The sequence below is a fragment of the Heterodontus francisci genome, chromosome 1, assembly GCF_036365525.1.
Source record: "Heterodontus francisci isolate sHetFra1 chromosome 1, sHetFra1.hap1, whole genome shotgun sequence".
In the NCBI taxonomy this organism is placed as follows: Eukaryota; Metazoa; Chordata; class Chondrichthyes; order Heterodontiformes; family Heterodontidae; genus Heterodontus; species Heterodontus francisci.
Window position 1 is genome coordinate 212,441,724 of NC_090371.1, and position 72,089 is coordinate 212,513,812.

Below are 72,089 nucleotides of genomic sequence, written 5' to 3' on the forward strand. Positions count from 1 at the left end.
TGGTGCAGGAGAGTGAAGTCCAAGAGGAACAAGAAACTGATGATGAAACACTGTCACTCAATCTCACTATCACAGCCGTCCTCGCAGCTCAGGTACTGACACTATGTGTACTTTAGAGGATAACACAGAGGTGGGATCTGCATGTGGTGAGTCACCAGGAGCCGTTATTTGGACTGCAGCTAGGGTGGTGGAAAGGGTCAGGCAGGTGCCAGCTCCCTGGAAGACGAGGTTGCACACAAGTTCTGGTGCTGAGGACTCAGTTGGAGCACAGAAAAAGGCTGATGGTTGTGTGCAATGAAATGCTTGATGCATTGGCAGACTGGCAGACATTCTGCTGCCAGTGTAAAGGAGCATGGAGGAGTCTGACATAAACTTGGCACAGGGCTTTGCACAGAGCTTGGAGCCCATCTTTTCCAGCCTGGAAGTGGTGGCCAACTGCATGAGAACACTTGTGGACCCAAACATGATGCAGTGTGTGATGGCCAATGTCTCAGCTTCCATTGCAGCACAAGCAAAAACCTACCCAACATCTGAGTGCTGCTGTGGAAGCTCAGAATGAGGTCATGCAAGCCCAGCTTGCTGCCCTGCAGGTTCAGACTGACATCGTGGCTGCAAATATCAGTTCTCAAAGGGAATTTCAGCAGTCCAGCAATTTGTGCTTCAGATTACTAGCATTGCTGAGGCTCCATCCTGGGGGACTGGTCTGTGGAGCATGAACCAGCTGCCCTCTCTCAGGATGACAACACTCGTCCTCCATGACTGTCATTCTGTCAGTGTCCCTCCTGTTGCCTATCAGCCAGCCAGCCCAGACAGCTGCTGCCCATGCTGAGGTGGTCATACAGTCAGAAGCTGGGCCTTTTAGGTCCAGCGCACATTTTTAAATTCATTCATGAGATGTGAGCATCGCTGGCAAGGCCAGCATTTGATGCCCATCCCTCAAATCCTTGAGAGCATCCTGCAAGGCTATCTGCCATCTCCCCCAGTGCAAATCAGCAGCCTTCCATCAGGCATGTTGCAACTACTATGTAGGAGCATTAGGACAGGCAAAGGCACCCACAAGACAGGCACTAAAGGAATGCACAAGGTGATTAGTTGACTTTTGTATGGAATATTGGATAGTTTGATTGATAAAGTTGGTTTGAAGTGGTTATTTTGTGCTGGCTTTTATTTCTGCATTGTGACCAAGAGGACGCTGTGATGGTCAGTAACAGGGGGAAAGTGAGGTGTGGGACTGTTGTGTCATGGGAAACTGGGTTTGTGTCCACTGGTACTGCAATCGCATGAGGTGATCATGGACAGACCAGCTGCAAAGGGGATGTGTTGATTCCCTCCTCCTTCCTCCTCCTACTTCTCTTTCTCCTCAGCTGCTCCCCATATACCTGGTGGTAAGGGCTGTGCCCTCACGAGGGTAAGGTTGTGCAGCATGCAGCCGACCACAACAAAACATGGTACACACTCCAAAAAGAGTGGTGCAGGCAGTGGATGCTTTGCTTAAGCACCCGAGTGATCGACTCACTCATGTTTCATGTGACAGCGTGGCTCTCATTATACACATGCTGTCTGTTTGTGCTAAGTTTGCGCAGTCATGAGCCAGGTGGTCAGTGGATAGCCTTACCATGCAGTAGCTACCCTCTGCTCTGAAGTGATGGCTCAAATATTGATGGTACAGCACACTGGCACAGAATAAGGGCAGTATGACTGTTGCCGGGATACCGGGCCTTCACCTGCATAATGTGCCTACCATGGTTGCACAGCGAGTGCACATTCAGGAAGTGGAACCCTTTGTGGTTGCGGTACATCTCTGAATTTAGATATGACACACGCAAAGGCACGTGCATACAGTCGATGGCATGCTGCACCATGCGGAAACCCTCTTATCCAGGCAAAATGAGAAGCACGCTCTGCCTGCTTCTCTCTGGTCAGAGAGAACACAATGTATTTCCCTCTCCTGCCATAAAGAGCTTTAGTCAGCTCCCTTATACAACAGTGGTTATCAAACAGTGAGATGTTAAAGATGTCACCTGCTCCAGATTGGAAAGATCCAAATGTAAAGAAGCCCACAGCAACAGTCACCTTCACAGCCATTGGCAGTGCTATCCTCACCCTGCTCTGAGGTTGCAGGTCTGTTTGCAAGAGGTGGCAGATTTCAGTGAGCACCTCCTTCCTCAAACAGAGAAGTTGTACACTGTTCCTGGCTTAGCTTGAGGTAAGAGAAATGCTACCTAAAGATCCTGGGTGGGTATGACCTCCTGCTGAGAGCTCTTCCCCGCCCTCCTCCTCCTCCTCTCTCTGAAAACGAGTGGTCTGACCAGAAGCCTTGAAGTCAGAACCACATGCAACACCACTTCCTGTAGACTTCACCAACTTTAAATACCAATAGAAAACTCACAGTACTTCTACAAACTCTGATCGAGCCAGTAGAAATCAATCAGCAACTAACATGAAAGTAGTTGATGCTCCCTTTGAAGAACGCTGGTGAGGAGTCCTTCCTGCTGCGGAACACATGTGCAGTGGTGCGTGTTTAAGAGAGGCGTTAGCTGGAGCAGCAAGGTTGAAATGCCAGTGCTGGCATCAAATGTGGGTTCCACGCTGACTGACATAATGATCTGCCTACTCTGCAAACATCCAGTGCATGCTCCTAATGTCAGTGCTAACACCCTTCCCAAAACGGTGCCCGGTGTGGGTTGCACCGGAAGTGTGCGCAGCTACTGCTGACGCTATTTTGGTACCAAAACGGCACCTGTAGAGCTGAAACCAGCCGTTGATTCATAATGTTGGGGAAGAGTAACCTTGGTTAAGTTACAATGTTGGGGCAGGGTAGACAGAGCTTTACTCTGTATTTAACCCATGTTAGGAGTTCTTAACAATGACACTGGTATCCGAAACAGGGAAGTGATGACATTCCGCATTTGTATAAGCATAAAAATTCATCAACTTTTTTTTTAAGTAAGCATTTGGAGAGATAACATGCCAACATTTCTTTTATGAACATATGAGAAGGGCTAGAAAAGAACAGGTAAAATCAGTACTTTGTAGGCAACAGTGCAACCAAATCCACCAATTCACAACCCCTTAAACTCCTGAGAGAGGCCAAAAAAGAGAAAACATAATTTGGCCAACTCTGTGAAATCCTCTCTCACAGCATGAGGTAAACAAGCAACTTGCATAGAAACATCGAAAATAGGAGCAGGAGTAGGCCATTCGGCCGTTCGAGCCTGCTCTGCCATTCATTATGATCATGGCTGATCATCCAACTCAGTAACCTGTTCCTGCTTTCTTCCCATATCCTTTGATCCCTTTCACCCAAGAGCTATATCTAACTCCTTCTTGAAAACATATAATGTTTTGGCCTCAACTGCTTTCTGTGGTAGTGAATTCCACAGGTTCACCACTATCTGGGTGAAGAAATTTCTCCTCATCTCAGTCCTGATAGGTTTACCCCGTATCCTTAGACTATGACCCCTGGTTCTGGACTCCACCACCATCGGGAACATCCTTCCTGCATCTATCCTGACATGCCCTGTTAGAATTTTACAGGTTTTCCATGGCATTGCAATAGCCCAGAACTCCTCATTCTCAATCTTAACTAGCAACTTACCTTCTATAATTGGAAATGTACTCTCTCAGCAACTTGTGAAGTTCCCTTTTAAAGGATTGTAGCAACTCCTTGCTCACTATTTTGTTTCATTCGTTTCTTCCAGGGGATGGTACTGCTCAATGTAAAGAAATACCTCCAGGAATCTAACCTAACTCTTTGCCCACAGATTTTATATGCAGTATCTGTGATCCTACCATCTGGATCTATCTCAAATAACTGATCTAATCAAACTGACTGCAGTCCTTTCATCGTTTTTGTATCCTCAGTCATATCCCCACAGTCCAGCGTTTCTCCAAAACTGCCCTAATTTTCAGAGGCTATCCTCATAACTAAGAACTCTAAAGCTTGGGGAAGGTAGGGGAGCTGTATGAGTACGAGATGTGGATAGGAAACCTCACCCTTTTTGTGGCACATATTGTAAAAATACGTAGTAATTAATCAACAAATTCTGGTAAGAACAAAGAACAAAGAAAATTACAGCACAGGAACAGGCCCTTCAGCCCTCCAAGCCTGCGCCTCTATCTAAACCTGTCGCCTATTTTCTAAGGGTCTGTATCTCTTTACTTCCTGCCCATTCATGTATCTGTCTAGATACATCTTAAAAGACGCTATCGTGCCCGCGTCTACCACCTCAGCTGGCAACGCGTTCCAGGCATCCACCACCCTCTGCGTAAAGAACTTTCCACGCATATCCCCCCTAAACCTTTCCCCTTTCACTTTGAACTCGTGACCCCTAGTAATTGAATCCCCCACTCTGGGAAAAAGCTTCTTGCTATCCACCCTGTCTCTACCTCTCATGATTTTGTACACCTCAATCTGGTCCCCCCTCAACCTCCGTCTTTCTAATGAAAATAATCCTAATCTGCTCAACCTCTCTTCATAGCTAGCGCCCTCCATACCAGGCAGCATCCTGGTGAACCTCCTCTGCACCCTCTCCAAAGCATCTACATCCTTTTGGTAATGTGGCGACCAGAACTGCACGCAGTATTCCAAATGTGGCCGAACCAAAGTCTTATACAACTGTAACATGACCTGCCAACTCTTGTACTCAATACCCCGTCCGATGAAGGAAAGCATGCCATATGCCTTCTTGACCACTCTATTGACCTGCGTTGCCACCTTCAGGGAACAATGGACCTGAACACCGAAAATCTCTCTGTACAGCAATTTTCCCCAGGACTTTTCCATTTATTGTATAGTTCACTCTTGAATTGGATCTTCCAAAATGCATCACCTCGCATTTGCCCGGATATGGAGTTGAATAGAGTTCATTAATTAACGCTTCAAATCATTGTCTGATTTAACCTAGAACATAGTTTAAACATGTGAGGTCTGATTTTAACTCACTCTGCTTAGTTTAAACAGGTTGCTAGCAGCCTGAAAATTGTGTTGGGCCACTGACCTCGCTCTTCGTATTAGCAGTCTGGTGACTGCCATCTTGGATATGGTCCAGAGGTGGGTAGCTGGAAAGCCTGCCTGTTTCGGGAGGGAGGCCACTTGTAATATGTGAATCGGGTCCTAGGATGTACGTAAGTGGCGAGTGCAATTTTAAGGTGCAAATGTGGAGGGGAGAGGTGTGCATTGTGCATATTCCGTCCATTTGTACCAGGTGTTGAGTGGTCTGATCAATGGTCCTTAAGAGGCTGCTCAGAAAATGACACAAGAAATGCTTAATTTTTCTTTTGGTGATGCCAGGAGGAGCAGGACCCATGAAAACACTGTTCACTGCTGGCCCATTCAAGGCCCCCCCGTTCCTTCAGATTGCCGCCGCTTCCCCTGGCTCTGTCTGTATTGGAGCTGATTGATTTCGTGCCATCCCACGACCGGCAAGCAGCCACAGGATATCCACTTCATGTGCTTCTAGCATGCAGGTAGCAGATAAATGAGGCCCAGACCTCAAAAATATTTGAATCTCACAACAGCAACCATGGGTAGGCAGTGGACCCATCTCGCGTTAAAATAACATCCGTGCTGTGTAAATAATTTAAAAGTATATAAAGATTTTATGATATCAGACATGCTGACTTGGAATCAGTGGTAGAAGGCTAACATAATGATTTTGGGTGACTGCACCCAGTTCCTAGTGAGTATGAGTACAAAATTGTCTAAAGAGAGGCAGTTGAGAAGCTGGTATGCAAAATAGAAATGCTAAATTTGTGTGCTGGGGGGATTTTAGGGGTGGCTAAGGTTCAATATTTATAAGAAGGAGAGAGGCAGTTTTTCTCTACATGTGGCTAATTCTGTACTTGAACTGGGAGCACTTCATGCTGGCACTTATTGCCAGAAGTGGAAAAATGTTCCATTCCCGACATAGACGTCCTTGCTCTGACCAGCATAAAATATGCATAAAAACATTCAATGAGCCATAATTGTTTCCTACATATAAAATTAAGTACTTATAACTGAGTGGAATAAAACATTTCTTTCAGGGATTGTAATTATGTATGAAGCCTGCTGGTTAAGTGTGCTAAAACATAATGGGTTAGGAATCGGCTTGCCCTGATTTTCTGGCACAGCAATCAGGATTCATGACCTGCCTACGCTGGTTGCGTTGGAGGTGGGCAGCATGTAAATTTGGCGCTGCCACCTCATTACCACGATTGTCGTGTAGGGCTGTGCATCTGCCATGCTAATTAGATTAGATTAGATTAGATTAGAGATACAGCACTGAAACAGGCCCTTCGGCCCACCGAGTCTGTGCCGAACATCAACCACCCATTTATACTAATCCTACACTAATCCCATATTCCTACCAAACATCCCCACCTGTCCCTATATTTCCCTACCACCTACCTATACTAGTGACAATTTATAATGACCAATTTACCTATCAACCTGCAAGTCTTTTGGCTTGTGGGAGGAAACCGGAGCACCCGGAGAAAACCCACGCAGACACAGGGAGAACTTGCAAACTCCACACAGGCAGTACCCGGAATCGAACCCGGGACCCTGGAGCTGTGAGGCTGCGGTGCTAACCACTGCGCCACTGTGCCGCCCTTGAATCCCCCACTCTGGGAAAAAGCTTCTTGCTATCCACCCTGTCTATACCTCTCATGATTTTGTACACCTCAATCAGGTCCCCCTCAACCTCCGTCTTTCTAATGAAAATAATCCTAATCTACTCAACCTCTCTTCATAGCTCGCGCCCTCCATACCAGGCAACATCCTGGTGAACCTCCTCTGCACCCTCTCCAAAGCATCTACATCCTTTTGGTAATGTGGCGACCAGAACTGCACGCAGTATTCCAAATGTGGCCGAACCAAAGTCTTATACAACTGTAAACATTAGAGTTGCAATGGTTTAAGGGAATGGTGAATCAAATAGGGAAATTTCTGCTGAATTTAGCCATGATCAATGAATCATTACGACAGTTGTTAATAAAAATGACAATGTCTGGTGTTGGAAAGATGCCCAAAGGTCCTTTGAGAAAATCAAGAACATGCTGGTATAATCAGAAGTGTTAGCACATTATGACCCAAAGCTATCAACCATCATAACAATGGATGCATCATCAATAGGATTGGGAGCAGTCCTATTTCAAATGCAGACAGATGGAAGATGCAGACCTGTATATTTTTCATCTTGATCGTTAACAGAAACGGAGCAGAGATACACAGTCATAGAAAAGGAAGCTTTGGCAGCAACTTGGGCAAGTGAGAAATTTTCAGATTATATTCTAGGTCTTCAATTCAAAATTAAAACAGATCATAAACCATTTGTTACTCTACCAAACACAAAGGAGTTCGCGAAATTATCAAGAGTACAGAGGTTTAGATTAAGATTGATGAAATTTGACTCAAAAACCGAATACGTTCCAGGGAAACAGTGCTGTGCAGGGGGCCAGGTAGTGTTCTGCAAACAGCAATGTGGTGTGGCAAACCTTCTGTTCTTAAAGGCATTCTGTCCTTCTTAAAGGGAAACTGCATTGCTACAACTTAAAACTTGGAAAATGAAACACCAGGCCAGAGAGAAGGTTCCTGGGTGACGTATGCAGCACTGGAGGCATTACGATGGAGGTGAACAAGAAGAGAGATGCCATATTTTGGTGGGAAGGGGCAGGAGGCCCTCAAGGGCCACCGTTAGAAGGGAATGGGAGGAGGTGGTCAAGGAGGTCAATTCCTAGAGCTTAGCCCTGAGTTAGCAGTGTCACAAGAAGTCGAATGACCTCATGCAGGTGATCAAGGTCAATGAATGCATTGTCACATGACATCTCCTACCCATCACATCACCAACCTCTCACGCTGCTCAATGCAACACACCTCTATCATTCACCCAGCAGCACTCCCTGGCACTCAGGACTCATGCCTAACATTCAGATATTCTACTCACCCTTGCACGCCTACCTTTGCTGCCATCTTCACACTCACCTCTTGCTGGCTCCATGTAACACCAGCTACTCAAGTGTGGCAGGCGTGTCATCCAAACACAGTGCTACACAATCACTGATATTCTGCCCTCTCTCTTACAGAGCAAGGTGGCACACAATGGAAGGGAGCAAAGCAGAACTGGCCGGGAACAAGGATGTCTGAGCCCTGTGGAGGAGATGGCTCTCAGAATCATGGTGCCGGCTGTGACAGAGCCCTTGTCATTTGGCATCGCTGAAAACATTGAGGGTGATGACATATTTCTGCCTAATGCCTCTCCTCAACTCCCAGCACACCCTCGGCCTGCTATCTGGCATGGTGAGCAATCTGCTGATGGTGTGACCATGGACCTGCTGCTTCCCACCCCACCCCCTTCCCTCACCACAACCTCATCCTGATTTCAGACACCCAAGAACTACCTCCTGACCAGCTACAGCAGCCCAGGAGGAAGACAGCAACACCACAGCCCTGATGAGGAGGCCCTCTTACTTGGTCTGAGACTTGCGGCCACCAGCTCAGATACTGGCATTATACATACCTTGGATGCCAGTGTAGAGTTGGAATCTGCATGTGGTGAGTAACTGGGCGTGAATGGGCTGCAGCCAGGCCACAGTTTAAAGAATGATTTGTTTGCCTGCACCCTAGTGGGTAAGGTCGCAGATGAGTTCTGCTGCAGAGGACTCAGATGGGGGCCTTGATGGGGTGGCATACAGGACAGCACTGATGAGCATGCACAACGAAATGCTGGGTGCATTGGCTGGCCTGCTAGCCAGGCTGCTGTCACTGTCGAGGAGCATGGAGGACTCCGACTCCAACTCGGCAAAGGGTTTCATGCAGAGCTTCCCCTCTCCGCAGCCTCTGCTCCATCTGTCTGTTGCCCTGCAGATCCAGAGGCACTGCCACTTCTGCCCCCATACTTGTTAAAGCCTTTTTGAGGACAGGTCACCCACTCCTCTGCTGTCCCTGTGAGAATGCCGCAGCACTTCCTGACAAGTCCAAGACCTCACCACAACACCTCCAAAAGCTCCAGAGTACTTCCAGAAGCCCACCAGAAAATGCCAGGGACCCAATTGCAACAGATCTCTGCTGTTTCTAGACTTTTCTGGCCAGCTTTATAAATGGTAGGACCTCTATCCACTTATTAGAAGGCAAACAACAGCAAAGCAGGAAAGCTGTAGACAGAGTTTGGCGGCGACTTCCTACACTCGGAGTTGCCGCTTCCCCTAGCTCAGTCGGGGACCAGTGATGGACTGCAAGCAGAGAACCCAAATGAGATGAGGCATACTGGGCTCTAAGTTGGTGTATGTAGATTCTATGGGGGGCAGTGGTGGTCCAGGCGAGAGGAGCAACCTCAATATCTGAAGAGGAGGAGGTAGAATTTTTTAAAAATCAGACCAGCTACCTTGCACAGGGGACTGAGGAGTGATGGCAGAGTTATGATATGAGAAGGCCTCTGGTTACCCACCTCCCACCCAATGACAGGCAGGTGTTGATTTTGGGTGGATGGCCTAAACAGGCTCTGGAGATGCACCCACAGTGATAAAAGCACCTGCTGGATTCATGCAAATTAGCTTCCCTCCTGCTGAACCTGCAATGTCAAGTATTGGGATAAGCACTTAAAGTGTCATAACCTACAAAACTACGGACCAAGAGCTGGAAAGTCAGATTCGGCTGGATTACTCTTTTATGGCTGGCACAGACATGATATGTCGAATGGCCTTCTTCTGTGCTGCAAATTTCCATGATCCTATGATAGGGTCAGTGTTTGGGACACTGGAGGTTGAGGGAAATTATGGCAGAAGTGTTGGGATCTTCACAGCCAACTTTTCATAACTGTGGTGGAAAAATGCAGACAAACTTACTAAGAATTAACAAAACTGTCTGTAAGTTCAGAAAGATTACCCAAAGAAATTGGAAAGGGAGGATTAGAGTTACTTCGGCAAAATTTTCTTAATCTGTTCAGATGCACAAATAGGACTGTCTTTGCAGGCTGATTGTTTCAGGCTGCTCCTATCACACTGAACTAATTTCTTCTCAACTTGACGATTTTCTTTACCCTACCTTCACTCGCATCACTTATCCACTCTCTACCCACCGAGATACAAGACTGCTCTTATCCAATATGCCAGTTTAACGGTTTGACATTCTCTCGTCCCAATTGTCTTCTTTTCACTATGAACATATAGACTTTCTACACTCCTACTCTTCACAAGCGTTGCCAACGCTCCTCTTCATTCTCAAACAGTGGCCTAATGAATTTCCATCCACTTCTTGGATCAAATTTTTCTCATCCTGAACAGTTTTTTTTCTTTTAACTCTGCTTACTTTCTCTAGATGTCATGTGTCAGCCTTGACTCAATGATAGCACTCTGGTCTCTGAGTGAGAGACCATGCATTCATACATTCTGGTAATAGTACTGAAGACCTGTGCTCCAGAACTTGCCGCGCCCCTAGCCAAGCTGTTCCAGTACAGCTACAACACTGGCATCTACCCAGCAATGTGGAAAATTGCCCAGGTATGTCCTGAGCACAAAAAGCAGGACAAATCCAACCCAACTAATTACCACCCTATCAGTCTATTCCCGATGGTCAGCAAAGTGATGGAAGGGGTTGTCGACATTGCTATCAAGCAGCACTTTCTCAGCAATAACCTGCTCAGTGATGTTCAGTTTGGGTTCTGTCAGGATCACTCAGCTCCTGATCTCATTACAGCCTTGGTCCAAACAGGGACAAAAGAGCTGAACTCCAGAGGTGAGGTGAAAGTGACTGCCCTTGACATCAAGGCAGCATTTGACCGAGTATGGCATCAAGGTGCCCTAGCAAAACTGGAGTCAATGGGAATCAGGGTGAAAACTCTCCATTGGTTAGAGTCATATCTAGCACAAAGGAAAATGGTTGTAGTTGTTGGAGATCAATCATTTCAGTTCCAGGACATCACTGCAGGAGTTCCTCAAGGTAGTATCCAAGGCCCAACCATCTTCAACTGCTTCATCAATGATTTTTTGATTTAGATTTAGATATACAGCACTGAAACCTTCCCTCCAACATAAGGTCAGAAGTGGGGATGTTCATTGATGATTACACAATGTTCAGTATCATCCATGACTCCTCAGATACTGAAGCAGCCCAGGTCCAGATGCAGCAAGATCTGGATAACATCCTGGCTTGGGCTGATAAGTCGCAAGTAACATTCACGTCACACAAGTGCCATGCAATGACCATCTCCTGCAAGAGAGGATCTAACAATCTCCCCTTGATGTTCAATGACGTTACCATTGCTGAATCCCCCACTATCAACATCCTGGGGGTTACCATTGACCAGAAACTGAACTGGAGTAGCCATATAAATACCGTGGCTACAAGAGCAGGTCAGAGACTGGGAATTCTGCGGCAAGTAACTCACCTTCTGTCTCCCCAATGCCTGTCCACCATCTACAAAGCACAAGTCAGGAGTGTGATGGAATACTCTCCACTTGCCTGGATGGGTGCAGCTCCAACAACACTTGAGAAGCTCGACACCATCCAGGACAAAGCAGCCTGCTTGATTGACATCCCATCCACAAACATTCACTCCCTTCACCACCAAACACAGTGGCAGCAGTGTATACCAGCTACAAGATGCACTGCAACAATGCACCAATGCTCCTTAGGCAGCACCTTCCAAACCCATGACCTCTGCCATCTAGAAGGACAAGGGCAGCAAATGCATGGGAATAGCACCACCTGCAAGTTCCCTCCAAGCCACACACCATCTTGACTTGAAACTATATCGCCGTTCCTTTACTGTAGCTGGGCCACAATCATGGAACTCCCTTCCTAACAGCACTGTGGGTGTACCTACCCCACATAGACTGCAGCGGTTCAAGAAGGCAACTCACCACCACCTTCTCAAGGGAAATTAGGAATGGGCAATAAATGCTGGCCTAGCCAGTGACGCCCACATCCCGTGAATGAATAAATAAAGCTCACACGCAGAGAGAATGTCTACCAGACAGGATGGCAAACACGACAAAAGTTATGCCAACCCACAGCAAAGCCCAAGCAGGTACATCAGGTCAGCAGAGTGACAGATTGCCAGAAGGACATGGATGAAGAATTCACTCATATGGACAGTGAGAAAGCATTTCACATAGTTGACTTGGATCAACATGTTAATGCTAATTACACAATCTGAGGCATTCGCCATGTTGGGAATATATGTTCACAGAAGAGGGGCAAACATAACCTCTGAGTGAGAATCAACGCCACAGCAAGTGAAAATATTCTGCCCCTCCATATCCTGGAGGACATGTACTTAAAGAATTGGGACTCTATGCTGCGAACCACCATGGCTAAGCTGACTGCCTACAATGGTTCTCCAATCAAATGCATTGGAACGATAACCTTGCAGTGCATCTATGGGAGCTCCAAATGGTTGCAACAAATGTTCTATATTGTAAACGCAACTGGACCACCATCACAGGACATCCAATATGATGAGGTTTACGAATTGTCACAATACATGAACAGTACAATACAGTAATGCACTGAAGATGGCAGAAATTATCCAGGTCGAGTGTATCAGGTCGGTCCATGTAAAGGACAACACAAAGGCTGCGAGTTTTGACATGAAAAGGCGATATGACTGGGAGTCTCTCCTTGGGCTGAAGTCTGTTGCAGCAAGTATTCAGAGGCCAGAGGGATCAGATTGCTGGTGATTGGTGATGTTGCCAGTCATCATTTTTCTAAATTTTCCACAGTGAAGGATATAATTCATTCCAAACAAGGGAAGATGAAAGGATCACATGACAAGCAAGCAGGACCAGCATTAGCTCGATTCCGAGTAGGACAGAAGGTCAGAGTTCTCAATCATGCATCGGGAACTTGGTATCCAGCAGAGGTTGTGAGGATATGCGACCAGCCCAGCTCATATGAGGTCCTGTCACCCAATGGTGCGATTCTCAGTCGGAACCGAAGTTAACTCGGAGAGGATACGACAACACTATGTGTGACAGCCCTGTGGCATCACGGACGTGTTTAAAGGTGGAATTTTATGGGCCCTGCAAGAGTGGATTTTGTGGCGTGTGGGGTGATTTCCGATGGTGGGATTTTTCACTGAAATTAGTCGCGTGTTTGTGGCGGTCCGGGCTTCACCTCGCACGGTGGCGGATTGCAGCTTTGCATTCATTACCATACCATGAATGCTCATTATCCTACACTTTGTTCCAATTAAGTCAATGGCGAGTGGTATTCCCGTGCCACCCGGTTCATGTTCGTTTGAACGTGGTGTGCAGCAGTCGGATTTGTGCAGTTGATTCTGAGGTCAGCATTTTTCTTTTTGGAACTCATCAGCAAAACAAACGCCAACATTGGAATGGATGTTTGACTCCAGGCTTAGCACCATCAAGGGTGCTTCTTCTCAGGGCACGCCAGAGAAGGTATGGGGGGGTGCGGTCTACATGGACGAGCAGGGAAGGGAGGAGGGGAGGACAAAGGGTGGGGTGATTGGGTGCATGGAAGAGCAGGGGAGGAAGGAGGGGAGCATCCAGGGTGGGTAGTGGTTGTTATTGCTGTTGAAGCTGGCTGTGGGTGGGCTGCGGTAGTGGTGGGTTGATTTGAGTTTTACAGTTAACAGATGGTCATGAGGGGCCTAAAGGAAGGGATGAGTGCTGTCAATGTCGAGGACCTGTGGGGCAAATTCAGGGTACTGGCTGGCAAAGGGAACATTCACAGTCAATGGGGGCAAATGAATTCTGTAGCAGGGAGGAAGGTCAAGACGTAGCATTGGATATTCTACGACATCATAGGGAGGGGAACAGGACTCGGCAATAATATTCAGGTGGATTGTAGGAGGATCATGAGTCAGAGGGGGCATTTTGATGGTAAGTGTAATAGGAACAAGGGGGAAAGGATAGCATGAGTAAATTGATTGTGACATTGTCCGAGGTAACGGAGGAGGTTCAATGGTAACAGAGGGAAGGGTTAAGGTTGCATTGGGTGGGTCAAGGATGATGGGTGCAGGCTGGAAGGTGGCAGGAGGAGGTTGGTAGGTGGGGAGATTTGCTTTAAACTGTATCCGCATCATTTTCTCGAACAATAATGAAAACCACGAGAGCACTGAAGGATTGAAAGGTGCGTGGAAGGAGACAAATGATGGTAGGTAGGTACTCAACCCGACTGCAATTTTAAGGCACTGAAAAGAGAACTGCTCATTGCCTTCATGGTTCAGCCAATTGGCAGCAGAAGGCTGAATTTGAACATTCTGCTCATTTCATTATTTGCAAAGCTGCAGTGACATACATGGCTGTCATACACCCAATTTGTATAATACCAAGGGAAGAAGAGCAGAGGGAGTGACTAAGGAGGGCTCTTTTCCCTCAACGCATGATGCCTGAACGTCAGCAACAGGCAGAACAAGAAGGTGAGGTTGCTTAGAATGATAACATCCAGGAACGGCATTATTGAAGATGGGCACTGTCACGTCATTGCATCCTCAGGACAAGGACAAATTACCTTCAAATGTCAGAGAGGCAATGCCAGAGATACCTAAGGATGTCACGTGAAATGGTCACGGAAATTTGTAGATCCTGCAGCATGACCTGCAACCACTTGGGTTTGCTGGGAATCCCTTGCTTCTTGCCCTCAAGGTGACTGCTGCACTCAATTTTTTTGCTAGCAACACCTTCCAGGGATCAACGGGTGACATATGTGGCATATCACGTTCTGCTACCCATAGGTGCATCAAAGAAGTGACCAATGCCTGATTTTGTCATGTCAATGATTTCATCTACCTACTGTAGACGAGGACATCCAGGTGCATGGTCTGCAGTTTTCGGCACCATCACTAAGTTCCTTAGAATGCAAGGGGTGATCAACTGCATTCATGTGGCCATTAGAGCTCCTTGGGACCAGCCTATTGCATTTGTAAGTTGCAAAGGCTTCCACTCTTTGAACAAACAGCTGGTTTGCGACCACAGGAGAAGAATAATGCAGCTTTGCGCATGTTTCCCAGGGAGCTGTCACGACCCATACATTTTGAGGAAATCATAGCTGACAGGAGTTTTTGATGAACCAGCTGAATTTGGCAGCTGGATCCTGGGTGACACCAGTGCGGCATCCCCAAAGTGCAGCTGAAGAGAGACGCAATGTTGCTCACTCATCCAGCACAGCCATCATCGAACACATCATTGACATGCTGAAAATGCGCTTCCACTGCTTTGACTGGTCTGGAGGGGCTCTTCAGTACATCCCAGAGATGGTCTCATGAATAATCAGTCTGCTATGCATTACACAATCTGGCAATTAGAGGCGGCAACATTCTGAGGCGGAGGAACAGTAGGAACATCAGTCCTCCTCAGATGAGGATGACAATGAAGAGGGTGAAGAGGAGGACAACAAAGCAAATGATGCTGTTATAGATATAAGGGCCATGGAGAGGCATGCAAGGAGCATCAGGGAAAACCTAATATTTGCATGTTTCAGCCAATAACAAGCCACTTCAAAAAAGAACTTAGGGGGAGAAAACAAACATTCTCCAAATATGTTCACATACAACTGAGGTCTTATTCATTGCTGTAATCAAAAAGAAGGGCTCTTCTGACAACAGTACACGAACCTGCAGTGGAGATGTGCCCAATGGCCTGTACAAAATCAACTTCATTAAAAGCGACCTGTGTCTCCATTGAAAATATTTTCCTGCATCAAGGCATTAACCTGCACACACAGGAAGCTACAACATTGCAGCACTTTGATGTGACTGTCAGATCTCATTTTCGTTGGGCTACAATGGAATGGAGAACATAACAATGCAAGGAAAGTAAGGATGTGGCTGCAGAACCACGAATGAAAGGCATGTTGGTAGTTTTACAATTGAAAAATATGCAATGAGAATCAGCCATCATTGAGGACTGAAGGCTAACATCAAAATGAAAAAAGGACACTGGACACTTTCTGAAAGACTTTGCAAGCATCAGTGCATTCCTGCCATATGCCTCCAATCAACATTTTCCTTTTCAAATGAAACCAAGCAAATGACTTACGAGAGTGCATCAAATATTAAACTAAATAAAGATGTATTGAAAAATGAGCAAAGTATACACAATATTTACAGCACCTGTGCCACCTTCATGCTGAAAACTGTTTCTTCTTACATTTCCTACCGCTACGTCTAGGTGCTACCCCAACATTAGCAGCTGAGGTGGTGGCAGTCTGCTCAGTGTGCTGCCCTGTTGCTGTGAATGATCGTGGTGGGAGTCCTCTGGAGGAACGGAGCCTTGATGGCTGTCTGCAGCAATTGTGTATCCCCTGTGTGCTCGCCTGCTGGAGGTAAGGGGGTCAATGTCGGGGAGGTAGCATAAGACGCCGCTTACCCTGGGGGTGTCCTGAGAGGAGGGCCCTGGGGCAGCTGGCACACGCTCCTCCTCCATCTGGGTGCACAATGGCACCTACCTGTCCCCTTGAGGAGAAGGAGCACCTGGAGGGAGGTCCAGGTTCCTCGGCCGCCTCTCACTTTGACTCTGCTGTATGGAGCCCGTGGCAACAGTGATAGCGTGCAGGTCAGATCACGTATGGCTCGAGTGCTTAACCTCCCTGGCTCCGTGACTGTAAAACAGAGGGTAGACAAAGCATGCAGTGAAATGCATGAGCCGCCTTGGTGCCATACACTAAATCACTAAATGATTGTGCGCCAAGATGATGAATGGCATTGTTTATGTGCTTGGATATGTCGTGCGAAAGCCACCCCGGAATAAGTGATGTCGATGCATGTATGTAATGGTTGTGATGCATCTTTTGACATGTCATTAAATCTGCACTGTCATGGAGCTCGCCAAACTCTCGACTGAGGAAGCCATATGCTCAAATGCCTGGGACATGGCAAACGTCATGGTAAGAAGGACTCTTCCATGGCACGCGCAAAGCCATTCATGACCTCAGGCATTTCTGACATATTTTCCATTTAGCTTTGCTGCACATCCAGCAAACTCGTAGCAACAAACAGAGGATCATCATAAGTGTAGGGCTGAGCAGGGGCCTGGACCCAGCAGTCCTCCGATTGTCACAGGGCCCAGCTGGCACATGCTCCCTCAGCTGCTGGGACGTGTCTATGTCGTGGCCACAAGCTTGTCATCCTGATTTTAATCTTAAACCCCCCGTGGACCGTGTGGACGTATCTGCACTGGTGGAAGAAGAGGCAGGTGACGGTTCACCCTCTGGGGCATTGGCTTCATCATCCTTCCCAGAGGTGGAGTCTTGGGTCTCGCAACTTGACGCCGCTATAAATAGTGTTCTGCAACTTGAGTGCTAGCACCTGCAGTGGAGACACAAGCAGAGGAACTTTAAGCATCAGCTGAACATGAGTTCACACACTTTCCTTTGATATGCACATAAGGCTGCAAGAGTGGAGATGACACTTCATCCTTATGCCTTGAGGATTCTGCCTCAACATCTGCGATCACCCTGCCTCTCTCCTGTCTCACAATTTCTGATGGCTCCTCCTCAGCTGGTGTCAGCACTCGGATGTCAGTGACACCTCCTCTCTTTGTAGCACACTCACACTGGTTGTGGGTGCCTTTATCCTGAAGGAGACAGTGCAGATTTAATGATATGTCAAAAGATGAATCACAACCATTGCATACATGCATCGACATCACTTATTCCGGGGTTGCTTTCGCACGACACAGCCAAGCACATAAACAATGCCAATCATCATCTTGGCGCACAATCATTTAGTGTATGGCACTGCATGCTTTGTCTACCCTTTGTCTTACAGTCACAGAGCCAGGGAGGAAAACAATGGAACAGCTTTGCCAAGACCACTTACCCTCGTTGATCTGAACAAGTCATTGATCCATTTGCGACACTGAACCCAGGTTCTGTGTGTCAACCCACAGTTCGAGATTTCCTCTGCTACCTCCATCCAGGCCGCCTTGGTCAGGTGGAAGGGTCTTCTGATTCCATCTGCAGGGAAGAGGACCTCCCGCCTTTCCTTGATGGCCTGGAGGAGAACCTGCAGGGAGGCGATGCTGAGCTGTGGGGCAGGACATTGTCTGCTCACTGACACCTGCTTTGCTTTTGCTGCAGAGGGAAAAAATAATGGGTAGTTGGTGCTGGGTTTCACAAATTAAGTGAGGAAAAAGTATTTACAAATAAATTAAAGATTTTATTTTGGTAACTCTGAAGAGACTTACACGGCACGAAGGCTGCATCTCCTTGAGTTGGAAATGCAGAACGTTTTATAATCCATGACGATCATGGTGCTTGACAAAGTGACAGCGAGTTCTGCCAATGAAAGGCAATCTCCTCGCATGATCTCACTTGTCTCCTGTGCCTGTTGCTGCACCATTCATTTAAATATAGAATTGCCTGGGTCTCGGGAGAAATGGAAGCAGAAGTTATACCAACTTCCGGTACTGCCATCGGGAACGCCGCAGGACTCATAAAATCCCAGCTAAAGTCTGAAGATGAATGTACAGAGGCTATGAGCACAGAGGACGAGCATGCTAAACAGAGTTCTGAGTTACCCGAATCTCAAAGGAGTCGCAAAGACGAACGCAGCTCTAAGAAGAGGTTTACGATAACAAGATCGGGACGAATAAGCAAACCTCCTTTACATTTTAGAGAGTGTTAAACTTTCTTGTTTGTAAATTACATTTTCTTTTATTCCTGTATAGTTAGTCTGAACTGCAACATCATTGTATATTGTATATTTGTTTTTATCTTTGGATAAAAGGGGGATGTTTGGGGATCACTTTAAGAGACTGTAAGTGCAGAGTCACAGGAGGAAGTGATGTTGCATCACACATGACAAGAGAGTTGTGGGTGTAGCTTGACAGAGTAAAATGTGCGTAGGTGTGTTCCTGTAGTAGTTGTATGTTTTTTGTTGCAGTAGTAGTTGTATGTATATATGTTCCAGTTTTAAGTTACAATAAAAACCCACATATTCTTCAGATATCACTTGTATTCTTGTGAATCTTACAATAGTTCATGTATCAAAACAGCGAGTAATATTACACATGCTTCTTTCCAACCAGCATCCTGTTATGGACTTCATCCCATTCTCTTGCTTGCTCCAACTCCACAGCTTCTGCTCTGATGATGCTGTGTTCTGCACCAGGCCTTCTGTAATGTCCCTCAGCTGAAGATTCCTCTATGTAGTTGTCAACATGAATCTATCCCTTTTCTTGTGCAGCAGTCAATGCATGTGCCTGATGAGGCCAACAGAACCATCTTAAGGAATAGTATGGCATCATAAAATAGGAATTGTGGAATTAAATGTTTTATTTGAACAGTAGTTTATAAGTTTCCTAACAATTCATCTCTTTGTATATATCATGACACTTTACTGAAGCAAAGATCTTTCAATTTAAGACTAACATTTACAACTAATGAGGATCATAAAAAAAAACATAGGAGGATTAGTGTAAATCTATTATGTGGTCCTACACATTAATACTCAGTAATATTCATTAGATTATGTAATTCCACTTAATGAGATGCACAGTGTGGACCATACTACTCTCCTGAGGCAGGAGTCTGATCTGTACAATGTTCCTGTGATCTAATCTATGTTTATTGATTTTACAAGTGCAAAGTTTAAGGATTTATAAAAATCCCCCATGTTTAGATGTACTGTGTAATGCCTCTGAATCTCTCAAAGCCTGTAATTTGATCAGTCTGAATTTTTGAAAAATGTCTTTTGTATCAGGACATTTATGCCATGCAGAAATAAATACAATTTGCAGTACAGCAGAAGCTAAAATAAAATTTAACCTCAATAAAAATAGACTATTAACTCAAGGGACTCTCCATCAGAACATTTCAAACATTTGGACGGCACAGTGGCACAGTGGTTAGCGGTGCAGTGGTTCGCACCGCAGCCTCACAGCTCCAGCGACCCGGGTTCAATTCTGGGTACTGCCTGTGTGGAGTTTGCAAGTTCTCCCTGTGTCTGCGTGGGTTTCCTCCGGGTGTTCCGGTTTCCTCCTACAGCCAAAAGACTTGCAGGTTCATAGGTAAATTGGCCCCTAGTATAGGTAGGTGGTAGGGGAATATAGGGACAGGGGACAGGTGAGGATGTGGTAGGAATATGGGATTAGTGCAGGATTAGTATAAATGGGTGGTTAATGGTCGGCACAGACTCAGTGGGCCGAAGGGCCTGTTTCAGTGCTGTATCTCTAAATCAAATCAAAACCAGCAGACAGTCATTGTTTGATAGCTTGGCAAGATCAGCAAAGCTGATTTATAGCATAAAATGTAAAGCCATATTTATATCAATAGAAGTATATCAATGGTCAAAAAACTGAAAAAGAGCAACTCAAATCTACTCACTTATTCTGAACAAATGAGAAAAACATTTTCATTTTAATAAACTTTAATTTTCACTTTACATGCAAATAATCTAACCAATCTGCTGATTGACTGCAAAGGAGGAACTGAAGGATGTGTTGATAGAGTGAGATGTAGTAAAGTGTGAGGACCCTCATGCAGAGCATAAACATTAACAAAGATCTGTTGGGTTGAATGGCCTGTTTCTGTGTTGTAAATTCAATTTAATTCAATGTAAAATTGGTCTTCTGGTCTTATTAGAGCAGTACTGGAAAAGAGCAGTAATCATTCATGAACTTAGAAGAAGCTCACTGGGCATAGGGAGCAGTAAGAGTCTGGAGGAGGGCAGCAATTTGAAGAAGCACTCCTATATTGCTGCGGCCAGTAGCAAATCAATTTCACAAAGGGGCTTGAAACAGATGTGAGATCCATGATTTTCATTTGTAATGAGCCCAACGCCAGTTTCATGCCCTGGATACCTATAAGCAACCTGGCCCAATATGGTGAGGGGTGCACTTCTGCTGTGGGATGAGTGTGCACACCCTGCCTGACATATTGGATCGGGCTGATCATTAGGCGTCTATATTATGCCTGTGAACAAGTGCAACACAAACAAATTTATAGGCCAATGTCTCATGTTTCACTTGGTCACTCTGCAGCCCTCTGGCCCGAGCACTGACTTGAGGCTTTAGGAGAACCAGATTAAGAATTCTTAGTGGCCATCAGGGCCCCTCCACAAGCCCTGCACCACCTCTTCCTGTCTCACAACCCATTAAAACATAAATATGTAGTAAAATGCTTGAAAAAATAGGCCAGTACTGCATTAGTAATAAAGCAAATCATTTCACAATATACTATGCTTAAATGAAGTGCATTGGCAGGGGCCACATCTTTGGTTGGCGACCCCGGGCACAGACCCCATAGGTCTGTGCATTAATCCGTCTTTGGTCTTCAATCATATGCTACATTTTCTTTACACCAGGAGTCACTAGCGGTGTGGGGCTTGCTAGCCCAGGAGTGGTGAGTGGAAGGGAAGTCCGAAGACCTGGTCGTGTTTCTAGAGGGAAGAAGAAATCCTTTAAACAGTGCTATTTTTTTCTCCATTTGGAGGCAGATTTCTCACACGTATCTCTGTTTAAATTTTCAAACCTCATTCCCAGGTTTTCTTTTTTCAATTTGTTCTTCAAAAATGGTGCCACAGACATGACAGCCATTATTACTCATTGCTAGTTGCTTTAGGGCATTACGAGTCAACATGTAGTGTGGGGCTGGAATAAGGGTGACAATGTACCTTCGTTGAAAGACATTAGTGAACCAGTTGGGTTTTTACAACAAATCGGCAGCTTTCATTTTCATCTTTACTGGTTCTGTCCTCAATATTCAATTCAATTTCACAACATATCATAATGGGATTAGGATTCCTGGTCCATAAACTAACTTGCCTTGCCCATCTCTCCCGTTTCCTTCCATGTTGCCCTCGCCTTAAATCATTCTTTGTTTTTATTAAAATTTCCTCTAATGCTTCTTTCTATATCTTGACAGATGATCTGATGCATCATCCAGCAACATTCCACTGATAATCCCTCAATCCGTGTTTTTCTTTTTCTCCCACTTTCTCTGATGCTATTAATGTGCCTGTCTGCCTCTTATTTTTCACTTCTGAAGATGGGTTCAAGCTAGAAACATCAACTGTCCCTTCTCTTCACTGATGCTGATTGGTCTGCTGTAGTCTTCCAGCTCTTTCCATGTCTGTCTAAAGCTATGATACTTAAAACTTTTGAGGCTGTTAACATCTCCAAAGGAAGTTTACGAAAAGCTTCAGTCCCTGAAACAGTTGACAAGACTCAGTTACCATGCTGCTGTAGAGATTGTTGTGGCAAAAACACAGTAGGAGCTTCCAATGGATTTTTAAAAAAATCTTACATTTTTGTAATTTATTATTGTTTCATCGGGCCAGTGTATGAGGTTGTACCTTGTCTGTATTGTCAATTCTCATCATTTTTGTACATTTACATGTTTGTATGTGCTTTCATTTTATTACCATAATAAACCCGAAACACCGTATGAACTTCTTAATGTAACATTAATTTTGAGCAATGATTAGTGCAGCACACCCCACATGACACAGATGATAATTTTAAGAGATTAATACATTGCCACTTAAAGTAGTTTTTTTCAGACTGTGCTGCAGCAGTTCCTGCAGTGCAAGTTCCTCAGCTCAGTGCCACTAATGGAAACTAATGGCTCAGGAACAACATTGGTGCAGTCGAGTCCTTGTCTCCACAAACATACATAGTATTTTCCACTGCTTTGCTTTAAAAATGTCTCAGGGCACTTATGGGTCACTGGAGTACAGGGAGAGCGGTTAATCGAAACAGCACTCTGGCTGCTCCCAGCAAAGCCTTTAGTGTTTAGGGTGGAACAGTTTCCAGAAAACAAAACAGGAAGTCAGAGATTAAAGAGGTGCACAGTTGTGAGGCAACTTCTTGGAAACAATGCGATGCATCATGAAACTTTTTTTTTCTCATGTGCCTTACGGTGATCCTCAGGCCTATGTTATAAAGGGAAATATGGTGTCACACCATGTCATCATACCAGTTATCTGTTTATCATTAGATGTTTGCATCGGAAAAAACTGCAGTTACACTCTCCACATTACAATATTGTACCCAGCTGAAAAAAAACATGGGAAAAGGGATTTCAGTAATACGTCAGTGATTTAGGCTGCCACAGAAAAGCTGAAATCTATTGATTCTATTTTTGGGTAAGCATTCAAAAGCTATATTAGCACATTTACCATCTGTTTTCCTAACATTATTTAATTATTTACTTGTAGATGCTACGCTAGTTATACCCCTTTCTCCATTTCACCATGGCCTCTGCATGCAAATCTCCTTCAAGCATTATCAATAAACAGAAGGCAAGGGTTAATGCTGTTTTGTCAGATCTCTGCTGATTGATTATCTTTTGAACTGTGGTCTCATCTGTGCTGTTGTGCAAGGGGCTTTTTTTGTTCACTCATGGGATGTGAGCGTTGCTGGCAATGCCAGCATTTGTTGCCCATCTTAACTACCCTTGAGAAGGTGCTGGTAGCAGCCTCCTTGAACTACTGCAATCGTTGTGGTGTAGGTATACCCACAGTATTGTTAGGAAGGGAGTACCTGACTCAGTGACATTTCAACAGGTGCAGCATTAACTGCTGTCTAGAAGAAAACTGAAGGCCTGCCTTTCTATAGAGTTACCTCCTCCACATATTATCCCAATTTCCAGAAATTATCCTCATATACTTCTGAAACCATCACCCTGCTTCTCACCTATGGACCTGACTTTCGGTTGAAGGAAGTTAAAGTTTTGCAGTTTGTGGTTCTTTTGCACTGTTTTCTCATTTCATTGCCTGAAGACAGTTTCTGTAAGTGGACCACATCTGTTATCCAGTGCAGAGCTAACTTTATGGGAAGAATTTTTGTTCCTGGGTTGGGACGTCGATGTTGCGTCTGATTCCCAACAGTATTTTTTGTGAGCTGGCCAATTAGTGGCCAGGGAGCACACTTGCCATCTAATTAAGGACGACGGGTGAGCTCCCAAAGCTGGAGGACCAATAAGAGGCCCTCCAGCCCTGAGAGATTGGCAGCCCCATCATCTGGGTGGAAGCTGCCAATGTAGATAGGAGAGAGAGGGCGTCCCAAGATTGAGGTGCCCTCCAAAAACTTTTGGAGAAGGTGTGAATAAAACTGACCACAGATGCCAGGCCACTACTATGAAGTGACCCCCTGTGGCGTCAGCTCTGAACATCTCATATCACGGCCACAGTGGTGGGAGCAAGGGGTGGGGGGGGGGGGGGGGAGCAGAATTGGTCAGAAATGTTATATAGAGTGCTGGACCACCTGTCTGGCACTGGGAGACCACCTCCATCCCTGGGCTTTGGCTCCCTTGGGGGGCCTGCTGGCCAACTGGATTATTCCAGTCAGCCTCAGAACATTGCCCTTAATTGGCCTTTTAATTGACTTTATAGGCTACCTGCCGCTTGTGCCTGTAGGGGCAAATTGACCTGGAAGTTGGATCAAGCTGGCAAACTGGCACGCAGCCTCCGATGCCAATTTTTGGGCATTCCTGCCTCCAGTCCAGCCTCCAATGGGTATCGAAAATTTTGCTCTATGTGCCTGGTTTCCAGTAGCGTCTGTCTCTCCTGCCATCAATAGTTAAATGTTGGGGTCCAATGACGTCAGTCATGGTGGTGACATCGAATGCTGGATCCATCAGTGAAACCTGGCAGCAGGAGAAATTATGACCAGAAGAGGTCCACATAAGCTTCAGCATTTTGAAGGTTTCCTTGTGGTTCAGGAAAGGCAGGCATGTTCCTCCCTGCTTTCCTCTCCTTCCCCCAACAATTGCTTCAAGATCTGTAAAACCTATTTACCTTATTGCCAGGGTTGGCGGCTGCTGTCTTCTGCTGCCTGATTTCTCAATCCTGCCTGCAGGCCTCCTTGTCTTTCATGCTGAGTTAAAATCTCCTGTGTGGATCTGGGGGATTATCAGCCCTCGCAGCCCACTTACAACTTAATTTAAAATAGGGCCTTGTGTATTTTCACTCTCTGGTCCAGACACAAGGTTAACAATGTGACCACTCCATAATACTGCTCCCTTGACGACATCGCAGAAAAGGTCTTCTTAAGGAGGCAATGGTTCAATAAAGAGTCACGGACGAAACTGTGCTCCCCATTGCAAACTGAGCTCCAAACATCCTCTCAAACACAAAAATGGTAAAGAACTTTTAGCTTTTAACTTAAGAATCCTGGACTTTACACCACAAAGTGTCTCTTACTGTGTACATGTATATTTACAACAGGTGTTTCATTTCACTCCTATATCTAGCTCTGTTCTGCTATTAAACCTGTCCTAGTACTACATCAAGGTGATATCTGAGAGCAAGGGATGCCTTTGTGCCTATCTGAACTGTTTCAAAACTGGTGTATGGGCAGTCGGGTCCTGTATTCTGCCAACAACTAAGCCAGATGGTCTTGGGTTCGAAACCTGCTCTCGGCACATGTGCACGTAATCCAAGCTGACACCTCAGGGCAGTACTGAAAGAGTTCTGCATTGTCAGAGGTGCCATCTTTCAGATGAAATGTTCAGACGAGGTTCTGTTTGTCCCTTCAGGTGGACGGAAAAGATCCCACGACACAACTCAAAGAGGAACAGGGGAGTTCACTTGGTGTCCTGCCCAATATTTGTCCCTCAACCAACATCACTAAAAAAGATTACCTGGTCATTTATCTCTGCCATTTGTGGGACCTTGCTATGCACAATTTGGCTGCCACATTTCCTATCATTACAGCAGTGACTACACTTCTAAAGTACTTAATTGACTGTGTGTTGTTTTTGGATGCCTGAAGTTGTGAAAGTTGCCATATAAATGCATGCAATTGACAAATGAACTTCAATGTATTCAAGTGCAAGGTAATGCATTCTGACAGAAAGCACAAGGAGGCCAGACACTCCTTGGAAAATAAGTGTGAGATCCTACTTTCATTTCTAACTCCTCTGGCACTTTGAAATAATGAATGAAGGAATGCCCAACACATGAAGACAATGTAGGATTGGGAGGAGCAGGTTATTTACCTTGTCCACACTGAGGGCATTAAGTGTCTTCCTGGACTGCAAAGATGTCCTGGGTTTCAAGGAAGTGACACCCAGTGCCAAAGCCAGCACCCGTCACAAAGTGCGTACTGCATTTTTGATGGCTCTTTGGCCAGTGGCCCAAGCAATCTCTCACAACTGCTGTGTATCCCTGTTATAAAGACAGGCTGGTCCTGCCCACTGAAGTTTGCTGCTCTTCACTTCAATATGGCTTCCATCCTTCTCACTTGCTTCCTCCATTGCTGCTGTCATTCTTTTAAGCAATAGAAACTTAGAAGCTGTTATATTCTGTTGCTGCACATGGTTTCAGCTCCCAACCTCTCATTTTCCTACCCTTCCTCAAGCGTCCACCTTGTGTTGCTGGAATGTTTGGTCTATTTGACAGTGCTGACATACTGCTTGGTCAGGATTATTGATTAAAATATTAAAAGCCATTTACTGACTAATGATACACACTTTGCCACTGCAATCTCCTATATTAATAATTTGCTTTAATCAGTTTTCCATTTCCATTTGCAAAAGGAAGAACTGAAGCCACCATTATTATTCCACACTAACAAACATTTTTATTCCCAGCCTCTGACCTGCTCTTGTAGCCACAATATTTATATGGCTGGTCCAGTTCAGTTTCTGGTCAATGGTAACCCCCAGGAGGTTGATAGTTGGGGATTCAGTGATGGTAATACCATTGAACGGCAAGGGGAGATGGTTGGATTCTCTCTCATTGGAGATGGTCCTTGCCTGACACTTGTGTGGTGTGAATATAACTTGCCACTTATCAGCCCAAGCCTGAATGTTGTCCAGGTCTTACTGCATATGGACACGGACTGCTTCAGCATCTGAGGAGTTGCGGAAAGTACTGAACATAGTGCAATCATCAGCGAACATCTCAGGTTTAAAATCACATAAACTCTTCAGGACATGAGAAGCTCAGTGACGAGGAACTTGGGTTTTCTGCTTTGATATGCAACTAACGCCAAATCCCGGGGTCATTAGAATATTTAGGGCAGATGCTCATGCCTGTAATGATGCAACCGATACCCTGACACTGCTGAGGAGGCGGAACCCAGACCTGCAACCTGCCACTTTGAGAGGGTATCTGAGGCCCGAATCAGGCCAAACAACAACAACTTGTATTTATGTAGCACCTTTAACATAGTAAAATGTCCCAAGGTGCTTCACAGGAGTGATATTAAATAACATTTTACATCAAGCCACATAAGCAGATATTAAAGTAAATGACCAAAAGCTTGCTGTAAGACATAATTTTTAAGAAACATCTTAAATGAGGAGAGAGCAGAGAGGTTTATGAAGGGAATTCCAGAGCTTAGGACCAAGGTGGGCTGAGACACGGCTGTCAATGGTAGAGAGATTTAAATTGGTAATATGCAAGGGGCCAGAATTAGATGAGCATAGATATCTTGGAGGGTTGCAGGGCCGTAGGAGGTTACAGAGATAAGGAGGGGGCGAGGCCATGGAGAGATTTGAAAACAAGGATGAGAATTTTAAAATTGAGGCATTGCTGGAGCAGGAGCCCAAATAGCTCAGTGAGCACAGGGATGTTAGGTGAACAGGACTTGGTGTCAGTTTGGATATGGGCTACAGAGCTTTGGTTCCTGTTTCAGGAGGGTGCAAGATGGAAGACCAATCAAGACAGCATTGAAAGAGGGTTTCAACAGCAGATGAGCTGAGACAGAGGCAGAGACAGAAGTTAGTGGTGATGGAGCGGATATGGAGTTGGAAGCTCATCTCTGGGCTAATAGGGTGACAAGGTTGTGAAAGGTCTGATTCAGCCTCATGCACTGACCAAGGTGAGGGATGGAGTTGGTGGCTAGGGAACAAAGATAATGGCTTCAATCTTCCCAATATTTAGTTGGAAGTAATTCTTGCTCATCCGAAACTGGATATCGAACAAGAAGTGTGATAAATCAGAGGCAGTGCAGGCTCGAGAGAGGTGTTGGTGAAGTAGAGCTCAGAGTCATCGGTGAACATGTAGAATGTGACATGGTTTTGGATGATGTTGCCAAGGGGCAGCATGTAGATGAGAAATAGGATAGATCCTTGGGGAACTCCAGATGTAACAGTGCAACAGTTGGAAGAGAAGCCATTGGAAGAGATTTTCTGGCTGCAAATGGTTAGAGAGGATTAGAACCAGGCAAGGTCAGTGCCGCACAGCTGGGCAACAGAGGAGAGGTGTAGGAGGAGGAGGATGTGGTCAAACATCTCAAAGGCTGAAGACATGTCAAGAAGAATGAGAAGGGGTAGTTATCATGCCCATAGTTACAAAGGATGTCATTTGTGACTTTGATCAGGCCCGTGATATAGTTAATGCTTCCTACTTCTCAGGTACTGTACCCCTCCCCTTCCAATCTGCAATTATCACCCACCTCCTCAAAATAACCGTCTTTGATCCTGTTCTTGCAAACTACTGTCCCACCTCTAACTTCCCTTTCCTCTTCAAAGGCCTTGAACATGTTGTCACCTCCAAAATCCATGTCCATCCTTCCCCCAACTCCAAGGTTGAATCCCTCCAATTAGATACCTGCGAGAATTTCACCACAAACTTTTAAAATTTCCCTCAGAAGAACAACTTGTTAGGGTTAACAATCCATCTAGGTTCACTTCACTTTGTTGTTTTACCATCTTGCGGCTCTCAGTAAGTCCACAATGGAACGTAGACCTGCTCTCATCAGAGGTAGGTTCAGCTGGGCCTATTAAGGGCAAGGTGAGCAGGTTGCCAGGGTAACACGGGAATGGCCTCAGACATGCCCGAAAGGTCCTGGATAACATTATGGGGGTGTGTCAAAGAAGTCCCATGCTCCCTTGAGCACAATTTTTCATCTTGTAATCACTGGGGCAGGAATCCAAGATATCCTGGTTCTGCTCCAAAGTGTACCCCTCTGGCAGAATTGTGTCCCAGTTCAATCGCTGGGAGAGTGGGATTTTTTTGGCTCCTATTTGTGGGAAAATTCATGTGCAATTCTATGCAAAATTCTCTGCAAATGCATAGAAGAATTTCTGTAACAAAAGAAATAAGGGGGAGAAAAGCACAAACAAAAAGAAAAGGGAAACTTTGACAAGAATTGCTGAGAAAAGGAAAAGTAATTTTTTTATTTTTTAATCATCCAAATGCAAGGCTATTGGAAATAACTGCTGCATTGAGGAGCACAAATAATCGTGGTATTTTTAAACACATTCTGAGACCTTTGAAATTACTTTTACTGTTATACTTTAATGTTACTTTGATGTTTTAATCCACAATGAGTTTGTAACATATATAGAAATGAGCAGCAAAAGCATTTGCATCTATAAAGTGCACTTAATGTATTAGATATCCAAAGGAGGAGAAAACATTTAAATAGATAAAGAACAGATGCTGACCCATGGAGAGATGACTGAAAGCTTGGTCAAAAAGATAATTATTCAGAAGGATTTTAGAAGTGGAAAGAAAAATGAAGGGCCAGAGCAATTTAACAAGGGGCTTCAAGATAGTACGGGAGCGGCAACTGATAGCTCTGCACCAATGGTAGGATGAGGAGAAGGTGGGATTCGTAGAGGGCCACAGTCAGAGAAACAAAGCGTGTGGGAGGAGATATGAGACTGGAGGAGGACGCAGAGAAAGGGTGGGGGGAAGCTGTGTAAGGATTTGAAGATGAGAGTGAGGATTTTAAATTCAATAATATTTTGATATCCTGATTTTATTTAAACTGTCAAATTATGCAGTATACCGCCCTTGACGGTCATGTGTTACCATCTTGCATTTAATAAAGATGCATTCAATTTGGCCATTTCAGTGCGGGATCTACCAGTGAAGCATGGCAATTAAACAGGAAGTTTAAGCACGTATTATTTGAGTTTCAATCCCCTAATATTATATGCAAGTCAATATCTGTTCTCCCAAATACGGTACATGTGCGTCTTCATTGTTATTAAATATACTCAGAAAAACAGATGCCAATAGCCCATTCAGTGAAAGCAATGTAATTATTAGGATATTTAGTTCATATTTTTCTTCTTTCTGTCCTCTTAGCCTGTTTCCTTATGTCCTGATTGTCTAACTTCATCTTTTGTGCTGGGTAAAAGGCAAAGGGAAGAGTTGATGGACTGTTCAGTGTCATCTAAAAGGTATACATCCATCTACTTAAAATCAATGTGGAGGAGACACTGATGTTCATAGCTCTCCCTTGATAACCTGTCTGGACATAGCCAAGTAATGGGCATCTGCACTAAATTCCTTCACTCTGGTAAACTCAATAGTGAATGAGGAGTAACTCACTAAGGCAAGTTTAAGGAGGAAAGAAAAAGTAAATCTTGGCTGAGAAAACAGTCTGCATTGGTTCAGAAGGAGAGGACTCCATATGAACAGGAAGTTCTTTGTTTAGACTAGAATAATAAAACACACTATTGAAAAATGATTGAAGAAATGAAGTAAATATGAAATGCTGAAAATTACAGACAACAACAAGGATAAATTCATCACTGTCAAAACTACAAGCGTGCTTGCACTTAGTAGTAGTTTGTTTCAGGTTTTATACCATTAGGAAATAGGCTGTTGGGTGTGAATGAAAGATAGCAACTTCAAATAATTTTGAGCAGACAAGGCTGAGTAAAAATTTCAGTAACAACTACTTCATTTGCTTCACCAAAGCAAGGAACCAAACACCAACATTGCAGATGTGCTGGGATACATTCACTATTCAAGGATACTGTTCTACAGCAACACTAACAAAAATAAATTCTATTTGAGAATGTGGAACACAGTTTCACATTCCAAACAATATTTACTTAAATGATTTTCTAATATAGCTTAGCAGTAGTGGACCATAGTAATGTTTGTATAGTAGGAAGGAGATGATATCACATGGTTTAAGATGTTTAAAGGAACCATTTCCTCTCTAATTGCAGAGCCAGAAGAAAAGGAAGAACCAAATAGCATCAAGGCTTCACCTTTGGCCTTCCAGGTGTCAGTAAAATTTTGCACTCTTTAGCTACATTTGAGATGGCAGTATGGGAAATAAGGTTACAAGGTAGTGCCCCTTGTGTTTTAACCAATACTAACCCAGGGGGAATGGTAGCACAGTGGTAATGTTACTAAATGAGTGATCCAGTAGGCTTGGACTGTGTCCAGTCATATTAATTTAAATCCACCACGGTAGTTGGGGGAATTAAAATTTAATAAAACTGAAAGAAAAAGCTAGTCTCAGTGGTGGTGACCATTAAACTACTGTATTACTGTAAAAACACATCTGGTTCACTCATCCTTTAGGGAAGGAAAACTGCTGTCTTTATCTGGTCTGGCCTACATGTGACTCTAGCCTCTTAGATGCCCGCTGAAAAGTTGGACCAACTCAGTTGTACCAAACCGTAACAGAAAAATCAAATAGAATAAAACTGGAAAGACTGCCTGACATCAACTGAGGCATTGGATACGACAAAGGCACACCCATCCCAATTGACCTTGCAAAGTTCTTTTCATGAATATCTGAAGACTTGTGCCAATATTGGGAGAACTGTCCAACAGACTAGTTAAGTAACAGCCTGACATAGTCATACTGACAGAATCATACTTTACAGCCAGACTCCTCCATTTCCATCCCTCGGTATGTCCTGTCCCACCAGCAGACCAGATCCACCAGAGGTGGCGGCACAGTGGTATACAGTTGGAAGGGAATGGCCCTGAGAGTCCTAATCATTGTCTCTGGACCCATAAAGTCTCATGGCATCAGGTAAAACTTGGACAAGCAAACCTCCTGCTGATTACCACTGCCCTCCCTCAATTGATGAATCAGTACTCTTCCATGCTGAACACCACTTGGAAGAGGTACTGAGGGTGACAAGGGGACAGAATGTACTCTAATATGAGGGAAAAACTTGCTTGACCTCATCCTCACTAATCTACCTGTCACAGATACATCTGTCCAGGACAGTATGGTAGGAGTGACCACCGCACAGTTCTTGTGGAGATGAAGACCCATCTTCGCACTGAGGACACCCTCCTTCGTGTTGTGTGACACTACCACCAGGCTAAATAGGATAGATTCAGATCATGTCTAGCAGCTCAATACTGGGCATTTAGGAGATGCTGTAGGCCATCAGCACCAGCAGAATTGTGCTGTTCCACAATCTGTAACCTCATGGCTGCCAAATTCCTCAGTCTACCATTACCATCAAACCATGGGACCATCACTAATTCAATGAAGTGTGTAGGAGAACGTGCCAGAGTAGCACCAGACATACCTAAAATTGAGGTGCTGATGAAAGAAAAAAAACTGATGAAGCTACAACCTAAGACTACAAACAGAAGCAGCATGCGACAAACAGAGCTAAGTGTTCCCACAACCAGCAGATCTGATCAAAGGTCTGCAGTCCTGCCACATCCAATCATGAATGGTGGTGCACTATTAAACAACTAATGGGAGAAGGAGGCTCCGAGAACATGATGGCAGAGCCCAGCATGTCAGTGCAAAAGACAAGGCTGAAGCATTTGTAACCACCTTCAGCCAGAAGTGCTGAGTGGATGATCCAACTTAGCCTCCTCTTGATAGCAAGAAATGGCTGAGTGGAATAATATCCCAGCTGTAGTACTGAAGACATGTACTCCAGAACTAGCTGTGCCCTAACCAAACTGTTCCAGTACAGCTACAACACTGACATGCACCAGACAATGTGGAAAATTGTCCAGGTATGCCCTGACCACCAAAAGCTGAACAAATCCAATCTGACCAATTACTGCCCCATCAGTCTACCCTCAATAATCAGCAAAGTTTTGGAAGGTGTCGTCGACAATGCTATCTTGAGCAGTATTTACTCAGCAATAACCTGCTGCCTGATGCTCAGTTTGGGTTCTGCCAGGACCACTTGGCTCCAGACCTCATTAGAGCCTTGGTCAATACATGGACAAGTGAGCTGAATTCCAGTACTGAGGTGAGAGTGACTGCCTTTGACATCAAGGTGGCATTTGACCAAGTATGGCACCTAGCAAAATTGAAGTCGATGGGAATCGGGGAAAACTCTTCACTGGTTGGAATGATATCTAGCACAAAGGATGATGGTTGTGTTTTTTAGAGGCCAATCATCCCAGCCCCAGGATAATGCTGCAGGTTAGTGTCCTAGGCCCAACCATCTAAAGCTGCTTCATCAATGCCCTTCCCTCCATCATAAGGTCAGAAGTGGGGAGGTTTGCTGATGATTGCACAATGTTTTGATGCAGTCTGTGCCTGCACGCAGCAAGATCTGGATGACATTCAGGCCTGGGCTGATAAGTGGCAAGTAACATTCATGCCACACAGTGCCAGGCAACAACCATCTCCAAAAAGAAACAGTTTAACCATTTCCCCTTGACATTCAATGGCATTACCATTGCTGAATCCCCCACTACCAACATCCTGGTGGTTTACCATTGACCAGAAATTTAACTGAACAGCCACATAAATATAGTGCTTACAAGAGCAGGTCAGAGGTTGGGAGTTCTAGGGTGAGTAATTTACCTCCTAACTCCCCAAAGCCTGTCCACCATCTACAAGGCACAAGTCAGGAGTGTAATGGGATAATATCCACTTGCCTGGATGAGTGCAGCTCCAGCAACCCTCAAGAAACTCGACAACATCCAGCACCTGATGGTTTCCACACCATGGTACTAAAAGAAAGAGATGAGGAAATTGCAGATGCATTAATTATAATTTACTGGAACTTTCTAGATTCAGGAATTGTGCATTAGGATTGGAAAATTGTAAATGCATTTCACTATTTAAGAAGGGAAGGAGGTAACTAGAGACTGGTCAATTTAACATCAATTGTGATGAAGTAACTGGAATCTATCATCAAACATAGATTCTGACTAATCTAGATGGTTTGAGGCGGTCACTAACATGGCAGATAGGGGCATATCTGTGAATGTCTGTAGACAGACTTCCAGAAGGCATTTGATAAGTGGCATTTCCCAGGCATCTCAAATTTTCATAATGTATGTTAATGACTTGCATGAAGGAACAGAGCGCTCTATATCCAAGGAAGCAGAGTATGCTATGTGGATAGGAGCAGGCAGTTACAAGTTTAGGACTTAGGGATATAGATGGGCTAAGTGAGAGGGAAAATCTATTGCAGAAGGATTTTAATGTGGAAAAGTATGAGGACACATCTACTTTGGATCCAAGAAAGACAAATTTAAATATTTTCTTAATGATGATAGAGTAGGAGCTGTGGAGTAGCAAAAGGATTTCGGTATTCATGCACACTAATCACCAATCACAAATACAAAAAAAATTGAAAAAGCAAACGGAATATTGAGCTTTATCTGAAGAGGGTTGTAGTTCAAAAGTAAGGAAGTGGCTTTGGTGTACAGAGCCTATGTGAAGTAATGTGTTCATGTTTGGGCACCACACCTCAGGAAAGATATATAGACCTAAGAATGGATGCAGCACAGATCTGTCAAAATGATACCAAGCTTTAATGGCATAAACTTGGCAATTTTCCTCTGAGTTTAGAAGGTTCAGAGGTGTCTTATAATGATAACGAAATTTGATGAGGTAGATACAGAGAAATTATTTCTTCTGCTGGGGAATCCAGATCAAAAGGGTATAATCTTGATATTAGAGTGAGGCCATTTAAGAATGAAATCACGAAGCACCTTTTCACACAAAGGGTAGTGTAATTCTGGAACTCGTTCCCCAAAAAGGCTGTGAATTTTGCATCAATTGAAATTTTCAAGACTGAGATCGGTAGTTTTCCGTTAGGAATGAGTATCTAGGGATATGGAGTAAAGGCAGGTATTTGGAGTTGAAATAGAGATCATCCATGATGTAATTGAAGGACGGAACAGGTTTGAGGGGCTGAATGACCTATTCCTGTTCCTATGTTTATCTGAAATTTGTTTCCCGTGGGGAAGAATTGCCTTAAAAACTCTTACCATTTTTCCCATGAAGCCACATGTCATTAACTGCGCATTCTCCTATAGTTGGGATGGAAGAATGATGATGACCTAGAATTCTTCATGATGACTTTAGTACTTCCAATAGCAAAAAGTGACATAACTTAGACACCTTAATATGGAACTGTTCCATTTCTGAAGTGGAACACAATACTATGATACAGTTCTCAAACTATCCTGAAATACATGCATCCATAGCAGCTCTCCACTTTGACAGTTTATCAAGGCGAGTGCTTTAGTTAGGGGCATTCAGAGTTGAATCATCTGAATTTCAAAATCAGAATGGAAATTGAAATCCAAATGAATCCCAATGAAGCTTATTTCTACTTAATGGCTTGAAGTTAAATCTGAAGCAACATTCCCTCTATTTTTTTTTTGGTGTGTGTGCTTAATTCCTTTAAGTGCGTGGCCACTTTAAATTGTTTTGCAAACTGCGCATGTGTGGTAATTTAAAGGGCCTATTCGTGTGCAGCTTGCACGGGGACTTTTGGATGGCAGGGAACATTGATCAGAAGTTAGCTATGATTTAGGCATTTTCTGGCAAAATTATTTTAACATGTATAAAATATTTAAGGAAACAAGCTATAGTGCATAAGACTGTCAATACAGGCTACTGAATGTAAAAATCCTTCTTTAAAAATACTACGATTGACCATGAGGATTCTCATTATTTAGCCTAGAATTTCTCAGTCAATGCAAACTACAGTACTTCTCCTGCACATACTAAATCCTTTCCTGCTGATTTTGTCAGCCTCAATTTTCATAGATTTTTTCCATAGATCTTCAAGTACAAGCTGTGAATACGATGCGTGTGAAACCACAATTTTTAATGTTATTTGGCTCTTTTTAACAGCTGCATATTTTTAAATATACAAGATCGCTGCTCTTAATCCCACCAGATAACTTTATACAAAGACTTTCAATCTATACTTTGGCACGCATTTCAACTTGCAATGGATTACTTCAGGAATAATGAAGGGTTTGCCTATCTGCTCATCAAGATTTGCTCCATTATGGCACTATTAACTCTAAGAACTACATATCTAGATAAACACAAACCTTTGATTACAAGAATCTACCTTTTCTAAGCCAAAAAAGAGTCAATGAAAAATGCCTTGTTGATCTTGGCTTGCAGCATGGTACATTAGAAATAATCACAGCTCCCATTACTATAATGCATATGGCTAAGGGTTCGACAAAAACAGATCACAAGATTAATAGATGCATTCTAATAGGTAGTAGATCATATCTTTACACAAGCCAAAACTTACCTCATATCTTAAGAAAAAAAAAATGACACTTCGTAGTTGGCTGTATCGAACAGTAGATTGTGTTTTTTCACTGGGATTATCAGACAATCTGAACGGGCAAAGATAAAAACAACATCAAAGGAGCACGGCTGCTTTAGTAGGTTTGTAGCAATTTAACAGCAGGAAGCAATTACAAATAACCTCTCTGGACACCAGTTCAAAATGTCCTGCAAAACCAGAACCTTACATCCTTTTCAAATTAGCTTCAATTATTTGCTTCCTGCTATGCAAATACTTTTTTTCCAATTGCATGTGATGTTCCGGCACTTTCAACATCTGCACAAGAAGAACCTCACATTGAACTATATTGGCACAATGTGTAGTTCTGTATGGAAATATTTAATGGCACAATGTTGGATATGTCTTCTGCAAGCTCACATTGGAAGCTCCACTTCTACTTTTATCATAGCTTTCTCATTGGGAAATGTTATCTTGCAAGAGAGCAATATATTTTAAGAATCATTGCTAACAGCAAAGCATGCATGCCCTAAATGGTGGTCTCAACTCCATATTCCATTAAAAAAAATGCCCAGTCCTTTTATAAAATATCTCCTAGTATATTTCTATATTGTGGCAGTAAACAGTATAATAGACTGGATACAGCTGTATAACCAGCTGTAGGAGGGCCTTGAGAACAACTTGCATTGACATGTTTTCTCCTACATTGTATACCACATCCAAATTAAGAGAGAAGACAGGTGACCTGTCCTCAGGTTTCCATTAATGGCATTTTTAATTTGATCACCAGGATATGAAGAAGGGATCCACTTTTACTGCAGGAGGAGTTGCATCTGCCAATGGCCTGGAAGGATGTTTGCGCCAGAGTTACGTGTGTCAACTCATCTGAGCATTCATTGGAGTATTCACAGTCATAAATCCCATGCAAAATGGGTATAATATATTGGGGTACTTGGAAATTAGAGTGCAGACTTTAAAAAACACAATTCTGGCTGAAGATGGAAAAGAAGGCTGGGGGTGCAGCAGGTGTGTAGCAAAGTACTTCCTTCAGTCAGTTCACTGTCACTGATTGCATGCCTCAAAAGAATTATCATGCCACTTTTCAACTAAAGGAGCAGCTGGCAGAAGGAGCCAAGATGGCGGAATAGAAGAATAGGGAATAGAAGGGGGAACAGGTGAATAGAAGAAGATTCCACCACCTCAATGGGTAGTCCTGTAAATCTTACTTCATGGAATACAGCAGAGGAAAGACAAGAACTGGGTCTCCATGTGATGAAGCCTCCAAAATATCTCTTGTCACTTGTGCCATGTGTAGAGTGCTGGTACTGTTACCCCTGGTATTGCAGATGAGTGCCTCAAAAAGTTAAGTGACCTGATCAGAGAAGGCAAGGTAACATACCAGCCACTGTCCCTTTTTTCCCTCAGGTAACCTGGGCACCAGCACACTCTTCCAGATCTCATATTCAGATGAAAAGAAGGATGTTTGAGGAACATCACACCTATGTGCAGGCTCTTTGAGGTCAGTCTCTGAGAATGTGCAGCAACTGACCATGTGACTCTTCAGAGTATTTCGCAACAACTGACAAGTTTTTTCTTCATTGCAGAAACTGATAGCATGGCAACTATATTGGAATCTGCATAGGACTGCAGGCTAAGAGCAGGCAGAGACTAGTCAGTGCCTCCATCTCCACAGAAGCATAAACTGTTGCCTGGGCAGCAGTACCTTGCATACTGGCAGACATATACTGGTGGCCAGGCTGCAGGTCGCTAGTTCCCACTGCCAATCGTATTGGGTTACTATACTTTTTGTACCAAATAAAAACATTAGTCTGTGGGTTAAGGTACCTGGAGTTTATTTAGAAATGTCTACCATCTATGGCTGTCACTACAATGCTCCTCACAGAAGGCTCTGTACAATCTGTGACATCACATCCTGTAATGATGCTTACAGTCTATTTACATACCTACCGAGCAACAACCTACATCACATAATACTACATCTCCTGTAAGTTTCTGACTTCATTCATCAGGTTAGGTTACGCTGTGGTGTTTACTCAACTCTGCTGCAACACATTCTCCTTTCACTTGAAAATGGTTGGGGTTCAGAGTCTCTTAATTCTTCCGCTTCACTTTCTTGTATTTGAGTGGAACTATTCGATGATTCCAGTTCTCTATCTTGGTTGTCCTCTGGGTTGTCTGCAGATTGTCATATCACTGGTTCATTAATTCTGTTTGATGACTGATTCGCCCATATTTCTTCCATTTGTTTCTTCTGCAGTGCCAGTACCAATGATCTTCTGTTCCTTCTTATCATCCCCTGGTTGGCCTGGACAATGTATGATCTTGGATATGGTGATTTCTCTATCACTTCTCCATATCGACTCTGGTCTTTAACCCAAACAGATACTCCTGGTTGGATGTCTGACAGATTTCTCACTCTGCAGTGTCTATCATAATTAGAGTCATAGAATCATAGAGTTGTACAGCACAGAAACAGGCCCTTCGCCCCACCGCGTCCATGCCGACCATAATGCCTAGCTATACTAATCCCACCTGCCTGCATTAATTCCATATCCCTTTATGCCTTGCTCATTCAAGTACCTGTCCAAATGCCTCTTAAATGCTGCTACTGTTCCTGCCTCCACCACCTCCTCTGGCAGCTCATTCCAGATACCCACTATTCTTTGTGTGAAAAATTTACCTCTTTGATCCCTTTTAAACCTCCTCCCTCTCACCTTAAATCTATGCCCTCTAGTTTTAGTCACCCCTACCATGGGAAACAGACTCTGGCTATCTACCCTATCTATGCCTCTCATAATTTTATATAACTCTATCATGTCCCCTCTCAGCCTCCTTCGCTCCAGGGAAAACAGACCCAGCCTATCCAATCTCTCTTTATAACTCAAGCCCTCCAAACCAGGCAACATCCTTGTGAATCTTTTCTGCACCCTCTCTAGCTTAATCACATCTTTCCTGTAGTGCGGCGACCAGAACTGCACACAGTACTCCAAATGCGGCCTAACCAACGTCATGTACAACTGTAACGTGACGTCCCAACTCTTGTACTCAATGCCTTGGCCGATGAAGGCAAGCATGCCATACACCTTCTTCACCACCCTGTCTACCTGTGTTGCCACTTTCAGGGAACTACGTACTTACACCCCAAGGTCTCTCTGCTTAACAACACTCCCCAGGGCCCTGCCATTCACTGTATATGTCCTGCCCTGGTTTAACTTCCCAAAATGCATCACTTCACACTTGTCTGCTTTAAATTCCATTTGCCAATCCCTTGCCCACTTTCCCAGTTGATCTATGTCCTGTTGTAACCTTAGACAACCTTCTTCACTGTCCACTATACCACCAATTTTGGTGTCATCTACAAACTTACTAATCATGCCCCTACATTCACATCCAAGGCATTAATATATATGACAAACAACAGAGGGCCCAGCACCGATCCCGGCGGCACACCACCGGTTACCGGCCTCCAATCTGAAAAACAACCCTCCACTACCATCCTCTGCCTCCTATCACCAAGCCAATTTTGTATCCAATTTGCTAGCTCACCCTGGATCCCATGTGTTCTAACCTTCTGGACCAGCCTACCATGTGGGACCTTGTCAAAGGCCTTGCTAAAGTCCACGTAGACAACATCCATCGCCCTGCCCTCGTCAATCCTCTTGGTCACCTCCTCGAAAAACTCAATCAAATTCGTGAGACATGATTTCCCACGCACAAAGCCACGCTGACTATCCCTAATCAGACCATGCCTTTCCAAATGCATATAAATCCTGTCTCCCAGAATCCCTTCCAATAACTTTCCCACCACTGATGTAAGGCTCACCGGCCTGTAGTTCCCTGGCTTATCCCTGCTGCCCTTCTTAAATAAAGGCACAACATTAGCTATCCTCCAGTCTTCCGGTACCTCACCCGTGGCTAACGATGATACAAAAATCTCTGCCAGGGCCCCAGCAATCTCCTCCCTTGCTTCCCATAGCATCCTAGGATACACTTGGTCAGGCCCTGGGGATTTATCCACTTTAATGTGCTTCAAAACCTCCAACACCTCCTCCTTTGTAATGTTGATATGCTCCAGGATATCGCTGTTCCCTCCCTTGAACTCACTAGCTTCCATGACCTTCTTCACGGTAAATACGGACGAGAAATATTCATTTAAGACCTCGCCCATTTCCTGTGGCTCCACACATAGATTGCCACACTGATCCTTAAGGGGACCTACTCTCTCCCTTGCTACCCTTTTACTCTTAATATACTTATAGAATCTTTTAGGAATTTCCTTTATCTTATCTGCCAGAGAAATCTCATGGCCCTTTTTTGCCGTCCTAATTTCCTTCTTAAGTGTACTCCTACATCCACTATACTCCTCGAGGGACTCGCTTGATCCCAGCTGTCTATACCTGACATATGCCTCCTTCTTTATCCTGACCAGACCCTCAATATCCCTTGTCAACCAAGGTTTCCTAAACTTGCCAGCCTTGCCCTTCCATCTAACAGGAACATGCCGGCCCTGAACTCTTCCTATCTCACTTTTAAAAGCCTCCCACTTGCCAGACGTCCCTTTACCTGTAAACAGCCTCTCCCATTCAACTTTTGAGAGTTCCTGTCTGATGCCATCGAAATTAGCCTTCCCCCAATTTAGGACTTCAACCTGAGGACCAGTCCTATCCTTTTCCATAACTATCTTGACACTGACACATCAACCACCTGCCCATCCTCATTTCCTAAGAGGAGGTCGCGTGTAGCCCCTTCTCTGGTAGGGCTATCCACATATTGCTTCAGTAAACTATCCTGGACACACTTAACAAATTCTTCCCCATCTGATCCCTTAGCAATAAGGCAGTCCCAGTTAATATTAGGGAAGTTAAAAACACCTACTATTACAACCCTATAATTCCTACACCTATCTGTGATTTCCCTACATATATGCTCCTCCAATTCCCTCTGACTATTGGGGGGCCTATAGTGTAATCCCATCAAAGTGATCACCCCTTTCTTATTTCTAGGTTCTACCCATTTGGCCTCGCTAGACATTCCCCCCGGGATATCCTCTCTAAGTACTGCCGTGATGTCCTCCCTAATCAATAGTGCAACTCCCCCTCCTCTCTTACCTCCACCTCTGTCACGCCGGAAGGATCGGTATCCCGGAACATTGAGCTGCCAGTCCTGCCCATCCCTCAACCACGTTTCCGTAATAGCTATAATATTCTCAGCTTGAATTAACCATTCTCTATCCTCTCTCTCCCTCACTTTTTCCAAGTCTTCTGGACTAATTTGTGGCATTAGTGTACTTGGGAGAATAGGAAGTTGTGTCTTCAATCTTCTTCTCATTAATAATTCACATGGGGCTAACTCATTCTGAAGTGGTGTTGATCGATAGCTTAACAGTGCCAGTTGAAAATCTTTATTTTTCTTCAATAACATCTTCACCATTCGTACACCTCTTTCTGCATCTCCATTGGCCTGAAGGTACCTTTGTGAACTGGTGACATGAACAAATCCATATGTTTCAATCAACTCTTTGAAACTTTCGTTCGCAAATTGTGGCCCATTGTCAGATATCACAATATATGGAATGCCATGTGTAGCAAAAATTTCTCTTGAAGATTTGATCACAGCCTTTGAACTGTGGCCATGTAGTAGCTTAACTTCAACCCATCTCAAGTAATAGTCAATGACAATAAGGAATTTCTTCCGTTTATGCTCAGAGATCCATTCCTAGATTCTCTCATCTCTTGTCTGGTAGTAGCACATGCGATGCATCTGGATACTATTTCTTCGATATCTTTTGATATCCCAGGCCACCATACTGAGTTTCTGGCTCTTGCTCTTTATTTAGTGATCCCTAAGTCACCTTGGTGTAATTTCTCTGAGATATCTAATCTTAAAGCTCTTGGGATGACCAATCTTTCGTCATACACTAGCAAATCATCCACAATACTCAGCTTTCCCTAAAACCGGTTTATGTGGCATTTATGCTGGCCAACCATTTTGACAATGTTCTCTTATTCTATCGCATACCTCTTCTTTTTGCAAGTTGCTAATTCCACTCAATTTTTTAGCTGTTGCTGGAAAATTTTCAATTATTATCAAAGCAAAGACTTCCACTTCTTCAGAAGTAAGACATCTCTTTCTTCAGGTCTTCCAATTGTCGCTCTTGATAATGCATTTTCTGTTATTTGTTGTTTACTTGGAACATATTCAGTCATCGAATTATACCACATTAGTCTTAGTCGAAATCTTTGTACCCTTGGAGGTACCTTTGCTAGCTCTTTTGAATTCAACAATGTCATGAGTGGTTTCTGGTTGGTTTCAATCTTGAACTTAAGAACCAATATGTCGTCTGAAAATTTTTTGCATGCCCACATTGCTGCCAGCGCTTCCTTCTCAATAACTGCATATCTCTGTTCAGTTTCAGTTAACGAACGAGAAGCAAAATACACAGGTCTGCGTCTTCCATCCTCCTGGATTTGAAACAAGACTGCACATGCTGATGCATCCGCCGCAATTATCGTCGTAAGCACTGGATCATTGTGCGCTAACACCTCTGACCAAGTTACCATCTCTTTGATTCTCTCAAACAATTTTTTCTGTCTTTCTCCACAATACCACATATTACTGCTCATTAGCAGTTGTCATATGGACTCGTTCATCATAGTAAAATTTTAAAAAGAATTTCCCAACCTGATTTATCATTCCTGTGAATCTTTGTAGTTCTGTTAAGTTCTTTGGTTCTGGGACATCTTTTGTTGCCTTCATCTTTTGTGGATCTGCCTTGATTACTGACTCATCAATTTTGTGACCAAGGAACTTCACTGTTTTCTGCGAAAATACACACTTCTCATTTAACGTGAGACCTGCTTCTTCTAGTCTTTGTAATACAGCTCTTACCCTTGTGTCATTTTCTTCCAGGTTTGCACTGTGAATTAGGGCATCGTCCATGTGACAGATTATTCCTTCTAAGCTTTCCTTGATTCTTGACATCATTCTCTGAAAGATCTCCCGTCCCCTTGTTATACCAAATGGTAGCCCGTTGAAACAGATTCAAATGGCGTTATAAACGTTGTCAACAATTTAGACTCTTCATCCAAAGGTAACTGTCAGAATCCACTGTTTGCATCTAATTTCGTAAAAATTGAGCTTTTTCCCAGTTTTGCTAAACTTTCGTCCACTGATGCCATTGGGTGGCTCTCTTGCTCTACTGCTTTGAGTGAGGTCTACACAGATTGTTGTGGATCCAATTAGTTTCCTTGCTGGAACAATACCACAGCATCATCTAGTTGGTTTAGTTACTGCTGATATCACTTCTTGGTTCTCCATTGCTTCTATTTCTTGTTTAACCTTTTCCAGGAGTGGGCGTGGGACCTTTCGCGGTGTGAATAAACATACCTCCTTTCTCAGACTTATGTGATACTCTGTCTTCAATTTTCCTGATCCTCTAAATAGATTTGGAAATTCAGCCCTAAAAACTTTTGGCTGGTTTGCTTGTCCCTTAATTTCATCTACCCTACATAGCAGTTGCAGGTTGACACATGCCTTCCTGCAGAGTAATGAATGAATCTGACTTTTAATCATATGCCAAGTTTCGGGAATCTCTTTATTCTTGTATCTTAAAGTCATTCTCAGTTCCCCTATAACTTTCAGCTCTCTGCATCCAGGTCCACATAGTTTCTATTTTATTGTTCTAAAGCTTCCCTTCTTTAGCCATGGTTCCTTATCTGATAGAACAGAAACCACTGCTCCTGTGTCTAACTTAAAGCTAGTTTTATTTTCTCCTACTATGATATCTGCTGTCCAGCAATTTTCATTTGCTGCTTGTATTTCTCCTAAGAAAGGAGTTTCAATCATTTACTCATCTTGTACCTCATTTATTCTCTTGTTTAAATGAATTGGTCCTTTGCTGGTCTGCAGCATTTGCTACTTGCTGTGACACATTGACTGGAAATGTCCTTTTTTTCTACATAGGAAACATTCCACCTCCCTGGCTGGGCAATTTTCCCACCAATGAGTCTCTTGGCCACACCTACTACAATTCAGTGCTGCAGCCTTTGGATGCCTTTCCCACCTTTCGGGCTTTTTAGTGCCATTCTGTTCCATTTTTCCCACAAACACCACTGAGTCTAATATCTTCGAGATCAGACTCTCCCCATCCCCTTCCAAAGGTCAGTTATATTTTCTAACCTCCCACTATCTGCTTAGCTGAGTGGCTTTTTGTAAACTCAACTGTAGTTGATCTGACAGTGCATTGTCAATAACCCCGACTACGATTCTATCTCAAATCAATTCCTCATGTAAGCTTCCATACTCACAATCTTCAGCAATTGTGTATAGGCCATTACTTTTTCCCTGGGTGCGCTTATTATATTTTTCAACGAAAATGTTTTTCCTGATCTTGAAATACCCTTCTATAATTTTCATGACTTCAGCATAAGTAGTCTGCTTCTCATCGATTCCTTGGGTTATGAGAATATTGTCTGCACACTCCGCCATGGCGCATAACAATGTACTGACGAGGTCTTTGTCTGGTCTCTGTGCTAAACCCTCAGAATGGGTACCTCTCAAACCACCAGACCCATTTCGGCCATGCCTTGTCTTGGTTCGGACCTGCTACCCACACAAAGGCCTCTGGCAAGGGCAATGACTTTTCCATCTTCTTCTGTTTTTCAGTACTTTTTCGATGTTATCATTTCTGCTCCTCTAAGATCACTTTTCTACTGCCACCATATAATAGCTGGGTTGCTGTATTCTTTGTACCGAATAAAGATCGGAGCTTGTGGGTTAAGGTAACTGGAGTTTATTTACAAGCATCAATCATCAATGGCTGCCTTTACAATACTCTTCACATGAGATTCTGTACAATCCGTGACATCACATCCTGTAATGATGCTTACAGTCTATTTACATATCTCCCAAGAAACAACCTACATCACATTATACTACAATAGCTACCATTAGACCAGCCAGCCTGCTGATCAGTAAGGACCAGTGGGCTGGCAATGGCTGGAGTTAACCTGTCTGATCCAACCATCTCTCGGAATTGCAACACGCCAGGATTAGTTTTCTTCCATACAGGGTTACATTTCAGAAAGCCAATTGGTGAAGGATAATACTGAAACCAATCTTTACTCAGTCTAACATTTATTTGTAGAGTGAAACTTCACAAGCATACATCTCCTAACTCAACTACCCCACAGTTTCAGTAAGTGCCTCTTTATATGTGCTCAAGTGAAACCCCCAATTAATGCCCTCAACCTTCATATAATTAAACACAATTGATATATAATTAACACAGCACACCATGCCAATGGCATTTAGGAGGTGACACCACACTACCTAGGAACCAGAGATACAGCCAGCAGTGGTTTGTTATCAGGAGCAAGCCGCCATGAGTGGAGGGCCACTTCAGTCTGAAGCCCTTTTGTAGAACATGAGCACCTGTGTAGGCCAGTTCTGCTGAGTTAATGTTTCAGGTCTGTAAAGAAAAGTTAGAAATATAATAGGTTTTAGCAAGTGAAAGTGGGGAGGGTGGGAAGAAAAACAAAAGGTTGGAGGGCAGGACAGATTAAATGACACAATGTTTCATGGTGAAAAGCCAAAGGGAATGGTAATGGGACAAATAAAAAAACCAAAAGATGTGACTGAAAGCAGTGTGAATGGTAGTATAGTAGCTGTATAAATGCAAAGTACATGAATTAAGAAAGAAGAGAAAAAAACAAAGCAGCAAAACAAAAAGAAACAAAATGACCTCCAGCATGATGCCACCACCAAATACATCCTTCCCTCCCCTTTAAGCATTCAGAAGGAACTGTTCCCTCTGTGACACCCTGGTCCACACCTCAATTACCCGCAACAGCCCTCCCTTTCCTACGGCACCTTTTCATGCAAGTGCAGGAGATGCAACACCTTCCCTGCTACCCCCTCCTTTCTCATTGTCCAGGGCCCCAAATACTCCTTCCACGTGAAGCAACGATTTACTGTACTTCTTTCAATTTCGTATACTGTATTTGCTGCTCACAATGTGAACTCTTCTACATTGGGGAGAACAAGCGCAGACTGGGTAACTGCTTTGTGGAGCACCTCTGTTCACTTTGCAAATATCATCCTAAGCTTCCTGTCACCTGTCATTTTAATTCTCTACCTTGATCCCGCTCTCACCTTTTTGTCCTTGGCCTGCTGCAGGGTTCCAATGAAGCTCAACAGAAACTCGAGAAACAGCATCTCACCTTTCGACTGGGCACTTTACAGCTTTCTGGACTCAACACTGAGTCGAACAATTTTAGATCATAACTTCTGCCCCCATTTTTTTGTTGCTGGTTTTTTTTTTTTTCTGTTGTTTCACTCTTAATTCCTTTACTTTGCATTGCTATCCTGCCATTCACAGCTCCTCTCGTCACATCTTTTGTTTCTTTTCTTGTCTCATTACCACTCCCTTTGGTTTTTCACCATGAAATCTTTTGGCATTTAATCTCTCCTGCCCTCCACCTTATCACAGACCTTCCATTTGGTTTTTCTCCCCCCGTTCCCCCCACCCCCCCCCCCCCCGCCCCCACCCTGGCTCAAAACCTATTACATTTCTAATTTCTCTCAATTCTGATGAGAGGTAACAGACCTGAAATGTTAACTTCTGTTTCTCTCTGACAGATGCTGCCAGACCTGCTGAGTATTTCCAGCATTTTCTGCTTTTATTTCAGATTTCCCGCATCCACAGTATTTTGTTTTTATGTTTGTAGGCCAGTTCTTCAGTCTGGCTAATGCAACAGAGAACCCCTTTGGCTTCCTGAAATGACCATGTGCCATAAAGGTTGAGTGCAACTGTCACCTTCATAGCTAGAGAGAGAACTGCAAGCAGGTGAGCATGGGTACAGATCCACATGCAGTGGATAACAGAACTGTCCTGTTGCATCTTTAGTGAAGTTCACTCTTATAATACACATCTCCTCACTAAGACGGGGTAGGCGGTGGCGTAGTGGTATTATCACTGGACTAGTAACCCAGAGACCCAGGGTATTCCTCTGGGGACATGGGTTCGAATCCCACCACAGCAGAAGGTGGAATTTGAACTTAATAAAAATCTGGAATTAAAAACTAGTCTAATGATGGCCATGAAACCATTGTCGATTGTTGTAAGAACCCATCTGGTTCACTAATGTCCTTGAGGGAAGGAAATCTGCTGTCCTTACCTGGTCTGGCCTACATGTGACTCCAGACCCACAGCGATGTGGTTAACTCTTACATGCCCTTTGAAATGGCCTAGCATGCCACTCAGTTGTACCTACGACGTCTATAAAAAGGAATGAAACCGGACGGACCACCCGGCATCGACCTAGGCACCGGAAACGACAACGGCAAACCCAATGAACGCAAATTATTGATCTGGTTAGGAGATTGGTTTGGCGGTAGAAGACACACAGTAGGGATAATGGTTATGGATTCGAATTGGAAGGAAGTGACTAGTGGTGCCCCTCAAGGATCTGCGCTGGGGCCTCAACTATTCACTATATTTATTAATGACTTAGATAACACAGTGGAGAACTATATATCCAAGTTTGCCAATGACAGAAAGATAGGTAGCATAGTAGGTGGTGTAGTTGGTGTTACGACCAGGTGAGACAGGGGTCTAGGAGTTTCCTCTCAGCCTTTGCCTGGTTTAACCGTAACAGGGTTTATTTTTAAAGCACCATGTTTTTAGCTCCCCCTCAGTGAATCCTTGTTCACTGCTTTCCAATTGCAAGGCAAAGAAATCAAATCAGACAGGTTTTCTTAGATTTAAACAAAATAGGTGGAAGTTTATTAATCTTAAACTCTAATTTGGTTAATGACTCCGAATATGTGATGCAACCTCGCTAGCATGCATACGTGATAAACACACATGCAGATGTGTAAGCCAGAGCAGTGGCACCACGGCTGGCACTGTTGTTCAGCAGGGAGGGACAAAGCACAGAAGAGCAATAGTTATAGGGGACTCTATAGTCAGGGGCACAGATAGGTGCTTCTGTGTACGTGAAAGAGACTCCAGGAAGGTATGTTGCCTCCCTGGTGCCAGGGTCAAGGATGTCTCTGAACGGACAGAGGGCATTCTGAAGGGGGAGGGTGAACAGCCAGAGGTTGTGGTACACATCGGTACCAATGACATAGGCAGGAAGAGTGATGAGGTCCTGCAGGGGGAGTTTAGGGAGTTAGGTAGTAAGTTAAAAAACCAGCATGTTCCTGTGAGGAAGAAGGATAAGTTTGGCAAGTTTCGGGGAGCTTGGATAACGGGATATTGTGAGCCTAGTGAAAAAGAAAAAGGAAGCATTTGTAAGGGCTGGAAGGCTAGGAACAGATGAAGCACTTGAGGAATATAAAGACAGTAGGAAGGAACTTAAGCAAGGAGTTAGGAGAGCTAAAAGGGGTCATGAAAAGTCATTGGCAAACAGGATTAAGGAAAATCCCAAGGCTTTTTATACATATATAAAGAGCAAGAGGGTAACCAGGGAAAGGGTTGGCCCACTCAAGGACAGAGATGGGAATCTATGCGTGGAGTCAGAGGAAATGGGTGAGGTGCGAAATGAGTACTTTGCATCAGTATTCACCAAGGAGAAGGACTTGGTGGATGATGAGCCTAGGGAAGGGAGTGCAGATAGTCTCAGTCATCTCATTATCAAAAAGGAGGAGGTGTTGGGTGTCTTGCAAAACATTAAGGTAGATAAGTCCCCAGGGCCTGATGGGATCTACCCTAGAATACTGAGGGAGGCAAGGGAAGAAATTGCTGGGGCCTTGACATAAATCTTTGCATCCTCATTGGCTACAGGTGAGGTCCCAGAGTACTGGAGAATAGCCTATGTTGTTCCTTTGTTTAAGAAAAGTGGTAAGGATAATCCAGGAAATTATAGGCCGGTGAGCCTTATGTCAGTGGTCGGGAAACTATTAGAGAGGATTCTTCGGGACAGGATTTACTCCCATTTGGAAAGAAATGAACTTATTAGTGAGAGGCAGCATGGTTTTGTGAAGGGGAGGTCGTGCCTTACTAATTTGATTGAGTTTTTTGAGGAAGTGACGAAGATGATTGATGAGGGAAGGGCGGTGGATATTGTCTATCTGGACTTTAGTAAAGCCTTTGACAAGGTCCCGTATGGCAGACTGGTACACACGGGATCAGAGGTGAGTTGGCAAGATGGATACAGAACTGGCTCAGTCACAGAAGACAGAAGGTAACAGTGGATGGGTGTTTTTCTGAATGGAGGGATGTGACTAGTGGTGTTCCACAGGGATCAGTGCTGGGACCTTTGCTGTTTGTAGTATATATAAATGATTTGGAGGAAAATGTAGCTGGTCTGATTAGTAAGTTTGCAGACGACACAAAGGTTGGTGGAGTTGCGGATAATGATAAGAATTGTCAGAGGATACAGCAGGATATAGATCGGTTGGAGACTTGGGCGGAGAAATGGCAGATGGAGTTTAATCCGGACAAATGTGAGGTAATGCATTTTGGAAGGTCTAATGCAGGTGGGAGGTATACAGTAAATGGCAGAACCCTTGGGAGTATTGACAGGCAGAGAGATCTGGGCGTACAGGTCCACAGGTCACTGAAAGTGGCAACGCAGGTGGATAAGGTAGTCAAGAAGGCATACGGCATGCTTGCCTTCATCGGTCGGGGCACAGAGTATAAAAATTGGCAAGTCATGTTGCAGCTGTACAGAACCTTAGTTAGGCCACACTTAGAATATTGCGTGCAATTCTGGTCGCCACACTACCAGAAGGACGTGGAGGCTTTGGAGAGGATACAGAGGAGGTTTACCAGGATGTTGCCTGGTCTGGAGGGCATTAGCTATGAGGAGAGATTGGAAAAACTCGGATTGTTTTCACTGGAACGACGAAGGTGGAGGGGCGACATGATAGAGGTTTACAAAATTATGAGCGGTATGGACAGAGTGGATAGTCAGAAGCTTTTTCCCAGGGTGGAAGAGTCAGTTACTAGGGGACATAGGTTTAAGGTGCGAGGGGCAAAGTTTAGATGGGATGTGCGAGGCAAGTTTTTTACACAGAGGTTGGTGAATGCCTGGAACGTGCTGCCAGGGGAGGTGGTGGAAGCAGATACGATAGCGACGTTTAAGAGACATCTTGACAAATATATGAATAGGAAGGGAATAGAGGGATATGGGCCCCGGAAGTGCAGAAGGTGTTAGTTTCGGCAGGCATCAAGATCGGCGCAGGCTTGGAGGGCCGAATGGCCTGTTCCTGTGCTCTACTGTTCTTTGTTCTTTGTTCTTTGTTCTTTGTTCAGATAGAGACAGAAAAAGTAGAAAGAATAAAGGGTAAAAGTTTGAGGCAATAGCTGGGTGTTTTTACAGTGCTTTGAGTTCAATGTGGAGTCTTTGGTTGCCGGTAAGTCTTGTCGTTTGTTGGGGCCCAGTGCACACTTTAACTTGTTTCGATGTAGGAGTCAGATGAACATATGAGTTAGGAGCAGGAGTAGGTCACTCAGCCCTTCGAGCCTGCTCTGCCATTCAGTAAGTTCATGGCTGAACTGATTACTCCACATTTCCACCTCCCCCGATAACCTTCCGGCCCCTTTCTTATCAAGAACCTATCTACCTCTGCCTTCGAAATATTCAAAGACTCTGCTTCCACCACCTTTTGAGGAAGAGAATTCTAAAAGCTTACGACACTCTGAGAGAAAATATTTCTCCTCATCTCTGTCTTAAATGGGAGACCTCTTATTTTTAACCAGTGACCCCTAGTTCTAGATTCTCCCACCCTGTCAAGACCCCTCAGGATCTTATATGTTTCAATCAAGTTGCCTTTTTCTCTTCCAAATTCTAGTGGATACAAGCCTAGCCTGTCCAATCTTTCCTCATAAGACAGCCCGCCCATTCCAGTTATTAGTCTAGCAAACCTTCTCTCTACTGCCTCCAACGCATTTACATATATCCTTTAATAAGGAGACTAATACTGTCCACAGTACTCCAAATGTGGTCTCACCAATGCCCTGTGTAGCTGAAGTATAACCTTCCTACTTTTGTATTCAATTCCTGTCATGATAAACAATAACATTCTATTAGCTTTCCTAATTACGTGCTTTACCTGCATACATTTTTGCGATTCATGCACTAGGACACCCAGATCCCTCTGCATCTCAGAGCTCTGCAATCTCTCACCATTTAGATAATATGCTTATTTTTATTCTTCCTGCCAAAGTGGATTATTTCACACTTTTCCACATTATACTCCATTTGCCAGGTCTTTGCCCACTCACTTAACCTATCTATATCCCTTTGTAGCCCCCTTATGTCCTCTTCACAACTTACTTTCCTACCTATCTTTGTGCCCTCAGCAAATTTAGCAGCCATGTCTTCGGTCCCTTCATCTAAGTCATTTATATAAATTGTAAAAGGTTGAGGCCCCAGCACTGATCCCTGTGGCACACCGCTCATTACATCTTTCCAACCCGAAATTGACCCATTTATGTCTACTTTCTGTTTCCTGTTAGCTAGCCAATCTTTATTCATGCCAATATGTTACCCCCTACACCATGAGCTTTTACTTTCTGCAATAATCTTTGATGTGGCATGTTATCAAATGCCTTCTGGAAATCTAAGTACAATACATTCACCAGTTCCCTTTTATCCACAGCACATGTAAATTCCTCAAAGAACTCCAATAAATTGGTTTAACATGATTTCCCTTTCACAAAACCATGTTGACTCTGCTTGATTACCTTGAAATTTTCTAAATGCCCTGCTATAACGTCTTTAATAATGGATTTTAGCATTTTCCCTAAGACAGATGTTAAGCTACATGGCCTGTAGTTTCCTGCTTTCTGTCTCCCTCCCTTTTTGAATAAAGGAGTTACATTCACTATTTGCCGATCTAACGGAACCTTCCCCGAACCTAGGGAATTTTGGAAAGTTAAAACTAATGCATCAACTATCTCATTAGCCACTTCTTTTAAGACCCTAGGATGCAGTCCATCAGGACCTGGGGATTTGTCAGCCCATAGCTCCAACAATGTGTTCAGTACCACTTCTCTGGTGATTGTAATTTCCTCCCTCCCTTCCATTTTCTGACATACAACTAATACTGGGATGTTACCTGTATCTTCAATAGTGAAGACCGATGCAAAATATCTGTTCAATTATCTGCCATCTCCTTACTCTCCATGATTAATTCCCCAGACTCACTTCCTATAGGACCAACGTTCACTTTGTTAACTCTTCTTTTTTAAATATCTATAGAAACTCTCATCTGTCTTTATATTTCTAGCTAGCTTTCTCTCATACTCTAATTTTACCTTCCTTATCAATCCTTTAGTCATTCTTTGCTTTTTTTATATTCTATCCAATCTTCTGGCCTGCCTTCCATCTTTGTGCAATTATAAGGTTTTTCTCTAAGTTTATCTTTAACTGTTTTAGTTAAACACGAATGATGGGTCACACCCTTGGACTTTTTCTTTCTTGTTGAAATGTATCATTCTGTGTATTCTGAAATATCCCCTTAAATGTCTGCCACTGCATCTCTATTGACCTATCCCTTAACCTGATTTGCCAGTTCACTTTAGCTAGCTCTGCTTTCATGCCCTCATAATTGCCCTTATTTAAGTTTAAAATACTAGTCTTGGACACACTCTTCTCTCCCTCAAACTAGATGTAAAATTCAATCATATTATGATTGCTGCTACCTAGGGGTACCTTAACTATGAGATCATTCATTAATCCTATCTCGTTGCACAATACCAGATCTAGTATAGCCTGCTCTCTGGTTGGCTCCAGAATGTATTGTACCAAGAAATTATCCCAAAAACATTCTCTGTACTCCTCATCTAGGCTACCTCTGCCCATCTGATTTTTCCAGTCTATATGTAGGTTAAAATACTCCATAATTATCGCCGTACCTTTCTGACAAGCTGCTCTTATTTCTTCCTTTATACTCCATCCTACAGTGTGGTTAATGTTAGGTGGCCTGTACACCACTCCCACAAGTGACTTCGTGCCTTTATGATTTCTCATCTCTACCCAAACTGCTTTTACATCCTGGTCTCCTGAACTTAGATCATCCCTCTCTATTGTACTAATATCATCATTAATTGGCAGAGCTACCCCTCCACCTTTTCCTAGTTTCCTGTCCTTCCTAAATGCCATGTACCCTTCAATATTCAGGTGCCAATCTATGTCGTCCTGCAGCCAAGTCTCTGTAATGGCTATCAGATCGTACTTATTTATTTCTATTTGCTCTCTCAGTTCATCTGTTTTGTTTTGAATGCTGTGTGCATTCAGATAAAGAGCCTTTAGTTTTGTCTTTTTATTATTTTTGTAACCTCTAGCCTTATCTGTTGATTTAGTCTTAGATTTGTATGCTCTGTCCCTTCCTGTCACAGTCTATCATTTCCCATATTAATACCTTTCCATCTTTCCTAGTCTCTACTCCTTACCATTTCTTCCCAAATTTGATCCCTTGCCCCCACTATTCCATTTTAAACCCTCTATACTTCCCTAGTTATGCTTTTCTCTTTTCTCTCTTGAGGTTTAGGTGACTACAGTGGGTCCAAAGGCTTGTGAGAAAGCGAGAGAGAAACAGCCAGGAGAAAGGCTCTCTTGTTCCAGGTTCAGTTGCAATCTCCATCTATGTCTTCAAACTGTCCTGTGAGCACAATTCAAAACTCCAAGTTGGCCAGCAGGTTAGCCATGTGACTAACTCCTTATTAGGGAACAACTGCTCCTGCGGTCTGTGGATTTCAAAGCTTTCGGGGTGGGGTGGGGGGGGGGAGGTGGGGTTGTGGCAGGGGGTATAGTACTATCTCTTATACCGACAAGATGTGGATCACTATTGCCCAGACCAATCTCTGTTAATTGTATCAGTGAGCAATTTTTTTGTCTCTCCAAGCACTGTCTCTTAGTATGCAAATGTTTATCTCTTTAAACAAGTCATCTCTTCATTCCAGCAACAGTTTACAATTAATGTTGATGTGACAAAATTAATATGCCTCATTCTTGGCAGGTGGGGATCTTCATGATAACAGGAACATAACATTCCAAAGAGACATTGATAAATTAAAAGTATGGGCAAAACTGCGCCAGATGGATTTCAATGCAGATAAGTGCGAAGTTGTCCATTTTGGACCAAAAAAGGATAAATCTGAGCATTATTTAAATGATGTAAAGCTAGGTGCAAAGTGATTTAATGGTCGATGAACATTAAAATGTACTAATCAGGTACAAAAATAATCAAAAAGGCTAATGGAATGTTAGTCTTTATAACTAGACAGCCAGAATATAAAGGGAAGGAAGCTTTTCTTCAGCTATACAAATTCTGGTTAGATTACATCTAAAAAAACACAATGTTAGCTTAATTAATAATTTTAGCAAAGGGGGTGAAAGATTATCGGGGGTAGGTGGAAATATGGAGTAATCAGGTCAACCATGAACTTATTGAATGGTGGAGCAGGCTCGAGGGGCCGAGTGGCCTACTCCTGCTCCTAATTCGTATGTTCATATGTTTAAATCTGAGATTGATACACTTTTTCAAGCCAAGGGTATTAAGGGATATGGAGCCAAGGCAGATAAATGACATTAGGATACAGATCAACCATGATATTATTTTTTTTTTTTTTTTTATTTCCAAAATATACTTTATTCATAAAAATCTGTAAAAATTACATTGCCAAACAGTTTCCAAACAGCACCAAAAAATACAAACATTGCAAGGGAGATCAGTTTCCTTCAATACTGTCATGAGTTTCTTCCCAACCCTTCCGTTTCTCAATTGTCATGTCAATTACAGTTTTACATTTACAGCAATTCAGAATATTAACGATACAGTTCGAGGGGTTTCCCATGGATCCAGCCCCTCAGTCTAGCTTGGTGGGGGAACCTTACACTGTGGTCTTTCCCCATTGAGCCTTTGCTGCGGCTGCCCCAAGCTTTAGTGCGTCCCTCAGCACGTAGTCCTGGACCTTGGAATGTGCCAGTCTGCAACATTCGGTGGTGGACAACTCTTTGCGCTGGAAGACCAGCAAGTTTCGGGCAGACCAAAGGGCGTCTTTCACCGAATTGATAGTCCTCCAGCAGCAGTTGATGTTTGTCTCGGTGTGCGTCCCTGGGAACAGCCCGTAGAGCACAGACTCCTGTGTTACAGAGCTGCTTGGGATGAACCTTGACAAAAACCACTGCATCTCTTTCCACACCTGCTTTGCAAAGGCACATTCCAGGAGGAGGTGGGCGACCGTCTCTTCCCCACCACAGCCAACGCGGGGGCACTGTGCGGAGGGGGCGAGACTTCGGGTGTGCATGAAGGATCTGACGGGGAGGGCCCTTCTCACCACCAGCCAAGCTACGTCTTGGTGCTTGTTTGAAAGTTCTGGTGATGAGGCATTCCGCCAAATGACTTTGACGGTCTGCTCGGGGAACCATCCGACAGGATCCACCGTTTCCTTTTCCCGTAGGGCCTTGAGGACATTCCGTGCAGACCACTGCCTGATGGACCGGTGGTCAAAGGTGTTTTTCCGCAGAAACTGCTCCACGAAGGATAGGTGGTACGGCACGTCCCAACTGCACGGAGCGTTCCGCGGCAATGTGACCAGGCCCATCCTTCGCAACACCGGGGACAGATAGAACCTCAGCACGTAGTGACACTTGGAGTTTGCGTACGGGGGATCTACACATAGCTTGATGCAGCCGCACACGAAGGTGGTCATCAGGATGAGGGCCACGTTGGGTACATTTTTCCCGCCCATGTCCAGAGATTTGAACATCGTGTCCCTCCGGACCCGGTCCATTTTAGATCCCCAGACGAAGCGGAAAATGGCTCGGGTGACTGCCACGGCGCAGGAGTGGGGTATGGGCCAGACCTGCGCCACGTAGAGCAACAACGTGAGCGCCTCACACCTGATGACCAGGTTCTTACCCACAATGGAGAGAGATCGCTGCCCCCACATGCCCAACTTTTGTCGTACCTTGGCTACTCGCTCCTCCCATGTTTTGGTGCACGCCCCGGCCCTTCCGAACCATATCCCCAGCACCTTCAGGTAATCTGACCTGACGGTGAAGGGGACAAAGGATCGGTCAGCCCAGTTCCCAAAGAACATGGCCTCGCTCTTGCCGTGGTTAACTTTGGCTCCCGAGGCCAGTTCGAACTGGTCGCAGATGCTCATCAGTCTGCGCACGGACAGCGGATCCGAGCAGAAGACGGCGACGTCATCCATGTACAGGGAGGTTTTGACCTGAGTGCCTCCGCTGCCTGGGATTGTCACCCCTCTTATGCTCGCATCCTTCCTAATAGACTCAGCAAAGGGTTCAATACAGCAAACAAACAAGACCGGGGACAGAGGACAGCCCTGTCTGACTCCAGATTTGATCGGGAAACTTTCAGATTCCCACCCGTTGATTGACACTGCGCTACTGATGTTTGTGTAGAGCAGTTGGATCCAACCATGATATTATTTAACAGCGGAACAGGCTTGAGGTACTAAATAGTCCCCACCTGTTCTATATTGCTCCATTATAATGGTATACAGTGTCACTTTACGATAATGCCTGCCAAAGTTGCATCTGAGTAATCCTCACTGTGCATGATGGTGGGGGTGGGGGGGGGGGGGGGGCGGGGCGGGGGTTGGGGTCAAAAGTAAGTCCCAGAAGTAAGTCCAAGGTTGTTTAGGCATAATGCCAAAAAATCACTCCAAAAAGTTGCTTTCAACTGCAGACGTTGGCAGTCAAGATCAGAAATTCCTCACTTACACCTGTCGCAGCAGATCCCAGCAACAGCTGCACATTATATTTCTCATTCTTATTTATTCCCAGTGCATTGCAACTGTAAAACCATAAAATTCAGGGCTGTAGCACCACTGGCCTTAATTTACATATTATAATGAGCTGATTTGAGACTTGGGCAGATTACATGAAGAAGCGGGATGGAATTTGGGGGGCATCAATTCTGGGCCGCAAAACCAGTGAAAATTGCTTTTCACTTCACTTTGCTGGCAAAATAAAGGTAATGCCCTAATTCAACAACTGAGGTGGACCAAAAACAATGTCGAAATATGGGCCAATCTGTGCAGTTGCAGCTGACTCAACCACTGATTCTCTTAGCTTGTTTATTCAGAACACGTCTGAAACTGTGCAGTGCATACATCGGGGACTTGGCTTCAAGATGCTATATATTTGGAACAGAAAAAAATTGCAATAACAGGGCTGTGGTTGAGGCAAAAAAACAAGTTTGTCCTCCCAACACTAGTATGTGTACCTGTGCTGCAAGAGTTGCAGCTTGAACCTGATAACTGGCTGACCCTGGGTGATCAGTGAGGGTATTCTTGTGTTCCTATGTTGGAAACATATGTGGTAATTATTAGCAAACCATAATCTGCTTCATTTTTTCATTTGGTAATTTGGCTTTGACAACAAATTGCACCATCAAATTTTTGTTTTAAATAGTTTAATGAGGCTAGTTGCCACCATAATAAATGCATGAATGAATATTTTATGTCTGTCTCCACAAAAGAGAGGGACAAGGCAGACAGTGTAGTTAAGGAAGAGGTGGAATGTGAAATATTGGATGGGATAAACAGATTGAGAGAGGAAATATTAAGGGGTTTAGCAGCTTTGAAAGTAGATAAATTGTCAGGCCTGGATGAAATGTATCCCAAGTTGTTAAGAGAAGCAAGGGAAGAAATAAAGGGAAGCTCTGACCATCATCTTCCAACACTCTCTAGCTATTGGCATGGTACTGGAGGACTGCTAACATTGTTTAAAGATGGAGAAAGGGATAGGCAAAGTAATTACAGCTCAGTCAGCCTAACCTCAGAGTAGGCCAAATTATTGGAAAGAATTCTGAGGGGTAGTATTAATCTCCATTAGAAAGGCACAGATTAATCAAGGACAGTCAGCATGGATTTGTTAAGGGAGGGTTCTGTCAGACTAACTTGATTGAATTTTTTGAGGAGGTAACATGGAGAGTCGATGAGGTAATGCTTTTGATGTGGTCTACATGGATTTTAGCAAGGCTTTTGACAAGGTCCCACATGGCACACTGGTCAGAAAAGTAAAAGCCCATGGGATTCAAAGGAAAGTGGTAAGTTGGATCCAAAATTGGCTTAGTGGCAGGAAGTAAAGGGTTATGGTTGATGGGTGTTTTGTGACTGGAAGGCAGTTTCTAGATGGGTTCTGCAGGGCTCAGTGCTGGGTCCCTTGCTTTTCTTGGTATAAATATAAATGATTTAGAATTAAATGTAGAGGCTTATTGTTATGGTTGATAGTGAGGAAGAAAGCTGTAGACTGCAGGAATTCATCAATGGGCTGGTCAGGTAGGCAGAAAAATGGTAAATGGAATTCAATCCAGAGAAGTGTGAGGTAATACATTTGGGGAAGGTAAATGAGGCTAGGGAATACATAATAAATGGTCGGATACTGACAAGTGTAGAGGAGCAGAGGGATTTTGGAGTACATGTCCACAGATCCCTGAAGGCAGCAGGACAGATAAATAAGGTGGTCAAGAAGGCATGCAGAATACTTTCCTTTATTAGCTGAGACATAGAATAAAAGAGCAGGGAGATTATGCTAGAACTGCATAAAGCAGTAATTAGGCCACAGCTAGAGTACTGCATAAAGTTCTGGTTACCACATTACAGCAAGGATGTGATCTCACTGCAGAGGGTACAGAGGACATTTATAAGGATGTTGCCAGTAATGGAAAATTTTAGTTAAGAGGAAAGATCAGATATGCTGGGGTTGTTTTCTGGGGAACAGGGGTGGCTGAGGGGAGATTTAATTGAGGTGTATAAAATTGAGGGGCCTAGATGAGTGGATAGGAAGTACCTATTTCCCCTGAGCGGTGAATTAAATAACTCGAGGACATAGATTTAAAGTAATTGGTAGAAGGATTAGAGGGGAGTTGAGGAGACTTTTCTCACCCAAAGGGTGTGGGGGTTTGGAATTCACTGCCTAAAAGGATGGTAGTGGCAGAAGCCCTCTTTGCATTTAAAGAATACTTGGATATGTACTTGAAGTGCTGTAACCTACAAGGCCATGGACCAAGAGCTGGAAAGTGGGATTTGGCTGGATAGCTCTTTTTTAGTCAGCACAGACATGATGGGCTGAATGGTCTCCTGTGCTGTAAATTTCTACGATTCTATAAGTTATGTACTGCAGCACTTATAATATTTAGCAAAATGTCATCTTAAAGGAACTAAGAAACAGGGCTTGAGGAGCAGTAGGTCAGAAGTGTAGAGGAGGTGGAGCTCCACCTTTGGACCACAAATCCCTAAGCACAGAGCTCCAAGTCTGGGAAGACATTGTAAAGCAATTGAAAAGCTTCTCTCCCAAAAAAGAACCTGGCAGGGTGTCAAGGTCTACTCAGCAAAAGCTTTCTGAACAGCTGCCAAGTTCAGAGGTTGAAAGAAGGACCTCACACACTGACACTCATGATATCAAAAAAGAAGAAAGCAGCAGAACTCTTTCCATCATCTGTTTATGAGATAAGTGATAGTACTAATTGTATACTTAGACATTTAACAAAAACCTGTGCATTGCCTTTCTAAGACTGCAAGCTTGAGAACCATGTAATAAAATATCAGTTGTACTTGTGATTAAATTTTGGGTGGTGATGGCGAATGGATGGAAGTGGATCAGCCGCCCATTATACACCCTGCCAGATTTTGACTTCAGTGGGAAGTAAAATGACGGCCGACCTCTTGTTCATCATCGCTAATCGTTAAAATCATGCCTGTTGTGTATAAAAAACATAAAACTTATCAGGAGTAGGTAAAGTCCATTAAGCCCAACAAATCCATGGTCTTTTTGGTTGGTATCAGCTCCATCCAACCTAAGTGCTTATGGACTAGCAATACAGAGATCATGAATTGAAATCTCACCATGGCAAGTTGTGAAATTGGATCTGTGGGATGGCATCAGATGGAAAAAAAAACTCCCAGCTGATTATAAGAATTCAACTGGTTCATGACTATGTTTCAGGGAAGGAAATGTGTCATCCCCTATTTTATCCATTTCCACGCTGACTCTTAAAGTTCTCATGGCAACTGGGAATTGATAATAAATAATTAAATTGTCAATTGCCAAGTTTACCCACACCCCAAGAATATATTTTTCAAAATGATCCTCTCACCAGATCCATTAATGCCTTTTTTCTCAATCGCTATGTCCAATTGGGGCAAAATTCTCCCTGTCCGAAATTTTCTCCAGAAACTATTGTGCTGCATAGATCACCATGTTCACCAGTTGGGGATTGAGGTCACACGTTTTCAGTTTATTTTCAACTCTGAAATTGGTTGCTAAAGTCATTGGAAAAACACTAATCAAGTTCATTAACTGTATGGGGAAGGGGGACAAGATCCAATTCCACAGGCAATGTTGCAGCTTCCACGTAGTTAGTGGTGCAGCACCAAATTATGTGTGATAATACTCTTGTGAAGCAGCTTAGGATGTTTTACTGTGTTAATGGCACTCTCTGCCACAAGTTGTGATTGGTGTGGTAATTTGGTGGCCGACACACCTATTGACTTTAAATTGAGTCCAGAAATAGTACTAATGGCACAGGTTTCTCCGGACCCAAAATAGCATGGCAATTTTGAAGTTTGCCCTATGACAGTTGCCATTGTTTTTTCAGATGATTGACAAGCTGCCATTAAGTATTGAGAAATCCAATCACCAGTTATCATTTTAGTTAAGAGAGTCTTCATATACTGGGTTGGTTGATACCACGTCTCCATTCTCCCCCTTCAAAACAAAACTTTGACCGATAAGAAATACTAAACGGACTTGAAGTTTACAATTTTGGCAAGTAGCTAATCATGAGCCATAGCTGAGACTACTTTCTCTGTTTGCCAAATGATCGGCTGCCTGATTATGTAACCTTACTGTTGCCACTCAATACATCTCTTTGACAAAAAGCTAATTTCTCGGAGGGGTCAGGAAGCTCGCTTCTAGTTAGTTAATGTGCTAACCTGTGATAATCATTCCCCTATTCTGACTGTTCAGTAAACCTGATGAAAAGTGGGAATCATGGCATTTTTGAGACAATGATTCAACATTCTCACCAGTTCATAAATTCTTTGATGATCTTGGCAATGTTCCACTTGAGGCCCATTTGTGACATGAGATCTTCTTAGAAAAGCAGACAAGAAAAATTCAGTGGCAGTGAAGGACAATTATGAAAAATGGTGGGAGAATACAAGTGTGCACAAACATTTAAAAGTACTATGTTGTAACATGCAAAATGGTTAAATGGGGAATAAATAGGAAATTCTGCCAAATTTACATAAAAATGATTTGGCATATGGATTAGGCTGCCAAGCAATGCATTAAAATGAATAGAATCAGTGCATTGAAGAAATTACTTGGCTCTTCTCAGAGAAAGAGGGGCTTGAGAGATTGAGAGGGGTATGGTGAGAAGCCAAGACATTGAGATCAGCCAAGAAAAAGCAGGCTTGTTGGTCCAAATAACTTTATCCACTTTCTAAAATGTTCCCAAGGTCCCTAAAACTCATTTACAGCGCGATCATCATGAATCACCACTTGGATGCAGCACTTGAGGAAAATTAGGTGGGTGGTGTATTGGAAAGAGGTGTCACACATCAATTTCCCATTCATTGATTTACGTGAATGCAATGTTGGGCAAGATCCTTAAGAATATGTGCTCCTCCCCTCTCCGCAAATATTGTACACAGATGGGCTGAATTTTGTGCGGCTGTTTAAGGTAGTTCCTGTAGCGTGTGGAGTGGAGAATCACAGCGGAGTCATCCACCCTGAAATCTGGTGTCTTTCCATAGGTTCCTGATTTTGTCAGAGGAGGGGAAGTACCATGGCAGTATTGATGCCCCGACTCGATGGGAACCTAATTTAAATTGCTGAAATACTAAAATGTAATTATTTGCGATTTAATGACTGGACTGTGATTTTGTAAACGGCATGTGGCACTCACGTCCCTTCAGCTTTGTAACTGTTAAAACCTGGTGGCACCAAGGCAAGAGGCCTCAGTGCCATGATGGGGAGGTATCCAGCATAGGGGAAATGGAGGGTTATGAGGCCCTTGTTGCTGTGCTGATGTAGGTTCTGCAAGGGGGTTGTGTGTGTCAGGGTCTCTGCAAGAGGGTTGGGTCTATTGGGGGCTCTGCAAGGGGGTTGTGTGTATTGGAGGCTCTGTGAGGGTTTAGGTTGAGTGTGGGTGGGCATTAGAGGGTATCATAACTGCTGTGTTACTTTGTGTGGTGGCTCACACTGCTGGAAAATATGTTGAGCCATCAGTAAGTTTGGATTCTGAGGTACATAAGGCATACTGCCGAGCAAATAGCGATAAGCATAGTTGCCAAAGCAGACTCATCTCTGCATCTGAAGCAATTGGAAAGCCCCAGGTCACCTGTCATGGGTCTCATACACCCTGTGTTTTTGGATTCCCTTGACATGTTGAGGTATCTTTGACGGAGGCAGGCCAAGAGGCAGCTCTGCTTGATCCTGAAACTCCACGACGAGAACAATAGCAGACGACCAGGACATGAAGGGCCCACATACGCCAAAGAGTCTACAGGACTCTCACCAGCTACTTCCAGATGTCTGAGTAACATGGTCAGTGAAGACCACAGATCTCAGGGAGGCCATCACCGACTTATGCTGCCTTCTGCAGGACGATTTGCAACCTCTATGATTTGGGGGTATGTGCCAGTGCCTTGAAGCTCATCATGGCACTAAACTTCTACACATCTGGATCTTTCCAGGGATCCACTGGGAACATGTGTGGGGTCTCCCAGGCCATGGCCGACCATTGCATCAAGGAGGTGACCAATACCCTGTTCAAGAGGGCTGGCGACAATGTGCATTACCGGACCGACCCTGACAGTCAGGCAGGGAGGGCCATTGGCTTCAAAGCCATCGCTGGATTACCCCAGGTGCAATGTGTAAGACATAACACACATGTGGCCATCAAGGCTCACACACAGCAGCCAGTCGCCTTCATTTACAGGAAGGGCTTCCATTCAATCAATGTTCAACTGGTCTGCGACCACTGAAAGTGTTTCCTGCAAGTGTGTGCCCACGTCCTTGGAAGTAACCACAATGCCTATATACTTTGACAGTCCCAGGTGCTTCAGCTTTTCAATCCCCCTGTTTGCATTCAGGGATGGATTCTCGGGGACAAGGGATCCCCATTGAAGACATTGCTTCTGACGCCTGTGAGGAACCCTCGCAATGCAGCGGAGAAGAGGTACAACACTTGCCACAGCTCCACCCGAGCGAACATCGAGCAGGCCATTGGGCTGCTGAAGATGATGTTCCACTGCCTCGATTGATCTGGTGGAGCCCTGCAGTATGCCCTGTCAAGGGTCTCGTGCATTGTGGTGTTCTGCTGTGTCCTGCACAATCTCGCACTATAAAGGGGGGAGGCCTTACAGGAGGAAGATATGTCTGAGTGACAATCATCCTCCGATAAGGAGGATGCAGAGGAGAGACAGGGACAAGCAGCAATGGATGATGAGAACGTGGTGATGGAGGCCAGACATGTTGAACGAGGCAAGAGACAATCTCATATCGACCCACTTTCAGCCACCCTGATGTCCACTCATTGAGAATCCAATAAAGACTTACCTTCATGCATGTAGTCTGCTGCCTCCTTTCCATCTGTGTTCCCTGAATGCCAACCAGCTACATTGTACACTAGTGACCATGGGAGTGTATATGTTAATGAGATCTGCAGTCACATTACCATGATAATAAGGGCTGTGGTCACATTAGCGCTGCAGTAAGGGGTAGGGTGGAAGTCTTGAGCTCACAATTTAGGCATGATGGAACATGAATTTCGCACAACGATGGCTAATGATTGGCACAAAAGAGCATTTCATTAAATTCATATTAAAGAAAATATTTGCAACACCTGTGAATATCCAAGTGTGGCTAGGTGTTCTTCTTAATATGTTTGTGGCTGCTTCTATGCAGTGAGACCCCCTACGCTAGCAGCTGTGCTGGAGGCAGGCTGCTAATCAGGATGCCCCTTGGCCTGAATTCCGCGGCTGTCCTCGGGTGCCTGAGGACTGGAGGGCCCCGGGTACCCTGCAGGTTTCCTGCACTGGTGCAGGACTGTCCTCAGGCGTCACAGCTGCTGGAGTTAGGCTTACTGGCATTGGGTCTGAGGAGCTGGTGTCCACACTCGGACTGCCCTGAGGAGAGCCTCCAGGTATGGAGGGCTGCCTCTGCTCTTCCCTTTCAAGGCTCAATTGAACCTCTCTGCTCTCCAGAGAAGGATGAAGAGCAAGAAAAGTATCCAGACTCCTGGTCCTTCTCTCGTCTTGCCACTGCTGATTTGAGCTCATGGCCAAGGCAATGATGTGCAGGTCCTCACACATCTGTGGGATCTGGCTCTCCATGAAGGTCGCCAACGTCTTGATGGAGGAAGCCATGTGCTCATATGCCTGGGACTTGGCAGCAGTCATGGCATGGATGGACTCCTCCACCGTTTGTTCATTGCTGCTCGTGGCCTCTGGCATCACCACCAAATGTTGGCGTACGTCTCTCTGCAAATCCAGCATGTTCTGTGCTGTCAACAACAAAGGCTCGACATCAGTCTGGGGCTCAGTATGGGCATGGCCACCCACAGTCCTCTGACTGTCAGTGCCCTTGACTTTCTCAGCTTCAGCCAGCTGCTCGGGCACGTGTGCAGTGCTCTCATCAGCTTGTCACCCTTAATCTAATGCTGAGCGGAAACCCACCGAGGTGAAAGTATCTGCACTGGTGAAAGGGGCAGGAGAGTCATGGGATAGGGCATCCTCTGAGTGCTCCTCTCCGCAGAGGTTAACGGCTGTCCCTCTGTGGCTGCAGTCATCTGCAAACGCCGACTTACATGAGAGAACAGAAACATGTGTGGGTTAGGCTGCACATATCCCGTTATAACAAGCATGTCTGATCTGGTTCTCCATAATGCATGAATATTGTGATGAAAGGGAATAATCACTTTCTTGTGCAGGGACTCCAGTCTCCCCTGTCAGATATAGCATGTCTGCCCTGGCTCCCCGCCAGTTCTAAAGCCACTTCCTCAGCCTGGCTTAGAGGACGAATGTCAGGGACCTCCCCACCAGCCCTGGCCACCTCCCTCCTGTTATTGGCCCTCTTTTTCAAGTTGAAGGATGGAGAAATTATAAATTGGCATAAGTATCACCATGACAGTTCTACTACTATGGGCCCTTCATCCCAAAATGGAGGATTTGATATATCTCATGATGACACATGGGATTTACTGGGGGTGAGCTATGAACGAGGGTGGCATGTGTCCCAGGTGCAGCCATGCATCTGTCATGATGAGCTTATAACCTCTCTGTCATCGCGCTGGCATTGGTACCCTCACCATGTCTCAAACGATGTAGTCACATGCAAACCCCAGAAAAGAGCATTGGAACGAAGCACTCACCTGGCTGAACGCAGGAGGAAATTGACCCTCTTCCTGCACTGGACCCAGTTGTGTTGAGTAACCCCATGGCTGCTGACCTCCTCTGCAATCTCCACCCATGCCTACTTGGTCAGGCAGGAGGGCCTCTTCTTGCCATCGCTGGGGAAGAGAACCTCCTGCTTTTCTCTTGCAGCCTGGAGGAGAATCTGCAGGGAGGCATCACTGAAGTTTAAGGCCACCCTTGGTCTAACTTCTGCCATCCTGTCCACTCTTCCGAGGGAGATTGGGTGGTGTAGGAAACAGTGCTATGAATTTTTAGGCCTCACAATAAACAGAACTTCTATTGACTGCAAGGCAGGAGGGCAGGCAGTTAAAGAGGTGCCAGCACCTGATCCACATCAGCTGATGCTGTAATCTGCATCTCGTCTCCCCGCCCCCGCCACGTGATTAGGAGTGACCAGTGCCTCCATTATGCTAAATGGCCACACTGGAACGCTGCCCTTTCCCAGGCCTGCCACCAGGACCGACAACGGGCTCATTAAATTCAATCCAGACGATCCAGTATGCCCAGGCACAGAAACAGGAACATCTGTTCTGTATTTCTTTCAAGATGCCAATAAACAGGAGCAGTCCCCACCACTGGGCGGATTTCATGATCTACAGATACTTCAGCCAAATGAACCAAGGCTATTTTAATTGGTCCAAAAAAGGTGGCGCTGGTTACCCCAGTGTTAGCAGGACAGAATTAAGCACCACAAGTGCACCATTAATAAAACACTTTTATGAATGGTCCAATCAAGCTAAAAAGAAGTGCAAAATAAAACAAATTCACAATATTTTTGTCATAATCAATAACACAGTTAATGTCCTGTGGTGTCCACCTGACAGGGACAAACGGGTCAGGAGTTGTGCCCTTTCTCCCTCTCCTCATATTTTTGGGAAGCAATAACTAGGAAATGTTCTGGACTGCCTTCCACTAATTTAACATCAAAGGCAACTGATATCATTAAATAACAGTAAGCAAACTAGCTGTGTATAGTGAGCTGAGCAGCTTGAGACCCACTCCTCCTCCTCCGGAAACATCAGAGGAATGTATGATGGCATTAAGAGAGCTTTTGGGCCAATCATCAGGAAGATTGCCTCCCTCAAGTCTAAATCAGGGGACACGATCACTGACCAATGCAAGCAAATGGATCGCTGGGTGGAACACTACCTAGAACTGCACTCCAGGGAAAATGTTGTCACTGAGACCGCCCTCAATGCAGCCCAGTCTCTGCCAGCCATGGATGAGCTGGACGAACAGCCAACAAAATCGGAACTCAGTGATGCCATTGATTCTCTAGCCAGTGGAAAAGCCCCTGGGAAGGACGGCATTACCCCTGAAATAATCAAGAGTGCCAAGCCTGCTATAATTTCAGCACTCCATGAACTGCTTTGCCTGAGCTGGGACAAGGGAGCAGTACCACAGGACATGTGCAATGTCAATATCATCACCCTCTATAAGAACAAGGGTGACCGTGGTGACTGCAACAACTACCGTGGAATCTCCCTGCTCAGCATAGTGGGGAAAGTCTTCGCTCGAGTTGTTTTAAACAGACTCCAGAAGCTGGCTGAGCATGTCTACCCTGAGGCACAGTGTGGCTTTCGAGCAGAGATCCACCATTGACATGCTGTTCTCCCTTTGCTAGCTACAGGAGAAATGCCGCAAACAACTGATGCCCCTCTGCGTCGCTTTCATTGATCTCACCAAAGCCTTTGACCTCGTCAGCAGACGTGGTCTCTTCAGACTACTAGAAAAGATCGGATGTCCACCAAAGCTACTAAGTATCATCACCTCATTCCATGACAATATGAAAGGCACAATTCAGCATAGCGGCGCCTCATCAAACCCCTTTCCTATCCTGAGTGACATGAAACAGGGCTGTGTTCTCGCACCCACACTGTTTTGGATCTTCTTCTCCCTGCTGCTCTCACATGCGTTCAAGTCTTCAGAAGAAGGATTTTTCCTCCACACAAGATCAGATGGCAGGTTGTTCAACCTTGCCTGTCTTAGAGCCAAGGCTAAAGTACGGAAGGTCCTCATTAGGGAACTCCTCTTTGCTGACGATGCTGCATGAACATTCCACACAGAAGAGTGTCTGCAGAGACTCATTAACAGGTTTGCGGCTGCCTGCAACAAATTTGGCCTAACCATCAGCCTCAAGAAAATGAACATCATGGGACAGGACGTCAGAAATGCTCCATCCATCAATATTGGTGACCACGCTCTGGAAGTGATTCAACAGTTCACCTACCTAGGCTCAACCATCACCAGTAACCTGAAATCAACAAGCACATTGGAAAGGCATCTGCTGCTATGTCCAGACTGGCCAAGAGAGTGTGGGAAAATGGCGCACTGACACGGAACACAAAAGTCCGAGTGTATCAAGCCTGTGTCCTCAGTACCTTGCTCTACGGCAGCGAGGCCTGGACAACGTATGTCAACCAAGAATGACGTCTCAATTCATTCCATCTTCGCTGCCTCCGGAGAATCCTTGGCATCAGGTGGCAGGATCGTATCTCCAACGCAGAAGTCCTTGAGGCAGCCAACATCCCCAGCATATACACCCTACTGAGCCAGCGGCGCTTGAGATGGCTTGGCCATGTGAGCCGCATGGAAGATGGCAGGATCCCCAAGGACACATTGTACAGTGAGCTCGTCACTGGTATCAGACCCACCGGCCGTCCATGTCTCCACTTTAACGACGTCTGCAAACGCGACATGACGTCCTGTGACATTGATCACAAGTCGTGGGAGTCAGTTGCCAGTGATCACCAGAGCTGGCGGACAGCCATAAAGGTGGGGCTAAACAGTGGCGAGTCGAAGAGACTTAGCAGTTGGCAGGTAAAAAGACAGAAGCGCAAGGGGAGAGCCAACTGTGTAACAGCCCCGACAACCAATTTTATCTGCAGCACCTGTGGAAGACTCTGTCAATCTAGAATTGGCCTTTATAGCCACTCCAGGCGCTGCTTCACAAACCACTGACCAACTCCAGGCACTTACCCATTGTCTCTCGAGACAAGGAGGCCAAAGAAGAAGAAGAAGAACAGTAAGCAAGCTAGCTGGGTATAGCGAGCTCAGCAGCATGAGACCCACTCCTCCATAATACAGACAACAGAAAACTAAACAGCAATAACGGGACAAGCTCATGTACCGTTCCTCTTAGAAAAGAGGATGTGGCTGCAGAGGGTCCTTGTAGAGCACCACCTTCTCAAATTCTACTTCAAATACATTTTCGGAAATTATCTATACATTAATGAAGTTATTAATCCTTTCTTTCTACTGAATGAAAATATCAATTTATTTAACTTTTAAATTAAATATAAGCTTAGAACGTATTGTAAGCCACTTTGGGGAGAATTTTCCCAGACCCTTGGAGGTTGGTGGGGGGTTGGGGGGCCAGGAAGATTAGAAAAAAAGCATTGGGCCAGTTGACCGACAATGTTCCTGCGTCTGGCCGCTTTTTCCAGGGGCAGGCTGTGTGTAATATCCGCAACGCATGTGGCAGTAGCAGGAAGGCAATTGAGGTGGTTAAGGGTGAAATTAACAGCCATTTTATCAAGGCAAAACTCAGTGAGACTGCTGCTAATGAAGGTGTGATAGAGAGAGAATTTGCTGAAGCTCCTTACAGAATAATCTGCCATCTCAACAGGAACAAAGAAATGTGTACCTTAGAGGCAACTGAGTGACATGGGTGCCACTTATTCTGAGGTTGGGTGGTTCACTGCGGAGGAGCTAGAGTGTGAGCCACCTCAGCAGCCATGAAGGGAAGGGCAGCAACTGGAAGAGACACAAGCTAGACACCCACATGCAGTTGGACGGTGCAGAGGGGATGGCCGAGGGCCAGGAGATAGAAGAAGGTGCTACACAGGGTCTCTTGACAAAGGGCCAGCTTCGCGGAGCTCTCAGAGCATCAGTGTCTCCAAAGGTTGCGGGTATTGCGGCAGATGGTTGCAGACCTCTGTGACCTTTTGGAGGAGGACCTAAGGCCAGAAGGAGTGGGTGGCCACCCATTGCCCGTAATGGTGAAGGTGACCGCAGCGAGGAATTTCTTTGCACCAGAGTATTCCAGGGGGCAGCAGCTGATATTTGCAGTTTCTCGCAATCTGCCACCCATAATTGCATCACCCAGGTAACAGATGCCTTGAAAACAAAGGCAGCGGACTGCATCAGGTTCCAAATGGATTCTGCCAGTCAGGCTCAGAGGGCTGTTGGCTTCGCCTCCATAGCAGGATTCCCTCGGGTGCAGGTTGTGATAGACTACATCCATGTGCCCATCAAGACTCTATCAGACCAGCCAGTGCATTAGTGAACAGGAAAGGGTTTCACTCATTCAACGTGTAGCTGCTTTGCGACCACCGCAAGAGTGTGTGCAAGGTTTCTGGGTAGCTGGGTAGCTGTCATGACTCCTTCACACTGACGCAGTCTCACGTGCCTTGACTGTTCAGGCCAACAGATAGCCTCTGTGAAAGGCTCCTGGGTTACAAAGGGTATCCGCTGAAGACATAACTGATGACATCAATGGAGAGCTCCAGCACAGAGGTACATGGAAGATATAACCTCAGCCATCTGATGACCAGGGCAAACATTAAGCAGGCCATTGGTTTTGCTCAAAATGTGGTTCTGGCACCTTAACTGGTCAGGGGGTGCCCTCCAGTATGATCCTTCAAGGATCTTACATATTGTGGTGCATTTCATTCTGCACTACCTGACAGAGAGGAGTAGAACTGGAACCGGAAGAGGCTGATGGGCATTCTGCAGCCTCAGAGAAAGAGGGGGACGATGAAGAGCTGCCAATGCAGTATGACCATGCAGAGGTGCCACTGATGGCTACACTCAATGACATGCATGCCAGGGAAGCCAGGATTCCTTCATGCAGGCAAGCTTCACCTGAGTGTAGGACTTCCTACATTGCACTTTTGGCATCCAGGCCCCCAAAGCAGCAGTTGTGGCCACATTCACAAGCCCATAACAACATTAAGACCACTTTGATCAAATCAATCCAAGGCCTCTACCCCTCCCAATGCAACACTCTGACCCTCCACATTCGTGATGTCACTTCCATGCTGCTCCAATTGGTCAATGTGCAATGGGGGAAAAAAAATCACTTGAGACGTTTCATTTACCCAGTACTAACGGTTTCATTAAAATGAAGTAAGTCAATATGACAATCACTTTAAATAGTCACACAATGGGATTCACTTGGGTGCCTTAAGAGCATTTCCATGTTCTCTTCCTCGAATCTCTACGTGGTGTTCCCCCTGCAGCTAGAGCAGCGGTGGAGATAGCCTGCCCGTTTCACTGCTCCAGTGAATGAGATGCCTATAGCCCGTGTCCTCTGGGTTGTGGTGCCCGTGAGGGCCCTGTCACAAACTGGCTCACCTGCATTTCTGCAGAGGCAGCCTTAGGCATGGGGGCAGGATGCAGCGTTGGTGTCTCTGTCAGCGGGGCTGAGGGGGCACCTGCAGAATGAGGAGGTGCCTTGAGAGGAGCCCCACTGCCATCAGCCCTGCCTCATTCTGCCCTTTCAGGGCCCACCGACACTTCCCTGCTAACCAAGAGCGGGTGAGCACCTGGCAACATTTCTATGCATCTCTGAGCCATCACTTCAACTGAGCGATCAATAGTGCTCAAGGCTGAAGACATACTGTGGTGGCCACTGTGCTGTTCCTGCATCCCCTGCTGCTTATGACTCTCCATGAGGGAGGCCACTCTTTCAAAGAAGGAGGTCATGCGTTCATATGCCAGAGACATCGTGGCACTCATGGCATGGTTGGACTCCTCCATCTTCTGCGTGAGGGTGTGCACTACGTCCAGAAACTAGCAGATGGCCATTCATTTTCCATGACGGGCCTCCCTTTTTATTTTTCAAAGTGATTGATGACAACGCTACGTCATCAGGATGCGCCGCGGTGCGCACATGCGCACACGGTCTCAGGCCCTCTGCGCATGCGCTGCGGTCCGGATTGCCAGGACCAGTTTGCGCATGCGCAGATGATGTCATCGCGTAACGTCATCTTCCTCGGGGAACACGCCAGATTGGCCTTTGCGCATCCAAACTGGTCCTGGCAATCCGGACCGCAGCGCATGCGCAGAAGACCTGAGACCGTGTGCGCATGTGCGTCAATCTTCCGAAAGCTTCGGCGCGAGTTTTTGAAAATGGAAGGAGGAGAGGTTTCGTCGGGCATTTTATCTCAATTATTTAGTCATTTTGGACATTTGCTTCATTTTTATTAGACAGAGGAGATTGTTCCAAGGTAAGTTGCTCTGAAAATATTTACATTGTCTGGGGCAACGCATGTGCTCCAGTCCCTGTTGTTAAGTTGGTCTGAAAACATTTCAAGGGGGGAAGGGAGGGGGGGAAGGGGGGGGAAGGAAGGGGGGGAAGGGAGGGGGGAGGGGAAGGGGGGGAAGGGAGGGGGGAGGGGAAGGGGGGAAGGAAGGGAGGGGGGAAAGGGGGAAGGGGAGGGGGGAAAGGGGAAAGGGAGGGGGGAAAAGGGGAAGGGAGGGGGGAAAGGAGGGAAGGGCGGGGGGGAAAGGAGGGAAGGGAAGGGAGGGGGGGAAGGAAGGGAGGGACGGGGGGGG

The 72,089-nt window shown here is 44.7% G+C and overlaps 1 long non-coding RNA gene across 1 annotated transcript; it reads right to left on the reverse strand.

The window, feature by feature from the left end:
* Nucleotides 1-19,756: 19,756 nt before the first annotated feature.
* On the reverse strand, nucleotides 19,757-36,315 carry LOC137354758 (uncharacterized). Its single transcript, XR_010970498.1, has 3 exons — nucleotides 36,101-36,315; nucleotides 33,465-33,539; nucleotides 19,757-21,323 (listed from the first exon to the last, which is right to left on the reverse strand). It is a non-coding gene; the product is annotated as an uncharacterized lncRNA (long non-coding RNA).
* Nucleotides 36,316-72,089: the final 35,774 nt, after the last annotated feature.